This window comes from Ananas comosus, linkage group 14 (genome assembly GCF_001540865.1).
Source record: "Ananas comosus cultivar F153 linkage group 14, ASM154086v1, whole genome shotgun sequence".
In the NCBI taxonomy this organism is placed as follows: domain Eukaryota; kingdom Viridiplantae; phylum Streptophyta; class Magnoliopsida; order Poales; family Bromeliaceae; genus Ananas; species Ananas comosus.
Genome location: NC_033634.1, coordinates 9,027,135 through 9,092,836, shown reverse-complemented (window position 1 = coordinate 9,092,836; position 65,702 = coordinate 9,027,135). Strand labels below are relative to the sequence as shown.

The window sequence follows — 65,702 nt, the reverse complement described above, 5'->3', positions numbered from 1 at the left end:
AAAAAAAAAAAAAAAAAATCAAACCTCCCTCCCTACTCACCCTTAGTAACAAATTTGTTTCAGAATTATTTTTATTCCACTTTATGCCTAATAAAAAAAATTGTAATCTCTCTATTTCAAAATTAGCGTTTGGATATAAAGATGAGAATAATGGCTTATTCTCCACATTATATCAGAACCAAACACTATCAAAATGTACTAGTGCATGAAAAGAGAGAATAGAAAAGTTTTCTTCTGAATTTATGGAAGACAAAAGATGAATAAAAAAATATTTAGAAAGAGAGTTCTAGTGGAAATTAGAGAAGAGGAGAGGGATGTATTTTTTTCATAATAAATTTTATTCCTTCTGTATACATTTTATTAAGAAGTCATATTTATGATAAAAATTCGGTATGAATACTTTCGTTATCTCAATAATTAATATATCGGAGCAAGTACTGATTTACAGTAAATGATGTCAAAATGAATTTTGAATTCTCAAGCCTCAACAGCAATGCTAGCGGACACTAGAGTGGTTTGTTCCAAATCGTATAGTTATGTATTTATCTTTCTCCACATGATTAAAGTGTAGGAAGACCAAACTAACTATCCAATATCCCTCTAGTTTTGTCTGAATTAACTAGTTTAATAATTATAATTATTTTGTAGTTAAGATAATTAATAATCTACGAACTAAATAAGCTGATAATTTTTTTTAAAAAAATTTAAATTTTAAGTAATTAAGAATAATTTAAATTAACAAAATAAAAAACCGTGCAGGGTCTTAATTCAAACGACTCAATAGTTGAAGGGGTTCTTCGTGCATCTTCTCGCTTAGATATTCAAGTAGCTTCTGGAGATTTCGAAAAGAAGTGCGAACAGAGCGCGCGATGCAGGTTCCGAATCTTTGAAGGGGGTTGCTACGGGGCTCCTCTATCTTCACGACGAGTGGCAGCAAGTTGTTGGTGGATTGGGGCTCGATTCTCGATACGGGGGATGCCGGATTGGGAGGAGGGTACGCAACGGAGGAGGCGGAGATGGCGCTGAAGCTGGAGCTGACGTGCTCGCACCCGCACCCGCACCCGCACCGGCACCCGTCGGCGCGGCCGAGCATGCAGCTGGCGGTGCAGTACTTGGAGGGCCGGGTGCCGCTGCCGGAGCTGTCGCTGGCTTAGCCCTGCTTCACCAATCTATGATCATTACCTCACAAGGAGGGTTTTGACGATTATGTTGTCTTCTATCCATCTTCCGTGCCGAGTGCATCTACTCTCTCCGGAGGAAGATGAATGAATATTAGCCATGTACGGATCGGATAAAGAGAGGTTCGTAGGAAAAAAGATATCTTTGGACTGTATGAAAGTAGAGAATTAGCCGTGAAAAAGTAAAATAATTTCTGCCAAATGGCATGCCAAACAGATATATTGCTTTTAATTTTGTTTGTTGATCTCTTTTATTTAATTGATGAGATTGTGGCAAATTGAGCATTTGGAGTTAATCTCGCTGGATTAATCCCGACTCTAAATGCTTGGATTTTGCTTAGTTGTTGGTACAAACCACTTTTGCCCGCAGTTTCTTTTTTTTTTTTTTGAGAAATAAGGTAGCAAGCTACCGGCTTCATTCATTAAGTAAAATGAACTGAGCGTACAGAGATGGAAGCAGCTTAGGCCTCCGAAAATACAAAAAATAACAGACAAAAGGCCAAAAAAAAGGGAAAAGAGGTGAAAGGGGAAGGTTAGAGAAAGAGGGATAAGACAAGTGTCGCTTCAGTTCAGCACGGTCCAGCTGGTCAAAAGGAGTTTAACACGTTCGAGAGAGTGAGTCGCATCAGGTGGAATTGTCTGAAAAACGGAGTTGTTTCTATCCCTCCAGACCACCCACCAGATCGCAGCCAGAAGAGTTAGTCCTCGCATTCTTGACGATTCGACCGGAGAGGCAGCTANGCACCTCAAACACAAGCTTTTCCTCAAGCCAAGTAATGAAGAGGATGAAGACTTCACCTCCAAGCAACCTTTTTCTTCTCCAAATGCACCTCCAATTTCTCTCTTTGGTGGAGAATTGTTAGAGAGAGAGAGAGATATTTCTCTTTGGTTGCAAGTGTGAGGGAGAAAGAAAGAAAAGGCTCAAGTCCCCTATATATATATATAGGAAACTTGGCCTCCAAGTTTCATAGGAAACTTGGTCTCCAAGTGTCATGGAAACTTAGCCTCCAAGTTTCATAGGAAACTTGGCCTCCAAGTTATCTAGGAAACTTGGCCTCCAAGTTATCCAAGAACACTATTCACATTCAGTTAAGCAGCACGGTACAGATATTTTTCGTCTGCCCTGTCTCTCACAGAAAATTCTAAATCTTCTGTTTTCGCTTCCATTTCAACACGGGTCACTCTAGACTTATAATTTACTTCTATAAATCCAATAAAAATAGTATCTCATACTATTTTTATTTATTTCCATTATTATATTTAAAATCCGGTACCTTACAGCACTTCTATTACGCTTTCTACATTTGTTACTATTATTCTTTTTGTTGCTTATTATACTTACCCCTTTTTTTTTGGGGCCTAGTGGTGCGATGAGCTGAGGTCAGTAATTGCCCACTGGGAACTATAAATTATAGTTCTCATGCCCTCTTTTTCTCGATGTTTTTCAGAGCCTTCCACTCAGGGTGAGGCCAGGGATCGCGGGAAGGGAGTTGCTTCGAGCTAGCTTCCTTCGAGGACGAGTTGCTAGGTGGTCTGCCTCTCGATTTTTATTTCTTTTTGCGAGAGGTTGAGAGTTCTACCAGTGTATTAGAGACCACCGTTTCTGTACTACTTATGACTCCTTTTATTGACTAGCTTTACTTCTTTACCTTGGTGTAGATGTTAGAACTATATTCGCTCTGATATCATTAGTAGTATAATCTCGCTGGATTAATGCCGACTCTAAATGCTTGGATTTTGTTAGTTGTTGGTACAAACCACTTTTGCCCGCAGTTTCTTAGTATTTTATTTTGAATACTTATGCCTTTTTAAAATGCTATCTCTACTTAATTCATAATTTCTATGTTTAAAGTTGTACTTTGGATGGTTTATTTCTTGGTTACTCATGATTTTCTCATGGGTGATAATGGAATTTTTGCTGAGACGATGTTATAGCTGTCCATAATCATATTTGTGATTTATATTTTTCTTTTTTTTTTCTATGAACAATTAAACGTGCACTGTGTATATGTTTGTAAATTTAATTTATAATGATTGATTGTAAAAATTATTCCATTCTTATTTTTGAATTGTTGGGTGTGATTTTTTATTCTTACTTTGTTGTTGCTTCGAGACACACCTTTTCACATAACTTCTCTTCACACTTTTTTGGTGAAAAGGCGCTTAATCGAAAGCAAACCTTCATGAGACCGATCTTGTCAGAAGCTAGCAGGAAAGAAATAGCATTACTATTGGGTAACTCTCTTGTGAAGTCTCTCCCCAACAACCACTGTTTGGTATTCAAAGCATCTTACCTTATAAGACATTTTGTAGAACTACTATTATATTTTACTCTCTCTCGCTCTATGTACATAGAGAGAGAGAGGAGAGGAAGGAAGAGAGAGAGAGGGGTAGTATGGTGCCTCCATATATTATTTTTTTAAAAATAAATTTTGCTGAAAACGTAAATAATTAATTAGTGTTTAAATTTGAGATTTCAGATACCATCCATCAAGTCCTTTAGCCAACCATCAATCGTACATAGGATAGTTGATTAAAAGTTTGATGGTTGGTGTTTGGTATTCCAAATTTAAAATCTAATTATTTTGTTATCCCTGCTGACTTTATTATTCAAACATAAACAATACAGGTAAAATATTACTTTCTGAAAACTCTAAATATATATATATTTAACCAAGAAGTCAGAGTTCAAGACTCTTTGGTTTTTTTTTTTTTTTTTTTTTTTTTTTTCTTGTTTAGAAAGTACTACTGAATAGCCTGTATGATACACGTGAATATAACATATTTTAATAATAAATTTTAATTAAAATATTCATATTAGTTTATTCTCTTAATATTAATTAAATAAATTTAATTAATAAATTAAATAAAATAATGTAAATTGGTTTATATGGCACATAAATTTTTGTAAGAACTTTTTAGTAAAAAATTATTTTACAAAGGCATATATAAAAAAGAAAAAAGTTTAAAAATTTTTTAAAAAATTTATATAAAATAAAATGCAGTAAATTTAATAGATATATTAAATATTAGTTATTAGTTATTTAATTTATTTTATAAAATATTTGGTCAAATTTTGTGAAATTTTAATAAATATTTTGTTTAATTGACTAAAATAAATCATAAAAAATTAAAAGTATAAAATTCATTTAAAAAAATTTGAGTGGTCTATTTCAAATCTTCTTAATAGTTGAGGGTGTCTTTACAATTTTTTAACAAACTTTTTATGGTGAAAATGTATAGAAACTTCCTAAACTTTTAGTTTTTGACTAAAATAATTTATCAAAAACTTTATAAATTTATCAATTCATTAGTAATTTCACCGCATATTAATATTTCAATAATCTTTGATCATTTTAATTTAACTAAATATAAAAATTAAAATAATAAGAAATCAGAACTTGAGTGGGTTTCATTCAAAAAAAAAATTATAGTTGAGGAACATCTATATATATTTACTACGAGGAATACTATTTGGTGCACTAATGTATAAATAAATTTTGTGCATTTTATTTTTAAAAATCCGATGTATAATTTAAACTCTAATATTTTTTTATATTGAGGCTTTCGATATAGATAGATCGTATTTATAAAATATATATTATAATTTTTAATATTATTTATTAACATTTAGGGTTGTACGTGTAATATTATAGCCGGTTGTTGACAAATTATTTTTATAGATGTGTGAGTGATTCAGAGGAGAATCATTTCTTACGGGATGTATAATTGTTAAACACCATATTGATAAATCATTGATGTTTCAAATTAAATTCTATAATATTTTGTATATAGATTTTTTATATAAGTATAGATTATATCTGTTAAATTATATTGTATATTTAAGCTAAGAAAATAAATTAGATGTATATTATATTTTTGTAGATTAGTGCATCTAATTTTTTTAAAGTGAAAACGGAAGAATCGGAGGACCTCCAAATCCTTGATACGACCCAACTTTCTCGTACTATATAGTAGATTCTGAACGGTTGATGTGTGTACACGTATACTCCAATTGGGTTCGTTACAATTTTTTCAGTGCCTTCATTCTAACGCAATTGTTGTATGTAAAGTTAGAGTGGTCAACAAGTTTGTCACTGTCCAACTGGCTAATGGTCAACTTATTTTTTTGGTGTGTAAAATATAATTGGTAAAATCCAACATTGTATAACAGTAGAGGAGCATTCTTCGAAAGGGGTTTATAGAAATAAATACAATATTCAAACACTTTTAATAAAAAACTTTTTTTAAGAAACACTGAATAAGAGAGAATTTTGACTTGCAGCAAAATATTTATTTATTATTGTATCAAATATTTTTATGGCAATTATTATAACAATATAAAAAGGAAGCAACACAGTAATGTATTGTTGCAAAAAGGCATAAGAATTTAATTGCACTGGTAACTACTACTCATTTATCGTTCTCTTCGAGTCTACTCAAGGTTTGCAAAACGTATATCCATCCATGCTACTGAACTAATCATCTTTCCTCTTCCTTCTTCTTCTTCTTTTCTCTCTTCTAAGCTTGATGCTTCTTTCCTGGCGCAAGAACGCTTACCTTCAATGGATTCTCCGGAGCCAACAATCACTCTCGATGGCTCTGCGACCGTATCTCGCATGGCCTCTTAATACTAACAAACTACACAAAGCACCAAAAGCCACGCCTTTTACCCTTCCCTCTCCAGTTCCGGCGGCAACGTCTCTGATGGTAGCAGTCACCCTCCTTTCCAACCACTTCGCCTTCGCCAGTCAACCCCGAGTACGCTGACTTCGCGGCCACCGGGATCGCCTTTGTAATCACCACCTCCGACATAACTTCTCGGAAGCCCGTATGGCTAGTACTTGGGCTTTATTCACATATATTAAGCGAGCAGGGCACGCCATCAACCATGTCGTTGCCATCGGAGCTCGACGCGATACGCTGAACAAACCCACCGACTTCCAGACATCGAACGACATACACAGTCGGATCGGGCATCACGGAGCTGCGTCACAATGGTCCGACACTTGTAGACGGGTACATTATGAGAATGGTACGGGAAGAGTACAGGGTTGGAGACTCATTCAGTGGCAAACACAATGCGAAGTGTGGGTCGACGATGACAGGCACAGATGCCGGAAGTTGAACGTTACGCTCTCTACCTGTGAATGCCATTGGAACGTCGACGATTTGAAGCCTAACTATACCATGGATATCGTTCGCGGTCAATTTCCACCGTCGCGCTTTGATCGCGGCCATGTACGGTGGGTTCTCCTCGCGACGGGCTCCCATGTATGTCGGTCACACACGTCATCGGATGAGAGCTTCCAGCATGCACGTAGATAGGCCCCACTCCTTTGACTACTCAAAGTACCTGCGATCCCGCTAGGAATTTCAAACCTCCGAGTTGGAGGTCTCTGGGCTTTGAGTTATCTGAGTTTCTTTATTTTTCAGCTGCTGCGTGACCAGTTGCTGCAGTTTCGTAGGTGGCAAGCGGCGGAGCCAAAGAAACGCGGAGCTTTGTGAGGGTGGCGGCGCGTGGGAGTTTCGGCCCATACCGGTTCTCATTACAGAGACCTTCGAGCACACACTGGAGTTCAGTGAGAGGGAAGCAACTGGGAGTGGCGGCTTCGGAGAGTACCTGGAACGTGCGACACGCTTCCGAGTTATGGGAGCAGAGTGGCAGTCGAGGGGTCTCCCACGAGTCCGGCAGGGGTATGAGGGAGGTTCGTGTCGTTAGATCGCCAGCACTCGGCCGCCGTCCGCCACCGCAATAATTGTGCCGCCTGCTCCGGCTATGCCGCCAAAAGGGGGAGCTTCATCCTGGTCTATGCTTTCGTTTCCCAACGGTAGCTCGACAAGTACCTGCACTACGGCCCGGACACAAACCGGCTTCTTTGGGTGGAGGTCCCAGAGGTTCCGAATCAATGAAGTGTGTCACGGTGGCTACTCTATCTTCACGAAGAGTGGGAACAAGTCGTTGTGCACAGAGGATCCTTTAAGGCGAGAATTGGCTGCTGGATGGCGAGATGAATGCAAGCTGGCGAATTCTCGCGTTCGCGAGGCTGTACGATCCACGGCATTGCATCCGCAGCGCCCAGTAGTGGGGCGCTTGGGTGTATCTCGCGCGGAGCTTGCCAGGACGGGGAGGCAACCACCGCACCGATGTCTTCTCTTTCGGGGCTTTTGTCTTAGAGAGTCCCGCCGAATAACAATTTCTCCTTCCTCCTTTATCAAGCTAGCTTACACTCCGGCCAGCTAGAATTAATAATAACCTTCATGTGTTCAACACTGATCAATTAATTCTTTGAATTCGAATTTTTTTTTTTAAATGAAATTTTGGCAAAGACCTTCAAACAGCTATTTTCCTTCTATCGACCGGAAACTGCGCATAGGTAGGGACTCGAATAACTAGTGCATTTAGTTTGATATTTTATATCAACAGAGTTGTTTGCGGCGAGAAGGCCAGTGGAGCAACCGAATGGTCGCCCAATCAAGGCCGAGCAATTCATTGTTCGGTGAGATTGGTGTGGTCGAGAACTGCAGAAGGGCTCGATTCCTCGATAACTGGTGGATGCTCAGATTGGAGCGAGAGTACGCACGAGGAGGAGCGAAGTGGCGCTGAAAGCTGGGGGATGTGCTCGCACCGCGCTACCCATCGGGCGGCCGATCATGCGGCTGGTTGTCAGTACTTGGAGGGGCCACGCGCCCCCTTCCGACGCTTGTCGCCCGGTTTTAGTCTTTGCTTCCACCAATCTCTCTATGTCACGCCCCCGGGACGGCCGGAGGCCTCTCCCTGGTTGCGTTGCCCAAGCCCGCATAATGTACAACACATAAATGCGTCTACAATAAAGCGGAAGTAAAAAGCCAAGTATAAAAAACTAGAAGATAGTGAATATAACTAGCAAAATTAAGGAAAAGATAAATTTAAATCTAGATTTATACTTATCCTTAATTGTCATTATATTCCTATATATATAATATACAGGAGTTTTTAGAAAACCGAAGCCGTCATCTATCTTCTCTTCTCTCTTCCATCTTCTAGCAAGAAAGACGTCCTTTTGCAAGGGAGCTAGCACCCCGGTGAGGACATCGATCAAATCAAGAACCTCGTGTGGATACCTATAGAGGCCGGACGCGTGTGCGGCTTCAAGAGAACCCGATTCCACGATCATCAAATTGAGGGAAGAATTTATCCGCGAAAAAGGTAATGATTCGATCTTACTTTTCTCCTTTAATCTTAAAGAACATGAGGGATCCTAATTGCGTGGTTTTGAGATTAGATCTCGAGAGTTTTCAAAATCAAATTTGTTTGATTTTCTTTTTCGCTGCGTTTTACCGTACGCAATGTTCTAACAATTACTTGATGTTTGAACCGCTACAATGTTTTGGAGATTAAGTGGGTTATTGTTCTCGCCTGAATTGGCTATTTTTTCCTCTTTACCCGAAATCTTTCGGACGCGTTTATTACTGGTGCTGGTTTATAGATTTTCATCAATTTTTTCCCGGGTTTGGGTGCGTAAAAAAAGTTCAGGTTTATTGTGGAGCACGCTTATTTTGGGGAAGAGGGCTTGTTCTACAAAAACTTGGTTACTTTGCGTCATGCTTTTATGGTTTAGTCTTAAAAAACTCTTGCCTACTGCCTTGGCTTTGGCATCGGTTGGTGAACAAAAATTAAAGATTCTAGAATCCCCAGGTGGCTTTTTTCCCTCCGCATGTTTTCCGTCAAAGAAAACAATAATGTTTCTTAAATTTCCTTAGTAGCAGTAGGTTTAAAGTTCAAAAAATAGGCAATTAAGATTTTGTCTGTATAAGCTTTCTCGATACTACATGATTCAGATTGATCTGGTATCGGAAATAACTTTGCGCGAACTCTACGCGTGTTTAAATCCTCCTCCTCAGGTTGAAATTTGGATGCAAATTTAGATTTGTGGGTCGGATTTGGGAGGTTTACTTTGCGCGATCTCTACGTGTGTTTAAATCCTCAAGTTGAAATTTGGATGCAAATTTGGATCTGTGGGTCGAATTGGGGAGGTTTCATTTCTGTTTCACTTTTGGGGCAGTTGAATTGTGGGGATTCCTATACAAATATACATGTTGCGATCTCTAAATGTGATTGTGGTTTCGCTACAAGGATGCTAATCTCTGAATCTGACTGTGGTTTCACTACAAGGATGCTTATCTCCACCAGTAGAAAACCTATTGAAAAATGTTGGGAAACAGTCCTCAACCAATTGACTTGAATAAAACTTTCCTTTGTGGAAAAGTTGTTGGCCCAAAAAAACCAAGCTGTTGGAGAACTTTAGCAATAGCCGAATCACTTTTTGAATCGGTCAAATAGTCCAGAGAAGAGAACTTCGCGATGAACTCCACAATTGGCTGCTTGATGCAATGCTAGCGGACACTAGAGTGGTTTATCCAAATCGTATAGTTATGTATTTATCTTTCTCCACATGATTAAAGTGTACGAAGACCAAATTAACTATCCAATATCCCTCTAGTTTTGTCTGAATTAACTAGTTTAATAATTATAATTATTTTGTAGTTAAGATAATTAATAATCTACGAACTAAATAAGCTGATAATTTTTTTTTAAAAAAAAATTTAAATTTTAAGTAATTAAAAATAATTTAAATTAACAAAATAAAAAACCGTGCAGGGTCTTAATTCAAACGAGTCAATAGTTGAAGGGGTTCTTAATTAGTGCATCTTCTCGCTTAGATATTCAATTCAAGTAGCTTATGGAGATTTCGAAAAGAAGTGCGAACAGAGCGCGCAATGCAGGTTCCGAATCTTTTGAAGGGGGTTGCTACGGGGCTCCTCTATCTTCACGACGAGTGGGAGCAAGTTGTTGGTGGATTGGGTGGTCGAGAACTGGCAGAAGGGCTCGATTCTCGATACGGTGGATGCCGGATTGGGAGGAGAGTACGCAACGGAGGAGGCGGAGATGGCGCTGAAGCTGGGGCTGACGTGCTCGCACCCGCACCCGTCGGCGCGGCCGAGCATGCAGCTGGCGGTGCAGTACTTGGAGGGCCGGGTGCCGCTGCCGGAGCTGTCGCCGGCTTAGCTCAGCTTCACCAATCTATGATCATTACCTCACAAGGAAGGTTTTGATGATTATGTTGTCTCCTATCCATCTTCCGTGCCGAGGTCATCTACTCTCTCCGGAGGAAGATGAATGAATATTAGCCATGTATGGATCGGATAGAGAGAGCTTAATTCATACGAAGAAATTAAGATATCTTTGGACTAGTGTTTAAAAGTCGAGGAGCCGTGAAAAAGTAAAAAAAGTTTCTGCCAAATGGCATGCCAAATAGATATATTGCTTTTAATTTTGTTTGTTGATCTCTTTTATTTAATTGATGAGATTGTGGCAAATTGAGCATTTGGAGTTAATCTCGCTGGATTAATGCCGACTCTAAATGCTTGGATTTTGGTTAGTTGTTGGTACAAACCACTTTTGCCCGCAGTTTCTTAAGTATTTTATTTTGAATACTTATGCCTTTTTAAAATGCTTATCTCTACTTAATTCATAATTTTCTATGTTTAAAGTTGTACTTTGGATGGTTTATTTCTTGGTTACTCATGATTTCTTCATGGGGTGATAATGGAATTTTTGCTGAGACGATGTTATAGCTGTCCATAATCATATTTGTGATTTATATTTTTCTTTTTGTTTTTCTATGAACAATTAAACGTGCACTGTGTATATGTTTGTAAATTTAATTTATAATGATTGATTGTAAAAATATTATTCCATTCTTATTTTTGAATTGTTGGGTGTGATTTTTTATTCTTACTTTGTTGTTGCTTCGAGACACACCTTTTCACATAACTTCTCTTCACACATTTTTTGGTGAAAAGGCGCTTAATCGAAAGCAAACCTTCATGAGACCGATCTTGTCAGAAGCTAGCAGGAAAGAAATAGCATTACTATTGGGGTAACTCTCTTGTGAAGCTCTCTCCCCCAACAACCACTGTTTGGTATTCAAAGCATCTTACCTTATAAGACATTTTGTAGAACTACTATTATATTTTACTCTCTCTCGCTCTATGTACATAGAGAGAGAGAGAGAGAGAGAGAGAGAGAGAGAGGGGGTAGTATGGTGCCTCCATTATTTATTTTTTAAAAAAATAAATTTTGCTGAAAACGTAAATAATTAATTAGTGTTTAAATTTGAGATTTCAGATACCATCCATCAAGTCCTTTAGCCAACCATCAATCGTACATAGGATAGTTGATTAAAAGTTTGATGGTTGGTGTTTGGTATTCCAAATTTAAAATCTAATTATTTTGTTATCCCTGCTGACTTTATTATTCAAACATAAACAATACAGGTAAAATATTACCTTTCTGAAAACTCTAAATATATATATATTTAACCCAAGAAGTCAGAGATTCAAGACTCTTTGGTTTTTTTTTTTTTTTTTTTTTTTTTTTTTTCTTGTTTAGAAAGTACTACTGAATAGCCTGTATGATACCGTGAATATAACATATTTTAATAATAAATTTTAATTAAAATATTCATATTAGTTTATTCTCTTAATTATTAATTAAATAAATTTAAATTAATAAATTAAATAAAATAATGTAAATTGGTTTATATGGCACATAAATTTTTGTAAGAACTTGTTAGTAAATAAATTATTTTATAAAGGCATATATAAAAAAAAGAAAAAAGTTTAAAATTTTTTTTAAAAAATTTATATAAAATAAAAATGCAGTAAATTTAATAGATATATTAAATATTAGTTATTAGTTATTTAATTTTATTTTATAAAATATTTGGTCAAATTTTGTAGAAATTTTAATAAATATTTTGTTTAATTGACTAAAATAAATCATAAAAAATTAAAAAGTATAAAATTCATTTCAAAATAAATTTGAGTGGTCTATTTCAAATCATCTTAATAGTTGAGGGTGTCTTTACACATTTTTTAACAAAACTTTTTATGGTAAAAATGTATAGAAACTTCTTAAACTTTTAGTTTTTTTGACTAAAGTAATTTATCAAAAACTTTATAAATTTTATCAAATTCATTAGTAATTTCACCGCATTTAATAATTTCAATAATCTTTGATCATTTTAATTTAACTAAATATAAAAATTAAAATAATAAGAAATCAGAACTTGAGTGGGTTTCAATTCAAAAAAAATTATAGTTGAGGAAAATCTATATATTTTTACCTACGAAGAATACTATTTGGTGCACTAGATGTATAAATAAATTTTGTGCATTTTATTTTTAAAAAAATCCGATATATAAATTTAAACTCTAATATTTTTTTATATAGAGGCTTTCGATATAAGATAGATCGTATTTATGAAATTATATTATAATTTTTTAGTATTATTTATTAACGATTAGGGTTGGTACGTGTAATATTATAGACCGGGTGTTGACAAATTATTTTTATAGATGTGGAGTGATTTGAGAGGAGAATCATTTCATACGGGGATGTATAATTGTTAAACACCATATTGATAAATCATTGATGTTTCAAATTAAATTCTATAATATTATGTATATAGATTTTTTATATAGTATAGATTATATCTGTTAAATTATATTGTATATTTAAGCTAAGAAAATAAATTAGATGTATATTATATTTTTGTAGATTAGGTGCATCTAATTTTTTTAAAGTGAAAACGGAAGAATCGGAGGACCCTCCAAATCCTTGATACGACCCAACTCTTCTCGTACTATATAGGTAGATTCTGAACGGTTGATGTGTGTACACGTATACTCCAATTGGGTTCCGTTACAATTTTTTCAGTGCCTTCATTCTAACGCAATTGGTTGTATGTAAAGTTAGAGTGGTCAACAAGTTGTCACTGTCCAACTGGCTAATGGTCAACTTAATTTTTTGGGTGTAAAATATAATTGGTAAAAATCCAACATTGTATAAACAGTAGAGGAGCATTCTTCGAAAAGGGGTTTATAGAAATAAATACAATATTCAAACACTTTTAATAAAAAACTTTTTTTAAGAAACACTGAATAAGAGAGAATTTTGACTTGCAGCAAAAATATTTATTTATTTTTATTGTATCAAATATTTTATGGCAATTATTATAACCAAATATAAAAAGGAAGCAACACAGTAATGTATTGTTGCAAAAAGGCATAAGAATTTAATTGCACTGTAACTACTACTCATTTATCGTTTCTTTCGAGTCTACTCCAAGGTTTGCAAAACTGTATATCCATCCATGCTACTGAACTATTCATCTTTCCTCTTCCTTCTTCTTCTTCTTCTTCTTCTCTTTAAGCTTGATGCTTCTTTTCCTGCCGAAGAACGCTTCACCTTCAATGGATTCTCCGGAGCCAACCTCACTCTCGATGGCTCTGCGACCGTATCCTCCGATGGCCTCTTAATACTAACAAACTACACAAACGACCAAAAAGGCCACGCCTTTTATCCTTCCCCTCTCCAGTTCCGCGGCAACGTCTCTGATGGTAGCATCCCCTCCTTCTCCAACACCTTCGCCTTCGCCATCAACCCCGAGTACGCTGACCTCGGCGGCCACGGGATCGCCTTTGTAATCACCCCCTCGACAAACTTCTCGGAAGCCCTATCGGCTGAGTACTTGGGCTTATTCAACATATATAAGCAGCAGCGGCACGGCCACCAACCATGTCGTTGCCATCGAGCTCGACGCGATACGCAGCCCCGACTTCCAAGACATCGACGACAACCACGTCGGGATCGGCATCAACGGGCTGCAGTCCAATGCGTCCCACACTGCTGGGTACTATGAGAATGGTACGGGAGAGTACAGGAGCTTGAGACTCATCAGTGGCAAAACCATGCAAGTGTGGGTCGACTATGACGGCACAGATGCGAAGTTGAACGTTACGCTCTCTCCTGTGAATGCCATTGGAACGTCGACGATGAAGCCTACTATACCACTGATATCGTTCGCGGTCAACTTTTCCACCGTGCTGCTTGATCGGGCCATGTACGTGGGCTTCTCCTCGTCGACGGGCTCCATGATGTCGTCACACTACGTCATCGGATGGAGCTTCGCCATGCACGTAGATCAGGCCCCACTCCTTGACTACTCAAAGCTACCTGCGATCCCCCGCAGGAATTTCAAACGCCGCAGGTGGAGGTCTCTGGGCTTTGAGTTATCTGAGTTTTCTTTATTTTTCATGCTGCTGGTGACCGTTGCTGCATTCGTGGTGGCAAGGCGGCGGAGCAAGAACGCGGAGCTGTGTGAGGATGGGGAGGTGGAGTTCGGGCCCTACCGGTTCTCATACAGAGACCTCTTCCGAGCGACCAATGGGTTCAGTGAGAGGGAGCAACTGGGAGTCGGCGGCTTCGGGAGGGTCTACATAGGAACGTTGCCGAGTTCTGGAGCAGAGGTGGCAGTGAAGAGGGTCTCCCACGAGTCACGGCAGGGGATGAGGGAGTTCGTGGCGGAGATCGCCAGCATCGGCCGCCTCCGCCACCGCAATATTGTGCCGCTGCTCGGCTACTGCCGCCAAAAGGGGGAGCTTCTCCTGGTCTATGACTTCGTTCCCAACGGTAGGCTCGACAAGTACCTGCACTACGGCCCGGACCACAAACCGGCTCTTGGGTGGTCCCAGAGGTTCCGAATCATGAAGGGTGTCACGGTGGGGCTACTCTATCTTCACGAAGAGTGGGAACAAGTCGTTGTGCACAGAGACGTTAAGGCGAGCAATGTGCTGCTGGATGGCGAGATGAATGCCAAGCTGGGAGATCTCGGTCTCGCGAGGCTGTACGATCACGGCATTGATCCGCAGACGACCCACGTAGTGGGGACGTTGGGTTATCTCGCGCCGGAGCTTGCCAGGACGGGGAGGGCAACCACCGCCACCGATGTCTTCTCTTTCGGGGCTTTTGTCTTAGAGGTCCCGCGAAACAATTTTCTCCTCTCCTCCTTTATGAAGCTAGCTTACACTGCCGGCCAGCTAGAATTATAATAACCTTCATGTGTTCAACACTGATCATTAATTTTTGAATTCGAATTTTTTTTTTTAAATGAAATTTTGCAAAGACCTTCAAACAGCTATTTTCCTCTATCGACCTGAAACTGCTAGGTAGGGATCGAATAACATAGTGCATACGTTTTGATATTTTATATCCAACAGGTTGTTTGCGGGCGGAGGCCAGTGGAGCAACCGATGGTCGCCCGGCAAGGCGAGCAATTCATGTTGGTGGATTGGGTGGTCGAGAACTGGCAGAAGGGCTCGATTCTCGATACGGTGGATGCCAGATTGGGAGGAGAGTACGCGAGGGAGGAGACGAAGATGGCGCTGAAGCTGGGGCTGATGTGCTCGCACCCGCACCCATCGGCGCGGCCGATCATGCGGCTGGTTGTGCAGTACTTGGAGGGCCACGCGCCCCTTCCGGAGCTGTCGCCGGTTTATCTCTGCTTCACCAATCTCTCATGTCACGCCCCGGGACCGGCGGAGGCCCTCCCGGTAGCGTGCCCAGACCNTCCCTGAGGGGACCGGTCTCTCCTTCCAGGGACCGGTCCCCGAGAGTGAAAACTCTCAGGACTTGTCCAGAATTCCAGTTTTCGAACTTTTTAGGTCGGAAAACATTCTACGACCCTCCACCAAGTGTGGAAAAGCTCGAAACACATCCAAACACTCGAACCTCGCAATTTGCAAAGGTCCAGTGTGTTACATCTCATTACCTCTCAGCGAAGGTTTTGACGATTATGTCATCTCCTATCCATCTTCCGTGCCGAGCGCATCTACTCTCTCCTGAGCAAGATGAATGAATATTAGCTTATATAAATATCGTTCTCTATTAGTTTATGAAGAATAATTGTTGTTTCGCATTGTTTAATATGATATTAGAGGAGAAAGTTCTGAGTTTGAGTCCCGTTAAACTTCTAACATTATTTAATTTAAGTCCACGTCCTTAATTTATTAAAGAAAATCTTTTTTTTTTTGAGAAAAAGGTAGCACACTATCCACTTCATTCATTTCGAAAATAAACTTGGCTACAAACAGTGAAACAACATGGCCTCGAGAAGGAAAAAAATAACTTAAAAAAAGAAGAAAAGAGAAATAACAACAAAAGTAATCGACAGATAACTCAGCTCAACAAAAGTCTCTCCACTCTCTTATCAACTCATCAATACGCCCGACTATAAAGAAAGGGTCAGCATAGTAGTTTTTAAAAATTGCATTATTTCTTTCCTTCCAGACTAGCCACCAGTACGCTGCTACGGTAATTAGATCCTACAGAATCTCCTTCGGTCTAATATTTTTGGTCAATTTACTCTAGATCGTCAGTACGTCCTCCACTGTATGTAAACACCGGATGTCCTCTAAGGTTCGAAAAGCATAAACCTAGTGTACACATCCTATATGAAGGTGGTCCATTGTCTCCGTAGCTTCACCACAGAGGACACAAAGAGGATTACCCAACCATCCCTTTATCAGTAGATTATCAACCGTGGGGATTTTCTTTTTAAGGGATAGCCATAAGAAATTTTAACTTTTATAGGTACTTTAAGTTTCCAAATGTGTATCAGTATAGTATCTTGGATACTTCCCCTTCGAGTCACCAAATAAACCGATTTAACAGAGAACATATTTCCTGCATTCCATCTCCACCAAACTTCATCATGTTTATTTGTCGTCTGAAAGGAAGCCAGCATATCCTTGAATTCCCTAAGTCTCACATGGCCATTCCAAACCCTTGTTCCAACTCCTCTCAAAATTTTTCGCCATCTCCATCCGTTAGGCGAAAGACACTCTTTAATAAAAACTTGCTTTCTAACAACCTTGTCATATATGTCTGAAAAATGTGTCTTCAAAGAAACTTCGCCACACCATCTGTCCGGCCAAAAGTCGATGAGCTTTCCATCCCCAAGTTCGTATTACAATCCATATTTGAAAATCTCCTTTGTGGACAACACACTCTTCCACCATTGGGAAGCATGTCTGAAAGTTCTCCCTTTGTTCAATGGTCTCCTTCTAGAATAATATAACATTCTAAGTAAATTATTTCATTGCAGGTTCCCCTCCGTAAATAGGCGCCACCACCATTTATTAGAGAAAATCTTGAATCCAGATTTTGACGTGAGGGATAGTCTCAAATCCAGTCATTGACGTGAGAGGTAATATTAAATATAAAAATATTATTTTTTACTATTAAGTTTTTGAAAAATAATAGTTGTTTTGCATTATATAATAGTAGGAACATTCCATCCATACTTATTAGACATAAAAATATAAAAATATCGTCCTCTATTAGCTTAATTTTTAAGAGAATAATAATTATTTTGAATTATTTAATAGTGGGAACATCCCACCCATCCTTATACACCCGGAAGGAGAAGTTCTACACTGTCACGCTTGCACCACGTCATCAATAACAAGCCAATCACATTTCTTCTTTCCAAACAAAAGTACAACAAAAATATTTTTTTACAATCATGATGGGACATATATCTTTAAAAGAATTTATTTGATTGGTTTGTGACGCCATGTTACTAATATACCCGGTGTATTCTAGAATTTTTCCGCTCGAAAGGTGGTCTATATAAATAGCATTTTTTTTTTATAATTTTAACGTACTCAGACTACTTCAATCATAGGCCATTTCAAAATTTCCTCCGATTTTTTTTATCCAAATTAACTTTTCCTAAACTTTTGAATTAATTAATTATCGAAAAAAATTTAAAAATTATTAAATTTATTAATAATACTTATTAAATTTCATAATTTTAATTATTTGCTACTAATTAATCATCAATAACTAACTAATCTTTCGAGGAAAGGGGTGAACAATTACAGACCTTTCCATCTGCTCCTACTATTGTTAAGCTCTGTATATTTAACATGTTCAGCTGATGTTAAGCCTGTTGCAGATAGATTATTCTTGAAAAAATAGTAGATTTTTAAGGAGAGATTTTTCCCTCCTCATGTTCTTTAGTGCCGTATCGACTAAGAATACGATTAATCCTCATACACATATATATTATACAACGATTTTTCCTCATGATAGCTTAAGCTTTTGGCTTATTCGAGTTTTTTTACTCTAAACTCTATTGTGTTTTTTTTGTAGAATGTACATAGCAGTCAATTACTTTGAAAGAGTGTACAACTCTGAAAGTAACAAGGATATTAATTAATGTAGGGAGCAATTATATTCTAAAGGTTTGAATTGTGTTCATATGTGCACTCCACTAATTGCGTTCATTTCACACAAGGCAAAAGTATTTTACGGCAATTTATTCTACTCAATTTTGTTGTCATTTCCGTTAGGTCAACATATTGTCACTGTCCTAATGACGCAGGGTCAACTTAAACATTTTTAATAAATAATTTTTTTTTAAGAAACACTAAATTGGAGGAATTAATCCCAATTTTCTTTGTGACAAAGATTTCAAATTTGTTTAGTTTGTCAAATTGTTATTAAAAATTATAAGGAAAAATCGTATGCTGTTGCAAAACGGAGTTATGTGAAATAAATAAATACATTATAACATTTACTCGTATATTGCTACTTTGAGACTGGATTGAGGTTAGCATAACTGTTTGTCGATGCTACCGAAGCTTCCATCCTTCCGCTTCTCTCTTCTTCTCCTTCTCATTCTTAAGCTTGTGGCATCTTCTCCTCCTGAAAAAGAATTCACCTTCAATGGATTCTCCGGAGCCAACCTCACCCTCGACGGCATCGCGACGGTGTCCTCCGACGGCCTCTTAATCCTAACAAACACAGCAGAGAACCAAAAAAGCCACGCCTTCCATCCTTCTCCTCTCAGCTTCCGCCGCAACCTCTCCGATGGTAGTATCGCCTCCTTCTCCACCACCTTCATCTTCGCCATCGTCCCGACCGAGAATGCCGGCATCGGCGGCCACGGGATCGCCTTTGCAATCACCCCCTCGACGGACTTCTCTAATGCCTTATCTGCCCAGTACTTTGGCTTATTCAACATGAGCAACAACAGCGATGCCGCCAACCATATCGTCGCTGTCGAGCTCGACACGATACTCAACCTTGAGCTCCAAGACATCAATGACAACCACGTCGGGATCGACATCAACGGGCCGGTGTCATACAGGGCTCACACCGCCGGGTACTACGCGGATGATACTGGAGAGTTCAGGAACTTGACCCTCATCAGTGGCAATGCCATGCAAGTGTGGGTTGACTACGATGGCCCAGATGCGAAGTTGAACGTTACGCTCTCCCCTGTAAACGCAATTGGAACGCCGAAGACGAAGCCTACTAAGCCGTTGATGTCTATCACAGTCAACCTCTCCGCCGAGCTGTTAGACTTGCCCGTGCACGTGGGCTTCTCCGCGGCGACGTACCCCCTGATGACGTCGCAATACGTCCTCGGATGGAGCTTCGCCATGAGCGTAGATCAGGCTCATGCCCCGCCCCTGAACTACTCGAAGCTGCCCGCGATCCCCCGCACGAATCTCAAAGGCCATAAGTCGAGGGCTCTGGGCTTGGGGTTGGCCGTGGCTTCTTTAGTGTTCGTGCTGCTGGTGACGTTTGTGGCGTTTGCTGCGGCACGGTGGCGGAGCAAGTATGCTGAGCTGCGTGAGGATTGGGAGGTGGAGTTCGGGCCCCACCGGTTCTCATACCGAGACCTCTTCCGAGCCACAAACGGCTTTAGGGAGAGGGAGCTGTTAGGAGCCGGCGGCTTCGGCAAGGTCTACAGAGGAACGTTGCCGACTTCACGGGCAGAGGTGGCGGTGAAGAGGGTCTCCCACGAGTCACGGCAGGGGATGCGGGAGTTCGTGGCGGAGATTGTCAGCATGGGCCGCCTCCGCCACCGCAACATCGTGCAGCTGCTCGGCTATTGCCGTCGCAAGGGGGAGCTTCTCCTGGTCTACGACTTCGTCCCCAACGGTAGCCTCGACAAGTACCTGCACTACGACCGGGCTCATAAGCCTGCACTCGGGTGGTCCCAGAGGTTCCGGATCGTGAAGGGTGTTGCGGCGGGACTCCTCTATCTTCACGAAGAGTGGGAGCAAGTCGTTGTGCACAGAGACATCAAGGCGAGTAATGTACTGCTGGACGGCGAGATGAACGCCAGGCTGGGGGATTTCGGTCTCGCGAGGCTGTACGATCACGGCACCGATCCGCAGACGACGCATGTGGTGGGGACGACGGGTTACATTGCGCCAGAGCTCGCAAGGACCGGTAGGGCAACCACCGCCACCGATGTCTTCGCTTTCGGAGTTTTCATCTTAGAGGTCGTGTGAAACAACTATTTTTCTCAATCAATCTTATATAAACTGTTAGTTAGAGGACGAATATCGTGTTGTGAGTTTTAATGTTTCATATCCAACAGGTTGCTTGCGGCCGGAGGCCGGTGGAGCAACCGACGGTGGGCTGGCAAGGGGAGCAATTCCTGTTGGTGGATTGGGTGACCGAGAACTGGCGGAAGGGTTTGATTCTCGATACAGTGGATGCCGGATTGGAAGGAGAGTACGCGAGGGAGGAGGCGGAGATGGTGTTGAAGCTGGGGCTGATGTGCTTGCACCCGCACGCGGCGGCGCGGCCTAGCATGCGGCTGGTCGTGCAGTACTTGGAGGGCCGTGCGCCCCTCCCAGAGCCGTCGCCGGCTTATCTCGGCTTCACCAAACTATCATTGCCTCACAATGTTGGTTTTGATGACTATGTTGCCTCCTATCCATCTTCCCTGCCGAGTGCATCTACTCTCTCCGGAGGAAGATGAATATTAGCCATGCATGGATAAAATAGAGAGAGCTTCATTCCAAGAATAAGAATTGGTTTAAATCCACTTCGAATTGTAATTTTACGACAATTCTAATCGAATTAATTACTATCTATTTTTGAGTCGTTTTATTATTGATTCCCCTGTATGGTTACTTTTTTTTTATTATTATTATTGTTATTATTGTAGGGTTTTTGGTCGGCAGTAATTGATGAGAGGGTTATAGGGACGAAGAATTCATCATCTACACTCTCTCATTATAAAATAAAAAATATATATATAAAAAAAAATTTTGAATGGTTTATTTTATAATAAATTAATTCAGAATTCAGATTTTAATTTGGCCATAATTTAATTAGGCCATTCCTATTTCATAATGAAATGAAAATCGAGAACATGATCCCTGTAAAACAAACAACATCAAAATTAATGAATCTTTTTTCTATTTTTGAATTTAAAAAAGGTGAATTAAACAAGTCCTTAAAGGAGTGGATAAAAATTGAGACCAGTTATTCGCCTGCCGAATAAATATGTGGTAGTAGTTGATGATAGGCTAAGAATTAGATTTATTAATCTTGGTACATACTAATGTTTCTATAGATTGATATATTTCCTTTTTCTTGACATCTTTTATCTAAAATTTGCTATATTTCTTGTTATACTTTTGTAATGGTGGAGGGGATCAAACACTAATCATGGTCAAAACACGTGGATTGTGAATAAACTTGTAATTGGTCGTGTGAACCAAAACCCTATTAATAAATAAGAACATATTCCCACTAGTTTCCAACAAGTATAAGCTCGTACACATTGAGTATACCCTATACATGTATTATTATAAATTCTTATTGAATGAGACTGCCCCTGGCCTGTAGGTCCTGACACGAGTGATACGAGGTTAGAATTCTAACTCTTCCAGAAGAAGAAAAAGAAAAAAAAAAAATCCTACTGAGCTGAAATTAAATCGTTCATTATCGATTGGTGGAATAAAATCGTTCATTATCAATCTCACAATAAATTCTAACAATGAATTGATCTCAATTGATTGAGTCTTTCATTCTCAATCTGAATCCATTAGCCCTAACCAGGTTTCAAAAATAAAAAAATGATAGACTCGAATTTTTTTATTTTTTTTAGTTGACTTAGCTCGACTGAGTCTATTCGTTAATTCTTAGTAGACTCTATCAGGTCTCACGGGATTATCTTAGACCGGACCCATTCTGAATGTATCTCGATATTATCTGAACCAAGTTAAATCCGAGTAGAATTTTTTTTATTTTCAGACGCCGCGACTTTTCTTTTTTTTTGCTTTTCTCTTTTCTTTTCTTCTCCGACTCTTTTCCACCGTCTCCGACGACGACGCCTCTCTCGTCCTTCCCCGCCTTTCTCATCTCTCCTTCTCCCTCATTCTCTGCCGCCTCTAACGACGATGCATCTTCGCTGGCGCCGACGTCGACACCGTGGAGGTCACTGCAGCGCTACAGGCTCGGAGCGGGGGTCCTTAGTGGCGTCGTTGCCGGCACCGTGGCTGTTGGCAGAGAGGGTGACAAAAAAAAATTATAGAAAAAACAGAAAAAAAATAAAGATAAAAAATTATATAAAAAGAAGGATGAATATGAAATTGCATCGTTAACTGCAAAAAAAATTATAAGTTGCACTACTTAAGATGTAAACTGCAGCTTTAAGATAAAAATTACACTTTTTAAATAGAAATTACACTCTTTGAGAGATATTTACACCGTTTCTCTTCTTATTGCACTCTTTCAGATGTAAACTGCATCCATTAAGATGAAAGTTACACTCTTTAAACAAAAGTTGCACTGTTTCTCCTCTTGTTGCACCATTTCTCCTCTTGTTACACTGTTTTTTATCTTAAACTGCACCCTTTTAAGAGATATTTATACTGTTTCTCCTCTTGTTGCACTGTTTCTTCTCTTGTTGCACAATTTCTGTGTAAACAAGAGGAGAAATAGTGCAACAAGAGGAGAAACTGCACTGTTTTAAGAGATATATCTACTGTTTCTTCTTTTGTTGCACTGTTTCTCCTCTTGTTGCACCATTTCTGTGTAAACAATAGGAGAAATAGTGCAACAAGAGGAGAAACAATGCAATAAGAGGAGAAACTGCACCCTTTTAAGAGATATTTATACTGTTTCTCCTTTTGTTGCACAGAGAACAGAACTGATTAATACTGGTGTAAGCAAACCGAAATTGCTGCAAGCAACTTAAAGGAAACCGGGTAAAACAAAAAGGTGAGGAAAAAAACAGGAATCAGACAAGGCTGTTCGAGGACGTTGAGAGGTATTAAGCAGAGAAGCAGAAGCGAAGGTATTAAGCAGAGAAGCAGAAGCGAGGAGGGGAAAAAACAGAAGCAAGGAGAATAGATAACACAACAGCAAGGAAAATGTCCGAAGAGCCCTGTCCTCAAATTCATTTCCCTGTAGTTCAGTGCATGGGAGAAATTTGGGAATCTGTTAAGGCGTCCAAAACAATAGCCTTCAGCTCATGCGGCAGAACATATATATTTCAGAATTGATGCGCACACGCACACATCATACACTCATATACATGCACACACGCACATATAAATGATACACATCTTTGGGAATTAGAAGTAACGATATAAATGCTTGGAAATTCTTTGAGAAAAAGCCATAGATAACCACATCAAATTAGAAGAAATGCTATACATGTTTGGAAATTGAAGACAAAAAAACATGGGCAAATGCATCTCTCTACTCAAACCCGACACAAATCTCTTAAGAGTGGCGACAAAAGAAATGGACAATGACTGACCCCACATAAGTTTGAGAAGCATGAAATTTTTTTTTTTTTTTTTAACAAAAATGAGCTCAGATAGTAAGGACATCTTCATCCTCTTCATAATATAGTCAAGACTTTTTGCCCACCTTTTTACCAGGGCTTTATATAATTTCCCAGCCTCTTTTAGAAGGCCTTAATTTCACCATATATTAATATTGCCACATAAGTCGTGCTGCATCATGGAAATGCAAGTGGTCCTCAACGCCATCAAGTTTAGGAGCAGGTAAAAATCAGCATACTTTATTTAGAAACAGCATCAAGTTTAGGGGCAGTGAAAATTAAGCATACTTTATTTAGCAAGGAAATACTGCAAGCTGACCCCAAGGCTATCAAGTTCAGGCCTTTCCCATATTCCGAAATCATTTGAGGGGACAAAACACCCACGTTTTTTTTCCCCAACATTTGGAGATGGCGCTGGCGATGGCCATAAAGGCTAGGTTTTTTAATATTATGTATCATCATTGCTCAATTACTTTTTTTGAGACACAAAGCATCCAGTTCTTTTATGCCACCACTTTGAAGAAAGAACAATATTTAAACTATCTTAGCTGAGTTCCAGCGAGGGGAAACGGATTAAATTAAGGGAGCAACATTTTACATCACTTACTTGCATAGAAACCCAAAGAAAATAGGCGATACCTTTCTCTGGAGAAAACGAGAAGAGGATAAAACATGTGACGGGATGAGAGGCAGCTCTATCATACAAAAGGAGCTATTTGGGCTTCCTAAACCTAAACAGGACAGAGCGCAGAACTAAGTAGTTGATCCCAGCGGCTCTATAATACAAAAGGAGCCGTTTGGGCTTCCTAAAACTAAACAGGACAAAGCATAGAACTAAGTAGCTGATCCCACATCAGCCGGGTCGCACGCTACAAAAGGTTGGGAAGGACGAAGGCGATTGATTGTAGCATAACAATCATCGAGTTCACGGCGCAATCTAATCTGCTCATTTATAGCGTCAGCTTTTTCAGACACTACAGCTGCATAGGAATCTTTAAGGAGGTTGTGCTCAGACCTAAGGCCTGTGAGCTGCCCAACAAAATCACTATTCTGGAGAGCAACAGCATCGTACAAGTTCTTATATAAGATGAAATCATCATAGTTTGCATCCTTTATCTGCAAACCAAGTTCCTCCTTCATCCGCTGGATGGAAACTCCTGCTGCATCCTCCCGAGCTGTCATATAATCGGTAGATAGAGAGCCCCAATTGCGGGCCACCTCAATTACAGAGCCACCGCGCACAATCGTAAGATCGACATATGCTAGAAACCAACCCTTCGCAGCAATAGTTACAATACAGTCGGGCGTTTCAACACCCAACTTACTGGATATCTCACTAAGTAACATAGTGTACGAAAGCTGAACTACCGACATCTCAACAACTGCCGGCAAGACAAAGAACAGAGTCAATGCAAAGGAAAAATTATTATGCATGCTTAGTCAGATAGAGTAATTTCTTTTTGGCAAGAATAAATGACTGACAAAAAATACTCACCCAACCAACCGCAAGGAATGTTAAGCCGAAAATAACAGAGAGGGCATTTTTTTTAATCATCGGGAAAACAATAGCAGAGAGATCGCAAGAGCCGAAGTATGTAAGCAGGGATCTTTAAAAATCTTCCCAAACTTTGTTAACAAAAGCAGATAAGAAGGAAGATAAGTTAAATGCCCTCTCTGTTAAAACTTTGTTGAGACATTTACCGAGCCAACAGTCCAAGACATTAAAAGGCGAAAAAAATGTTTTTTTTAAGCTTTTAGTCCAAGACATTAAAGGGCGAAAAAAATATTTTTTTTAAGCTTTCTTAACAGGGGTAAATTGCAGTTCCGGAGCCATCATCAGAATTCCAAGCAAAAGGCCTCAGTAAACAGATGGCTGTAACCAATTAATCAGAAGCATCCAGTTCTTTTTTTCTTAAGTTCTTTCAATCACCGAACAGGATATTTCAGCTTAAATTTTTCTTGCGAAAAGCGTTTTGTGCTTGACCCAAAGAAGACCACGCACAAAACCGAGCCGACAGTCCAAGGCAATAAAAGGCGAAAGAATGTTTTTTTAAAACTTTCTTAACAGGGGTAAATTGCAGTTCCGGAGGCATCATCAGAATTCCAAGCAAAAGGCCTTAGTAAACAGATGGATATTTTAGCTTAAATTTTTTTTGCGAAAAGCGTTTTGTGCTTGACCCAAAGAAGACCACGCACAAAACCGGATGCAGTTTAAGATAAAATATAGTATAACAAGAGATCTTGTTTTGTCAAGGATGTATGAGTTTCTTTGAATGCTTTTTTGAACTCCCTATATGATAGCCTTTGGAATACAATTCTGCATTGAGTTCCTCTGAATGCTTTTCTGAACTCCCTATATGACAGCCTTTGGAATATGAAAATCTTTTAAGCTAATACTAAGATCATCCAAAAACAGTTTTTAAAGTTTTTTTCCAAGGAAGAAGCTACCGGAGGCTCTTTAGAAGCCACACAAAGGAGCTTTATATGCGATGAACTCCGCAATTGGCTGCTTGATGCTTTTGGGATGGTTTTCAACTTGCATTTCCACAAACTGGTTCTGGGTGTATCTTGTTTTGTCAAGGATGTATGAGTTTCTCTGAATGCTTTTTTGAACTCCCTATATGACGGCCTTTGGAATATGAAAATTTTTTAAGCTAATGCTAAGACTATCCAAAAACAGTTTTTCCCCACATTTCCACAAACTGGTTTTGGGTGTATCTTGTTTTGTCAAGGATGTATGAGTTCTTTCTGAACTTCCTATATGACAGCCTTTGGAATATGAAAATATTTTAAGCTAATACTGAGACCATCCAAAAATAGTTTTTACAGTTTTTTGCCAAGGAAGAAGCTACCAGAAGCTCTTTAGAAGCCATACAAAGGAGCTTTATACAATTTTCATGCTTTTCCCTCTCTCTCTATGTTTATATATATGGACTGTTTATTCCTTACTTCCTTTTGCCATCTTTGCCTACAGGAATGGCTCCCCTCACACTTTAATAGATTCAATGCTGTTATCTGCTATGTACTTTGGTCCTGTTATCTACTGTTCATTTTCTTTTTTTTAATTTGCTTTATTTATTTATTTATGCTTTGCATGCTGCTTTTACCCTCTTTTTCCTTTGATGAATTTCCTAATAATTTATCTTCTTCTACTTTGTACCTATTTTGCATGCTGGTTTTTTTCTTTCTTTTTCATTTGATGAATTTCCCTGCTAATTTGTCCTCCTCTACTTTGTTCCCATCGTATTTTTCAGCTCCACCTTGCTCGCATTTTTAAATAGTTTACTTAGGAGTTATGTCTTTCCTATGGTTTTTATTGTCCCTCCTCTTGTTGGCACCTTATTTATTAATCTCATGTTTAAGATGGTATAATTGGGTGAAAGAGGCGACGATGATTTTGCATCAAAAAAAGAGCATAGAAAATGCTTCATGCTTTTCTGGCATAGCTTACTTTCTTTTTCCCTTTTCCCTTTTCCTTGCTATGATTTTTCAAAAAAATATATATTTCTTTTACATCTTTTGTTTAGCATATGCTCTACTTCTCCGTTGCTTCAGTATATTGTTGTTTTACCGACATTATTTTCTTCCGTTTTCCTCTTCTTGTTGCTTTCTAACTTTCTTGCTTCTCTTTCAGCCTATGATGCTAGGTTGAGGAAAGTGTCGCAAGTATTGGCTTCGAACGTGTTGAGGTTTGGGCGAAGTGGAAGTTTGGGCGGCGTACTCATAGGCACCCGCTTCCTCCTATTGTGACCCTCAGTGATTGCGCACATTTCCCTTCAATGGTGATCTACTGTTTGCCAACCTATTCCCTATCATTGTTGCGTTCTTTACCTCTACACGCTTTCTCTTTGTTTGGTTCACTGTTTTTCCTACTCCTGCCCTATGCTTATGGGCAGTTTTTTCCCTGTCCTCTTTAACTGCGTCCTCTTCTTTTCCCATGCACAATTATAATATGAGTCATACTATTGTTTGGTACGATTCTGACTTAATTAGTTTATTAAATACAAGCTTCCTTTAACAAGTTTTGTGAATATTTATTTGTTATTAATTTGACTGTAGTAAAGTTTTCCTACTCTAGATATTTCTATGTGCTTGGTTTGGTTATACTTAAGCTTACTATGCGTACCTTTGTTTGAGATTGGGTGTTGATACATTTTTATTATACTAATATTACTAGATTTGGATTATTTCTGGCTGTTTCTTTACTGTTTTCTTGCTCTTCTTTAAGGCTATGATGATAAGTAGAGGGAGGTGTAGAAAACATTTCTTTTGAAGGATGGAAGTTTGGACGGCCTATTTATAGGCAACCGCTTCTTGCACCTGTTATTCTTTGGGATTGCGCACATCTATCTCCGATGTTAATCTATTGTTGATCTATTACTATGCATTCATTTCCTTAGCGTTCTGGTCCTTCGATGATCTGCACTTCCCCTCCCTGCAGTGATCTGCTGTTCATCGCACTGCCGTTTGCTTATGTGCAGTGCTGCTGAATCTACTTAACTGAGCCTTATTTTTTTGGGTGTTTTCCCACAAAAAGAAATATATATATGTTCCGTTGAGCAAGGTTGGCGATTGACAGATAGGTTGTGAGCAACCGGTTTTGCAAATATTTGTTCGTTCTTTATTTCTCTCTCGAAGTTTTGTTCTCCTCAGATATTTCACTGTACTTTGTTTGGTTTTACTTTGGCTTACTATTTGTGTCCCTGTTTGAGATTGAGTATTCATACATTGTTATTTTACTAATATTACTTGATTTCGTTTATTTCTTACTATTTCTTTATAGTTGTCTTGGCCTACTTTAAAACTGCAATGATAAGTCAGTTCTTACTATTTCTTTATAGTCTTCTTGGTCTGTTTTAAAACTGCAATGATGTGAAATCCTGCTGCCTTAGTTATGTTCGTTTTGGTTGTTGAACTTCAGATAAATTAGTTCACCTTATTAGCAACACTCAATAAACACTCAAGTTCAGCGAATGTTAATTATAATATTGTGAAAGTAGCTGCATAAAAGAGGTGGATTCTTTGTGACCTCAAATGATTTGCTGAGCAATGATGATACGGAATTGACAAAAGGCTAAGCTTGATGGGCTTGGGGCAACACTTGAGCCAATTGTTGGTTAAAAAAATAATATCCAATATGTGATGATGCAAAATGGTTTGTTTGGCAATTGTGATACGGAATTAAAGAAAGTCCAAGCTTATGGTGATACGGAATTAAAGAATAGGCAAGCTTGATGGCCTTAGGGCAACACTTGCACCGGTTGTTGGCTAAAAAAAGTGCATCACATATATGACGATACAGAATTTTTTTTAAAAAAGCTTGATGGCCTTAGGGCAAAACTTGCGCCAATTGTTAGCTAAAAGAAAAAAAAGTCTATTGACTATGTGATGAAAAGAATGAAGATGTCCTTACTATCTGAGCTCACCCGACTTTTCCAAAATCTTTTGGAATCACTAAATATCCATTTCTTTTTGTCGCTACTCTTTATGCTTAATTTGCAAGTATTCTCCAGAGCGACCTGCATCTTTTACTTTCTTATTCGTATTCTGCTGTTGTACATCATGAGTGCCATAGTTTTTTTGTTTTTCGTCGGTTTACTGTGTTTGATTCATGTTAGGAATTGTACAAGGTAAATACTGCGGGTGTATGTAAATATGGTTTTCCACTCATTTCATGTTTAGTGGTCACACTCATGATTCAAAAGTATATTGAGGAGGAAATTTTGTTCGGGTTTGCAATAACTATGACCAAAATTAGTTGGCTATGCTTTCTTTGCCTTTCTATAATAATACCTTGATGGTTCATTCTATTTGTTTATTCTAAGTTTAACTTAAGTAAAGAAAATCTCTCAGTTTTATGCTTAATTTGCAAGTATCCTACAAAAAAATGCCACAGTTTGTTTTTAATATCAGAATTTATACTTGCCATATACCCTGTTATGCAGTTTGTTCTTAATATCTGGTCAGTCCTTGGTGGGATCGGCTCAGCTGAGTTCCCTGCATTTTTTTCCCCCGAAAGCTTTCTAACATGTTTGTCATTACTTCTAATATATTGTGTTTAGTTCTTAGCTTTTGTATCCCCCACGAATTGCACTAGGTCATCTGAAAATAATGGGCCGACGATTACTTTGTTCCCCCGTTTGTCTTACATATGTTGGCATCATTATACAGTGCTTTTAGCTCAGTCCCCTTTGGCAGGTTCAGCACTTTCCACAATTCTCTCGACAAGTAGTAATTGAGTACTATAATATTGCCCTGGTTATGTCATGGTATTAAAATTTTCACTCCTCTTTGCCTGCTTTAATTTAAATTTTTAGAGTTATTTGTTGCATTTTCCTTTAGCTCCAGTTTCTTTGTAGTTCCTAATGCTTCTTGCACTTTGTAAGGACTGAGATTTTTACAATGCAACTAAACTCTCTGTTGATGATATTTATGTGTGTAATTTAATTATATAAGCACTCGTCAAGTTTCAGGAGAAAATGAGCTAGAACGGAGAAGTTACGCGATTATTAGTTTTCACTTAAAGTGAATAGTAACTCCGGTTTTCCGGAGAAGCCACGGAGTAGAGTTGGCTTTCGGCACGTGTCGGACTCCGTTCATAGCGATCCAATAGCTCGTTTTGATCGGTTCAGCTATTCTGGAACCAATGGCACTGACAGATTTCAGATCTGACGCACGATTTTTGAGAAAAAGGGATTTTATCAAAAAGAGGGTTTTCACTCTTTGCTGTTCTTGCATAATGAGACTCCTCGTGCTCTGTGCTTGTGACCTGGTGTTAGGTGAGAGTTGTTTCAAGTACCTACTGGTGGTAGGGAATTCAAATTCGAGTTTGAATTAAAGGATTTCGGGTTTCCACCTAGGCCTATGTGTGATATGTGGATTAGTCGGAGAGAGGACGGATTTTGTCGCAAATCGGCAAGCAAATAGGATGAAACGAAATCGTAGTTTCGATGCCCCCGTCGTGCTGAACGCGATGGCTCGGTCGGATCGAAAATCCGACGGACGGATCTTCAGAAAACGCGAAATGTTCGCTGAGGGGTCGAATTGGCAAAACCGATAATTTTGCGAAAGTCTTAATATTTTATGTACCGAATCACGAGAGATCGGTCGTGGAGGGGTGTACGCGCATATTACACGCGTGATAAGGGACTGGACCGATATTAGAAGGTTTCGGAGGATTAAAATGCATTTTTGCCATGCTATAAAAACTAACTTAGGGTTTCTCCATGGAAACCCTAACCCTAATGGTTGCTCTAGCCCTTGCTGTGCCCCAGTAGAGTCCATCACCCCTTCGGCACCCTGCTATTCCTACCCCGGCCGCCGTCGACCTCCTCCGTCCGCCGGAGAGGGCCTCCATGGCCTTCTCCCTCCAATTTGCCCCGACCAACTCTGCCAACACCCTTGGAGAACCACCACAATCATCAAGTCCTGTTCCCTCTAGCCGAGGTCGACCACCGGCATCATCCCCGCCGACCCCCGCCGCCCGTAAGCGCCGCCGGAACCAAACCTGCCCCGCTTGGTCAGCCCAGACCCGGTTGGGACCAAGCTCGGCCCAGTTTGATGGTCGCGCACCACCACCGCCCTCAATCGGGCGCGTCGACCTCCTGGGTCTCCTGAGACCCTCTGCGTGCCATCGCCGCCGTTCTGGTAGCCGCCGGCCGCCGCGCTCATCCCCTGCAGTCGCCCAGACTAGGGGCGGGCCGAGCTTGAGCCCGCAGCGCCTCCGCGCGTCGCCGCCGCCCACCGTCGGCCGCACCGTCATCCCTCTGCCGTCGGCGACCTCCCGCGTGACTCTCCCGCCGACCCCAGCCGTCCCCGTGGCCGCCGGCCGCCGCTCCCGCTCCCTGTGGCCGCGCAGGGTCTGTGCAGGCCGAGCCACACCCAGCACCGCCGCCGCCGCCTTCCGCCTGGCCGGCGTGAGCATAGGCTCTGCCTGGCAGCCTGCACCCGTCCGCCACCGGCTACCCCGCCGCCGGAGCACCCTGTCAACCGGGATGAGCCCGAGCTCTCCTCGGGTTGTGCGGCTAGGGCATCATCGTCCGCCGCCTCCGCCGCCTCCCATTGTCGGCCGACGCGCGCCCTGGCCTCCCCGCACTGGCCGCACCTTCCCCTGGCCGGCTAGCCCACCGTCCGGCTGCCGCCGGTCGTCCCGTGCCTTACCTTGCTCCTGTGAGTTACTTAATAGCTTTCTGCACCTTGTCTTAGGGTTCCGGTCACTGTTCCGGTGAACGGAGGCCACCCCGAATCTTATGAAGCTGAGCACGATGATCCTGGTTCAGTGTTGATTATCGTGGCCACCTTCATTGGAGTCTGAGAGCTTTGATTTGNCCCGCTCCCTGTGGCCGCGCAGGGTCTGTGCAGGCCGAGCCACACCTAGCACCGCCGCCGCCGCATTCCGCTGCCGGCCGGCGTGAGCATCGGCTCCGCCTGGCCGGCCGCACCCGTCCGCCACCGGTTACCCCGCCGCCGGAGCACCCTGTCAACCGGGATGAGCCCGAGCTCTCCTCGGGTTGTGCGGCTAGGGCATCATCGTCCGCCGCCTCCGCCGCCTCCCGTTGTCGGCCGACGCGCGGCCTGGCCTCCCCGCACTGGCCGCACCTTCCCCTGGCCAGCTAGCCCACCGTCCTGCCGCCGCCGGCCGTCCCGTGCCTTACCTTGCTCCGGTGAGTTACTTAATAGCTTTCTGCACCTTGTCTTAGGGTTTCGGTTACTGTTCCGGTGAACGGAGGCCACCCCGAGTCTTATGAAGGTGAGCACGATGATCCTGGTTCAGTGCTGATTATCGTGGCCCCCTTCATTGGAGTCTGAGAGCTCTGATTTGCAAGATAAGCATGTTCTTCATGCTGTGCACGCAGTCCGCTGAATTTCGTCTCGCTCCCGCGCTCGCCACAGTGGCCGGCCATGCTCCGAAGTGTGAGCACGGCCTCCGGCATGTCAATACCTATCAGCGAGAGTCTCGGCTCGACTCGAGTGTTGTCGGTTTGCGCTATCGGACCGTAAAGTCCCGTAAATAGCATGAAATAATGTAATTTTACGTATTATAGGGGACTTTTGTGCAATTGTACACTTTGTGGCTGCTATGGGTAGTGTGAAAGGACAGCGGGTGACCTCTGGACTAGTTGTCCAAGGCCCCAAGTTTTACGGAAATCAAATGTTGATTTCCGACGCGTTTCTCGGCGAAATCCGCTAACGGAACGCGGGTTCGGTTTGGAATTGTTCCGACGGTGCTTCGTGAGCTATGGTGTAGTCGCTGAGCCTTGTTGGCTGGTCACTCGCGTCATTTCGAGAGTTCAGAAATGACGAGTGAGCGACGGAGGGTTCCGGTGTCGAAATTGACACTTCCAGAAACCCGGATCCCAACAATTATCTACCAATAGTTGTTTGGTTGTGTATCCTTGTGTTTGCTGCCATGTCACACTAAAATAAGTGTTTAGTGGCAGCTAATGACTCGTGGCATGAGTCGGTGCGTTCCGGGATAGTTCGTGGGTCCCGACGGAGTCTCGGTGCGATTTCGGGACTTCCGGCGAGTTACGGTAATCGGTTTTGGGAAACCGATATTCGTGGGTTTTAGTTTGTGCAGTTGTAGAATCAGCGTTTATTGTTTGTAGGTTGGACACTAACCCAGTGGACCCTCCTTAGGTCCGGTTGACGTTCTTTTGCAGTCAGGAGACAGGTGCGACACACATACAGGTGGGTACTTCGACCCATAGTCGGTACAGTGGTGCACGCTCGGTGACGCTTCTTCACCCCTACTGTTTACTCTACCTTACAGTTATATTGAACCTTGCACCTGTATTTATATCTGCATTCCTCTACTCAGTTATTTCCATGTCGATGTTATGCTTAGAAGTAGAGTTGACTTATCTGTTCACTATATCTGTGATTTGGTTGGGCGGTTCCCCTATTTTGATATCTATGACCTATTTGGTCGAGTTGCTACAGTTCTATCTTAACATACGTAGCCGACTAGTTGCTGATGACCTATACGATCGATGTGCCCTGAGGGGCTGGATTGTCGGCTAGTTGCCGATGGAAGATCTTTGAGCATACTACATTGATCGCCACTGCAGGTACGCATTTCACGAACACCAGCGGTCTGATCCACCGCAAGAGGGTGTTCTTTTCCGGAAAAGTGGTTGGATTGCCAACCCGTGAGCCCAGGGGCTTTATTGCGAGGGTATATGCTTCTGACCCAGGGGCTTCATTGCGAGGGTCAGGTACAGGGTGAGCAGTGTGGCATGGGCCTGAGGTCTTCGGACCAATAGGGCAGCGAGATTGGGTACTTTTGAGGTTATCGTCAGTTGACGCATGCATACAGTAGCTGTAGTGTTTATTTCCAATACATCCTTATCTTTTTTTTTTGTAGCTACTGTTTTATTTACCTGCATCTATACTTGTCAGCTCTCTACTTATCAGCATCTTTACTTACCAGCACTTATTTCTATCTAGTTCTCCGTGACTAGTGAGTACCCCTCGCCCTCTCCGGCTTGCGGTACCCACTGAGAGGGGAGACATGTTTACATGTTCTCACCTCCCCCACCATTTTTCAGGTATCGTGGGCGATGAGTAGTGGGATGAGACGTGAGATACGTAGCGGTCGATAGAGCTTCCGACCCAGGTTATTTCGGTTTAGTTATTACCCTATTATTTATGTTGATGTATAGTTTAGTTGATTTATGTGGTTCAGTATTTCATTACGTTAAAGTAAAAGGATTTCTGGATTTTGTAAAATAAAAGGTTTTCTATCCCTCGTGGTAGCGTTTTAAAAAGATAAAAGTTCCTGTGTAGGGAACAGTTTTCAAAAGGTTTTCTGTGGATTTTGCATCTTAGTATTTCAAAACCTGTTTCTGTGGTTGGAAACATTTTAACTGATAGATGTGGATTGATGTTTAAATATCGAATGTATAAATGTGAATCTGTGGTGAATGGTGTATGAATGTATATCTGTTGGTCATTTGTATGTTCATCTGTTGTGGTTGTATAATGTTTGAACTCTTGTACTTGTGCGACGCCGTGCAAATACAGGGGAGACTCTGTCCGTGTGAACAGTGGATTCCCTGTATTTGTGGCGGATCTGGCATACTCTGGGGTCAGGTTTTCAAAAAAAAAATTTTCAGACGCTTTTCCGCTATCTTTTAAACTAAAAGGGACCCCGGGGCGTGACACACTCTTTTCACAATTAGGAGTAGTACAAGCTAAATGATACAATAGCTTCTAATTGTTGAACCTTTTAGTGATGATGACGTTATACAATAGATGAATTAAACATTTAGGTTGTCATTAAATGGAAATCAGTTGCACTTATGATTCGAACTATGACAAATATTAGTTAATAGTCAACTCTTTTATAATACCTTGATGTTTCATTCTGTTTGCTTATTCTAAGGACACTTTTAAGTAAAGGAACCCTCTTTGCGCTTTATATTGTATGCTTACCCATTAATTAGGCTCTCCCTATACATATATATGTGTATATATATATATATATATATATATATATATATATATATATATATATATATACACACACACACACACATATATGCATCTCCGTATATCCTTAATGGAGAATTCCATTTTTCAGGTATCAAATTGAGCTTTTTATATGCTTTGTATGAATTCTTCAGCTGTTTGTTAAAAAAATTTTTCCTCATTGGATTTGTTTACCTTTTTTTTAATTATTTTTCCTTGGGATTTTGATTAATTTCACTGGTATCAATTAGCTCATTTTTCTAAGATTGCGCAGTAATGGATGCCTCCTCTATCAATTCTTTACTGCTTTCCATGCAAATCGGTTTCCTTCGAAATGTATTTAAGCTAACCAAATTAGCTATATTATATGGATGCTATTACTTGATGTTTACGGATTCTTTCACTATGTGTTGGAAATATTAAAACTATGGAAGCTTCGTGCTGGTAAGGTATGGATTTGAGAATTAAATAATTTTGGCCTCATTTTTCCTCTAAGAATTTTCCTTATGTGCCTTGATTTTGACTGTCAACATTAGCATCGAATTCTTACTGGGAATTTTATAACATGGAAGAGAAGTTCCCATCTTTTACTATAACTGTATGCTTCATTTATTTGGCATCTAAGTTGGCTAGCTGGATTCTGAATTATCTAGCTGAATTCTGTTGCATGGAAATTTCATAGAACTCCTTTTGTATGCCTTCTCTGGATTGCCTAGCTAAATCCTGAATTGCCTAGCAGAATCCTGAGTTCGAAATTCAGGTCTCCGAAATTTTAATTGTACTATAAGAGTCAGAATAGGCCAATATTAGGAATTCTGAATTCTGAACGAGCAACCTTTTTATAAGAAATATTATATATGAATTGGCTTTCCAGATTCTGAATTCTAGGTTCTGAATCCAGAATACGCTTTCTGGACAAAGGATATTTATTTTTCTTATATTCTTCATGCAATTCCAAGCTACATAGCTTAATTCTGAATTCCCACGCTATGATGATCTTCTCCTCAAATATCAAATAATTGTGATATATTTGTACTGAAAATATTTCCGGTGTGCAAATAGGTTTTTATACAATTAGCACTACTAACCAACCAGACTTTGGTGTCAAACTAATAATGTTTGATTTCATGGAGAATCTGAGCAAAGAATATTTGTTTTCCTTATATTCTTTGTGGAATTCCGAATTGCCTACTTGAATTCTCAATTGTCTACCTGAATTCTAAATTGTGTAGCTAAATTCTAAATCCAGAATTTAGAATGCAGGATTCAGAATCGCAGTAAAGCATTTGGTGCATATAAAAGTTTAAAATTAGAAATTATGGTCTTAATTGCATCAGGATATTTAGTACATATGAAAGGTTCAAATTCGGAATTCTGAATTGTGTCGGCTATGTTCCAGGATTCAGAATTCTGCATTCTGAAAGGTTAGAATTACATATAAAAATTTGGGATTGAAAATTTAGAATTCTGGATTCACAATTTTGAATATTGGCTTGCATCGACAACCTTTTAGAATTTAAAAGCTTAAAACTTGAAAGCTTAAAATATACAATGCAGAATTGTATTTAAAAGATTGCAAATGTTGATTTTGTGTTTAAGTTCCCAACTTTTGTTGTTTGCAGGAAACGAGTCTAGATTCTATTGGTACAGGTGAAGATTTGGGTTTTATTGATAGTCTGTTGGTGGCTCCAAAAGGTTCAGATTTTAATTCCATGTTGTATTTTTGGTGTACTTTATCTTCCATGCTTTTGGCATATAGTTTCATGCCTTCCCTCTTGATTGTCCTCACAATTTAGTCCGTTTATTTTCTTTACTGTGAATTTTCATGCCTCAATTATTCCCAATCGTTCATTTCAGTTTCGCCATGTTACTGTATCGACTATACTGTAGGTTATGAATTAACCATTAAAGAAAGATATTGGAGTCTTTCCCTTGCATGAATCTATAGATATATATTGAGATATATCTGTTGTTTTCTTTCATTCCTCTTTATTCCTTCCTCCTTTTTCATTCGCGCAATTTGGAGGGCCTAATTCGTTTCTCACTGCGGTGATTTTTGGGAGTTGGTTTTTCCTACTTTCTTACAAGTAGCTGCGACTATCTACTAGGATGCGCCGAGCTTCCACCTTTACTTTTGCTACTGAGGTTTTCATATCTACCAACTTAAGGTGTCGACATCTTCTGCTTATTATTTCCTCTCTCGTCTCTCGCCTGCCTTTTTTGAACTTTCCTTCTCTATCCTATTTTTTCTTTCTTCAAATTCACTTTGTTGTAGTTTCTCCCATCTCTTCTCATGTAACTTTTAAAGGTCGATGGTTGTTTACAATGGAGTATGTTTGGTTCTACAGAAGAAAGGTATATAGAGCTTTTCCTGTGTATAGTCTTTATTGTTCCTGTAAAAGAGAGTTTATACCGCTTTGGTTTAATGTAAAAGAAAATTGATAAAGAGTCATTTGTTTGGCTCCTAGGATTGTTGGAAATGAATACATTGTGTAATTTTAGATACCCTTTTTTATATGTAGTCGATCTCCTATTATGTAAAAGAAATGGTAGATTTTACTTAGTTGTTGCTCTTCCTAATGTGAACTCATGGTTACAAGTGCTGCTCGCGTCGTCTGTTGATTCATCCTTTTGTTCTAAAATTTTGATCGATTTAATTAGTTTATATGTATGTTTGTTTCGTGTAAGAAAACCTAATAATCAATAAGTAGACTTTAATCTCACAGTTGTTGCTTTTATCTTAAAAGAAAGAGAAATCAATATATAATTGATGGATTTTGCTTCGTTACATTTGAATCGTAATTTTTCAGAAATGTATATACTGTTAATTTCATTTTTTAGTTATGGTACGGTTTAAATAACTAGATTCTTTTAGCATTACTAATGAGCTCTATTGAATCAGTCATAAGTGAGAAGGAAAGCAATATATTATTGTGATTGCTTTTTCGGCTCTCTTTGTATATATTGAGAACTTTGATAAACATGAGTTTAGGTGCTTTGTTTTTATTTTTCTGCTTTCCAATGAAAAAATTGTATTATTATTTGAAATGTTTTTGTTTTCACCTTTCACTCCTACTGATTTTTCTTCTAATTTTTACTTCTTTATTTGCTACCTCTATTGTTCAGCTATTTTTTCCCTTTTATTTTCATGATTTTCTCTTTATCTCTATTAATTTTACAATTCGTTAACTACTGCTACTGCTACTCGATGTAGACAAATTGGTATTTTCTATTTACCTTTCTTGATTAGAAGCTTTCTTCATATCTAACTATTTGTGACTAAAAAGACGAAGAACAATTACAACAAACACAATAGAGATTGTGAATTTTGCATGTTTAATTTTGATATCACATGAGCACCGTATGAACCCGATTTCTTTGTCCTTATGTTTTCTTTATCCTTTTATGTTCTTGCGGAGTTGTTTGTAAAGATATTTAAAATATGTGTGAATATTGCCCACACCCCATTCATTTTTACTGTCAGATATATATACACTTGGTACAATGCATAAAATCAAATACCCAAGTTGGTAGGGCTGTTACAACAGATCCTTTAGTATTGGGAACCCAAATTAGTAGGGCTGTTACAACAGACCCTTTGGTATTGGGATTTTAGTTGATTAAGGGGGTTTGTTGCCTATTTCCATAATACCCCCCCGCAAACAGATGGGAGGAACGACCGTTAGTTTGTCCTTTAAGTCCAGGAACCGTTGCTTCGACAGCGGTTTGGTTAAGACATCAGCTAGCTGATCAGCAGTGGGAATGTATGAAACTTGAAGTTGTTTCTTGCGGACTTGATCTCGGACGAAGTGAAAATCAAGCTCAAGATGCTTTGAGCGAGCGTGGAAAACTGGATTTGCTGCTAGATATGTAGCTGAGACATTATCACACCATATTCGGGGAGTAGTAGGAAGGGGCTGGTGTAATTCCCGAAGAAGACATTGTAACCAGTAAACTTCAGATGTAGCAGATGCTAAGGCACGATATTCAGAATCGGTGCTGGATCGAGCGACTGTATTTTGTTTCTTTGAACTCCATGAGATCAAATTATGGCCATGAAAGACAGCATAGGCAGAGGTACTCTTTCGATCAGTCGTGTCACCTCCCCAATCTGCATCAGAGAAGGCAAAAAGTGATGGGGAAGTAGAAGATTTAAGGAGGAGGCCATCGTCAATGGTTCCTCGTAAGTACCGGAGTATTCTCTTCACTGCTTGCCAATGATTGATGGAAGGTGAGTGCATGAATTGAGCTACCTTGTTGACAGACATAGTGATGTCAGGTCTGGTAAGAGCTAAGTACTGAAGCGTACCTACTACTTGACGAAACAAGGTAGGATCTTCAAAGTTGTTGGAAGAGTCCTGGACTAAGCGGACTTGTGGAGAGGATGGCGTTGATACAGGTGTAGCATCATGCATATTCACACGTCTCAAAAGGTCCCTGATGTACTTAGATTGGGAGAGTTGAAGTCCATTTGAGAGCCAAGTCACCTCTATTCCAAGAAAGTATGTAAGGGGGCCCAAATCTTTGATCGCAACAACTCGGCCAAGCTGATGAATAATGTCTTGAATAAGTGAAATGTTGGATCCTGTCAAAATCAGATCATCAACATATACAAGACAATAGGCAGTATGTTGGCCAGAGGAATAGATAAAAAGAGAGCTATCAGCCTTGGATCTTTTAAAGCCAATATTTTGTAATGCTGTTGTGAGGCAACAGTACCAAGCTCGGGGAGCTTGTTTTAATCCGTATAGGGGCTTCTTTAAAGAACACACATGATGTGGGAGATTTCAATCGACGAAGCCTTGGGGTTGCTCCATGTAGACTGGTTCTTCAAGAGTCCCATGTAGGAAGGCATTTGATATGTCTAGTTGACGAATGGGCCAGTGAGAGTTGATTGCAATGGATAAAATGAGACGAACTGTAGCTGCTTTAATGACAGGACTAAAGGTTTCAATATAGTGCACGCACGGCCGTTGATGAAAGCCTTTTGCAACAAGTCTCGGTTTATGGCGATCAATTGAACCATCAGGTTTGGTTTTAATACGATAAATCCATTTACAACCAATGACATTAGTGGCTTGTGATCGTGGAACTAAATCCCATGTTCCATTGGCCATTAAGGCATCTATTTCATCAGACATAGCTTGACGCCAAATTTGGTGCTTTGCAGCCTCTCTATATGTGGTGGGGGTAGAGTGAGTCGTGGGCACGACATGATGAGCTTTGGGTTTTAAGTGACCAGTTTTGGACCTTGTGACCATAGGGTGTTGTATTTGGGTATTTGTGGTTCGAATTGGGTAGGCCGGGAGGTCAATTGTGGGTTGAGGAACTACGGGCACACCATTGGAGCTCGGTTGATTTGGTGGTAGTTGAGGTGTCATGGGCATGATATTGGGAGCTGATAGAGTGGCTGTGGTGTTTTCTGTAGAAGTCGGAGCAGGGCTGTTTGTTGGCGGCAAGGGTTGTGTGTATTTGGTTGTTGGTGTAGTCAGGACATTGGGTGTGATTGAGGCATTGGAGGGTGGAATGGGCTAACCAAGAGAGAATATAGGAATCAGTGAAGGCGGTGGACCGAGAATTGAAGATTTTCCATCACTTTCCTTGAACGGGAACACCTGTTCATCAAACAAAACATGGCGTGAGTGAAAGATTTTATTAGTAGATAGGGACAAACATTTGTAGCCCTTATGAAGAAGACTATAACCAAGAAATACACACTTAGAAGAGCGAGGTTCAAGTTTGTTCTTAGTGTACGGACGAAGCCAAGGATAACAACAACAACCAAAAACACGGAAAAAATTATATTCCGGGTTACGTTGAAAAATCATTTGGTAAGGTGATTTGTGGTTGAGTTTTGGAGTGGGTTCGATTTATTGTATAAACCGCAGTGGCAAAAGCATGGTCCCAATATTTTGGCGGTACTGAGGAATGATATAGGTAAGCACGTCCTGTTTTAGTTATGTGACGGTGTTTTTGTTCAGCACATCCGTTTTGTTCAGGTGTGTGTGGGCAAGAGCTTCTTTGTATAATGGCATTTTCAGCTAAGTAATGTCTGAGGGCTTGGAATTCCCCTCCCCAATCGGATTGGAATTGTTTGATTGGTTTCTCAAAAAATTTTTCAACTATAGTCGGAATTTGACAAAACAATTGAACACATCAGATTTGTGGCGAAGAAAGTATATCCAAGTGTACTTAGTGTAGTGATCAAAAAAGAGTACATAATATAAGCAACCATCAGAAGAAGGAATTGGGGCTGGACCCCATAAATCAGAACAAATAAGTTCTAATGGGTCTGTAGCATTATAATTAGAATCATGAAAAGGAAGTTTATGTGATTTGCTGACACAACAGGTTTCACATAAGGAGGACGTAGTCTTAGCTGAAGCAGACAATTTATTTAAAGATAAAACTTTATTGATAGTTTTTGAACAAGCATGGCCTAATCTAGCATGCCAAGTAGACAAAGAAACTGAATTGCAAACTGGAGAAACAGGATCCGCAGCTAACTGATAGAGGCCATCTTTAATGTATCCCTGGTGGAGTGGCTGCTTCGTTTTGCAGTCCTTAATCACAAAAAAGTTAGGGAAAAATTCAAGTGAGACATCATTAGAAGCTGTAAACTGACGAACAGATAGTAAGTTTGCGTTAGATTTAGGAACATGAAGGATATTGTGTAATGAAAAAGGACGAGAATTGAGAGATAAATTATTAGAACCAATATGAGTAATGGGTAAGCTTTTACCATTTGTGAGAGTAATTTCATCGGTTCCAGAATATTCGGAGTGAATGCCCAGGTTTTCCAGTTCAGAAGTCAAGTGATGGGTTGCTCCAGTATCAACGATCCACGGTTTGGTTGATGTGGTGGGAGATGAAGTGAAGTTGGCTGCTGGTTTTGGTGTGTAATCATTGTTGTTGTTGTATTTAGGACTTGGACATTGTTTGTAGGTGTGTCCTTGACCCCGACAATTATAACAAATGGGTGTGAATGATTCAGTGTTTGCTTGAGAGGTACGCGCACGACCAGAGTTGGAATGATATCCTCCACGTTTGTATCCACGCCCTCTGCCTCGCCCGCCACTATTAGTGTTTTGGCGAGCATTATAGTGAGCAACAGCAGGTGCGTTGAGGGAGGAATTTGAGCTCTTAAGCTGCATTTCTTCAGAGAGGAGTAAGCCAAATAAATCATCAAATGAAATAGAAGTTAACCTTTTCTCAATGTTGCGGGTGAAAGTTCTGTAATCTTGTCCGAGACGCGTAAGATATGATCAATGAGATCATCTTCCGAGATGGCAGCATCAAGAGCAATGAGTTGATCAAATAATCGCTTGGCACGATCCATATAGGTGGCAATGGAGTCGTTGTCCCGAGATAAGGCATGAAGAGCACTTTTGAGAGTACGAACTTGCGCTCTAGAACCAGAAGCATAAGTGGTTTGTAAACGAGACCAAGCAGCATAAGCTGTAGTGGCACCAACAACCTGGGAGAGAACGGATTCCGAAATAGAGCTTAGAATCCAACTTAGCACAATTTGGTCTTTGATATACCAGTCTTTGTATGCTGGATTTGCTGCGTTGTTAATTTCTTTAGGATGAGGAGGTGTGGAGCCATCTATATGATGAATCAATTGTTGGCCACAAAGGAAAGGAGTAATCTGAGTTTTCCATAGGAGATAATTGGAGGAAGTGAGTTTGATTGTCAGTTGGTGATGAACCGAAGGTGGAGTTATAGGCATTAGAGAGGAGGACGAAGAGGAAGAGGATGATTGTGTGGCCATGGTGTTTAAACCTTAGCAGGCTCTGATACCATAAAGATATTTAAAATGTGTGTGAATATTGCCCACACCCCATTCATTTTTACTGTCAGATATTATATACACTTGGTACAATGCATAAAATCAAATACCCAAGTTGGTAGGGCTGTTACAACAGATCCTTTAATATTGGGAACCCAAATTAGTAGGGCTGTTACAACAGACCCTTTGGTATTGGGATTTTAGTTGATTAAGGGGGTTTGTTGCCTATTTCCATAATAGTTTGATTTCTATGCTTTGTGCTTTTCTATTCTCTATACTCATACTTTATCGGTATTGTGCTCATTTTTTTGCATATGTTGGTTGTCAGTGATTTCTAAACTCACAATATGTGAATTGGATCTGTTTGGAGAAATCGGTGCATGAGCTGAATTACAAAGTATCGAATATTTGGTCAGACCTCTTCTGACATTTTCTGCTGTGTTACCTTTTTTTGTTCCTTCTGTTCTTTAAGTAGTTTTGGGTGGCCTATATGTTAAGAAATTTGTGAGCTCCTATCATATTGGCTGTTTTACAAAATAATATCGCAGTATTCGCCAAATTCTCAGTTCAAGGGAGTCCACTTCATGGGTTTTTCATTAAGTCGACTATATGATGTTTATTTTACTCTATTTACATGCTATATGGCCATGTTATGTGAATCTTGCATATAATTAGTGATATATCCGCTGTGAATAATACATTTGATCTTTATTTACAAGGTAAATGTATTGATAGTCCCTATGCTATCCCAATACTGCAAATCTCAATTGGTCCACTTTTCAGTTAAATCTTTAAACTTCATACACTGAGCATTCATTTACGTTACACTATAGGTTTAAGAAAGTTACTTGGCTAGAAAATTGCCTAAGGATTACAAGATGTCCGAAAATTCTTGATAAGTTCATTTTATATATGCCTTAGATACTATTTTTTTTTTTTTTAATGTCTCCATTCACATAGAATGTGCCTTAGATTATTTGACACAAAAGGAAAGCTTTCTTATGTAGAACATCCTGTTAAATTGAAGCTCCACAATCAACTGAAGCTCTGCACCAGAGTCAAACTTTATAGTATGCAATCAGTCGAAGCTCTCTACATCTGTAGGTTGAGATACCGATATAAATATTAAGTTTTTTCTTAGTTTGTTTAAGAAAGTTACTTGCCTAGAAAAATGCCCAAGAATTGCAAGCTGTTTGAAAATTCTTGATAAATTCATTTTATATACACCTTAGATACTTTTTTTTTTAAATGGTCCCATTTACATAGAATGTGCCTTAGATTATTTGACACAAAAGGAAAGCTTTCTTATGTAGAACATCCTGTTAAATTGGAGCTCCAAAATCAAGTAAAGCTCTCCACCGAAGTCAAACTTGACATTATACAATCCATTGAAGGTGTTTTCATGACATACCATGCTTCTCTATTTTTCTATTTTGATTCTTCAAGAGTTGCTCAGTATATTTGATATTTTGCTTTAGTGAACAAAAACTTTAGATATTAGCATTTAACATGCAGATTTGTTGTATGTTAGTTTGGTACTCTCTATAGTCAACCATAGATAAGTTGCTCTTAAGGTGTTTGATGTTTTGCTTCAGTGAGAAATCTTTTGTTTATTAGAATGCAGGAGGGTCCTAGCTTCGTCTCTTTGCAGCTAACTATGCTCTTAAGGTGTTTGATGGTTTGTTTTAATGAAAACGCTTTTGGGTGTTACCATGTCGCACACAAGTTTGATGTTAATTTGCTCTACTCTTTATAGCAAACTATAGATAAATTGTTCTTATGGTATTTGGTGTTTTGCTTCAATGAGAACTCTTTTGTTTATTAGAATGCAGGAGGGTCCTAGCTTCGTCTCTTTGCAGCTAACTATGCTCTTAAGGTGTTTGATGGTTTGTTTTAATGAAAACGCTTTTGGGTGTTACCATGTCGCACACAAGTTTGATGTTAATTTGCTCTACTCTTTATAGCAAACTATAGATAAATTGTTCTTATGGTATTTGGTGTTTTGCTTCAATGAGAAAACCTCTCTGCTCATTACTTGCTTTGGTTCAGCATGTCCCTATGGAGGTTAAAAAACATGTGCTTTTTCAGCTGATTCGGTCCTTTTCTTGTGTGGCGGAATCTTCCGAACATGTATATTATTTATAAATTTGATTTCCTTCTTTAAATGCACATTTTCTTTATGTAAGTACCTAAAAAAAAAAATTCAGTCTTATATACACTTTTGTTCAATTTTCATTTCCAAGTTTCTACATTTCCTGATTTTTTTCCTAATTTTACTTGGTTTCATTTATCCCTTACTGTTTTTCCCGCTTTTTCTATTCGTCTTTAAGGCTATGATGATATGTAGAGGGAAATGTGGAAAATGTTGCTTTCGAATGGGTGGAAGTTTGGACGGCCTACTCATAGGCAACCGCTTCTGGCTTTTCTTATTCTTAGTAGTTACACATATTTCCCTCCAACGGTAATCTACCACTCGGCTGCCGCTTCTTGCTTTTCTTATCCCTGGCCGTTGCACATATTTACTTCCCACAGTAGCTTACTTTTCCTGCTACTACCCAGTGCTTATGAGTGGTGTTGCCGTACCTCCTTAACTGAGCCTTACTTTTTTATGCATTTTTTAAAGATTGTTTGAATTGTTTCTTTTGTCATTACTTACTTTGGTTTAGCATGTGCCTATGGAGGTAAAAAAACATATGTTTTCAGTTAGATCGGTTTTTTCCTGTAGGGACTCTTTCGAGCGTGTATATTATTTATAGATTTGTTTTCCCTCTTTAAATGCACAGTATAGTTGTTTAACAAAGACACTATATATAGAGATGTTTACTTGGTGATGTTCTATGTTGCCTACATATTTTCTCAAACAAATAGAACATCAGGACTATATATCAGACCTAATGATAACAAGCGCTCTGCGTCAAATTTCTTTTATGTTCTTCTCTATCAGTATTTGTTTTCTGATCACTGTCAGTTTACATCTGCATATTTTGTTTTGTAATTTTACTATTTACTTTAAAGCTTGGGACTTCTTGCATGTTGAGATTCACGCTAATATTACTTGGTTTCATTTATCCCTTGTTGTTTTTCCCCGATGTTTCTATTCTTCTTTAAGACTATGATGTTAACTAAAGGGAAGTGTGGAAAATGTTGGTTGCGAATGGTTGGAAGTTTGGATGGCCTGCTCATAGGCAACCGCTTCTGACTGTTCTTATTCTTAGTAGTTGCACACATTTTTCCTCCAATGGTAATCTTCTATTCGGTGACCACTTCTTTCTGTTCTTATCCCTGGTCATTGCACATATTTACTGCCTGCAGTAATCTGCTGATTTTACTGCTACCCTGTGCTTATGAGTGGTGTTGTCAAATCTACTTAAGTGAGCCTTACTTTTTCTTGCATTTTTTAAAGCTTGTTTGTACTGCTTCCTTTGTTGCTCAACCCCCCCGTTTTTCATGCGGCATTATATTATAATTTATACAATTATTTGGCCTGATTCTTTCTTACCTACTTCTTAGACGAATTTTCTATGTGACGAATCCTAGCAATCTACCTGCTAAAAAAAAATGTCCAAAATCTTTTGTGAAATTTCAGCATATAATGATTTGGGTGGTTACTTGATGTTTGAACTGCTACAATGTATGGAGACCATCAGAATTTATGTTAAATGTGGTGCATGTCGATGGTCTCCGTTGCTTCGGTATATTGTTATTTTACTAACATTGCTTTGTTTCGTTTATTCCTTGCTGTCTCTTGCTAATTTTCTTGCTCTTCTTTAAAGCTATGATGAAAGGTAGAGGGAAGTGCCGCAAATATTGGCTTCGAACGAGTTGCGGTTTGGACAGAGTGGAAGTTTGGATGGCCTACTCATAGGCAACCGCTTCCTCCTATTGTGGCCCTTAGCGATTGCGCACATTTCCCTTCAATGGTAATCTACTGCTCAGCAACTATTTCCTACCATTCTTACTTTTTTTGTTGTCTCTTTCTAATTTTCTTGCTCTTCTTTAAAGCTATGATGATAGGTAGAGGGGAGTGCCGCAAATATTGGCTTCGAACGAGTTGCGGTTTGGACAGAGTGGAAGTTTGGATGGTCTACTCATAGGCAACCGCTTCCTCCTATTGTGGCCCTTAGCGATTGCGCACATTTCCCTTCAATGGTAATCTACTGCTCAGCAACTATTTCCTACCATTCTTACTTTTTTTGTTGTCTTTTTCTAATTTTCTTGCTCTTCTTTAAAGCTATGATGATAGGTAGAGGGGAGTGCCGCAAATATTGGCTTCGAACGAGTTGCCGTTTGGACAGAGTGGAAGTTTGGATGGTCTACTCATAGGCAACCGCTTCCTCCTATTGTGGCCCTTAGCGATTGCGCACATTTCTCTTCAATGGTAATCTACTGCTCAGCAACTATTTCCTACCATTCTTACTTTTTTTTTCTTCGTGCTCTCTTCTTTTCATTCCTTGTTGTCCCTGCTACTACTCTATGCTTATGAGCAGTGTTGCCTATCCTCCTTAACCGACCCTTACATTTTTCCTGCCTTGTTTTAAAGATTGTTTTGATTGTTTCCTTTTATTTGATTCTTGCTTAATTAGTTTATTAAATACAATTCCTTTTACAAAGTTGGCAATATTATTAAATACAATTCCTTTTACGAAGTTGGCAATACAATTCCTTAATTAGTTTATTAAATACAATTCCTTTTACGAAGTTGGCAATGTTATATCTATGGACTTTATTTGGCTATACTTAAGCTTACTATTCGTATCTTCATTTGAGATTAAGTGTTGATACATTGTTATTTTACTAATGTTACTTTATTTCGTTTGTTTCTTACTATTTCTTTATGGTTTTCTTGCTTTGAGGCTCTGATGGTAAGTAGAGGGAAGTGTAGAAAATATTTCTTTCGAAGAATGGAAGTTTGGACGGCCTACTTATAGGCACCCACTTCCTGCAACTGTTATTTTTAAAGATTGCGCACATCTATCTTCGATGTTAATCTATTACTCTGCAACCATTTTCCCTACCGTCTTGATCCTTTGATGTTCCACACTTTCCCTGCCTGCACCATTTACTCATGTGCAATTCTGGTGATCCTTTTTAACTGAGCCTTATTTTTGGGTTCATTTTTAAAAATATTAAATGCAAGTTTCCTTTAACAAGATTGGCGATAGCCAGGTGAAGTGCTTTTTAGCTCCAAATATTTCTCTATACTTTATCTGGTTATCCTTAAGCTTACTATTCGTATCTTCGTTTGAGATTAAGTGTTAACACACTGTTATTTTATTAATATTAATTGGTTTCATTTATTTCTTGCTATTTCTTTATGATTTTCTTGCTCTTCTTTAAGGCTATGATGATTTGTTTGATTGAAGTGCCGTGCAATTTACCATCCACCTTATGTACATGAGGTAAGTCTTCAAGCAAACCAATCTGGAGATTTACTTATTTATTTACATACGCTGGATGATAAATTGCATAATCCTAACATTACTACATAATGAAAAATATACTTGAGCTTGAAGTATATAAAAAAAAAAGGGACAGCATATGCAGTTTGCCACCCAGCTTATATAAATACACACGATCAATTCTTCAGCTTTCTTTGATTGAAATGCCATGCAATTTATCATCCATCTTATGTACATGAGGTAAGTCAAATCTTCAGCTGGGCTTTCTCGATGTTCTAAAAATGTACTAAAGATCATACATCATTCTTGGTGTTTTAGTCTGGCCAAACCTACCAACGAATCCTCCCTACGCTCATCGGTTTTGCAAATGATTAGTTGCACTTAAATATGCCACCCCTTCCTTTGTTTCAGATTAAATGTGATAATTTATTACTTTTTGTTCCCTATTTATTTTTATCTCTTCTTTGAGGTAATAATGGTAAGTAGGTGAGGACATGGAAAATTAGGACTTTAGACAATTTGAAGTTTGTATTCTCTACTCATAGCTAGGCATTTCTACCTTTTATTATCCTTCGTCGTTGCACATACATTCGCATACATTCCTTCTGTGGTCATTTGTTGGTCCTGTTGCTGCCCTGCACTTACAATCTTTTTTGTTGGTTTAACCGAGCCTTGCATTTTTTGACTTCTCATCTGAACAGCTTACTTTTCCCCGTTCCTTTCCCAAAAAAAAAGATTGCATATCTAATTTTTTTACACACGAATTGCTATTTTTCGCTGTCTCATTTAAAACTTAGTAGATTGTAAGAATTATTAAGTGTTGAAAAGCAACTACTTAGTTTTGGTTGCGCCAATTTGCAACTATTATTGCTAGGTTTTAACTTTGTTTCCTGCTTTTCCCCGTTTCCTTTCGGGTAAATGGTTTCATACTTAGTTTTGATACATAGTTTGGTCTGTTTCATTTAAGTCTTAATAGATTGCAAGAATTATTGGATTTCTCAAAAGCAGTTACTTAGTTTTGATTTCGCCAACTTTCAGCTATTATTACCGGGTTTTCACTTTGTTCCTGAAAAAAAAAATGTGGTTTCTCTTTTTCTAAGTCCCCCCCGCCTTGTTGAATCATGCTGCTTTAGTTAAAAGCATCTTAACTTTTATGTTGTTACTAAAAAAACATATACCCACTCTCTTTATTAAAATGGCTTAATCTGAGTTTTTTTTCCCTGTCGAATCTTGTCGAATCTTGCTGCTTTAATTAGAAGCATCTTAAATTTTACATTGTTACAAAAAAAACATATACGCACTCTCAAAAAATGTTGCTGGCTAAATAAGACAAATAAATCTCCAACTTGATTTACTTGAAATATACAAAATTGATTGGAACAGCATCTGCAATTTGCGAGTCATTTCATGTAAATGTACTCCAGCAATTCCTCGGCAGGGTGGATTGCGAGAATTTTTTAGTATTGCAAATTAACTTCTTAGTTTTTGTTTCTCCAGTTTGAATCTATTATTGCTAAATTTCGCTTTGTTCATAAAGGAACATGTAGTTTCTCTTTCTTAAAATGGTGCATCATCTTCCTGCTTTAGTTAGATCTGTCTTCCTGCTTTAGTTAGAACCGTCTTGAATTTCATTTCTGTTTATAAAAAAACATGTAGCCTATCTCTTTTATTTATTTGCTCGGATAAAAAAAAAGGGAACATTTTAAGCAAATTCGAATCAACAGTTCCTTTCTTTTCGGGAAAAAAAAAAAAACGCGAAATCTTGCTATTTTCGCTAAAATTATGCAAGTTTTACTTCAATTATAATAAAACATAAAACCTCTAATATTTTTAAAATAGCATCTAATATTGCTGGCTAAATGAACTAGGGGAATCTCCTGATTAGTATGTTTGAAGTCTGAAAAGTTTTTTGGGACAGCATGCAATTTGTCGTCCGTCCGTATATTTGCTACTGTTGAGCCCACATCATATCCCTAACTTTTTAAATTACATTGAGCATATTATATATAATACATACATATTATATATTATACATATTTGTTAGCGTCAAAATGGTGCTCCTATAGTGATTCCCAATGTAGTGCATTTGGCTTTGCAGAAGAAAGGTATATTACGTCTTCCCTTTGTGCAAATCTTGAAGGAATTGTTCAGGGGACATATACATCTGGAAAAAAAAAAAAACTCAATCTGTGTTTGATCTAGAAAATTAGATCTGCAATCCTGCAACGGATAAATTTGGTTTTGCAGTAGAAAAATATATTAGCCCTATAAAGTTTACATAAATTGATGCAGAAACAAATATAGTTGGAAAAATGATTGGCTTGTATATTCGACAGCTAAAAAAAAAAAAATTGTAATTATTACCTCCATTTTTTGATGGTTTTTAATTTGTATAACTGTCAAAATGATAATCCCATAGTGATTCCCAATGTAATGCATTTGGTGTTGCAGATGAAAGGTATATTGGGTCTTCCCTGTATTTAAATCTTTTAGGATTTGTTCCTGCAATTATTTAACTTTGCTTTGTGATGGCTTATTATAATTTGTATAATTTTTTCCAAATTATTTTGTAAATGCCCTCAATAGTTCCTGCAATAAAAACCTGTAGTGCATAGTTTTTTACTTTGCAGCAAAAAATAACATAAAACCTCTAACTTTTTTAAAATAGCATCTAATATTGCTGCCTAAATGAACTAGGGGAATCTCCTGATTAGTATGCTTGAAGTCTGAAAAGTTTTTTTGGACAGCATGCAATTTGTCGTCCGTCCGTATATTTCCTACAGTTGAGCCAACATCATATCCCTAACTTTTTAAATTACATTGAACATATTATATATAATACATACATATTATATATTATACATATTTGTTAGCGTCAAAATGATGCTCCTATAGTGATTCCCAATGTAGTGCATTTGGTTTTGCAGAAGAAAGGTATATTACGTCTTCCTTTTGTGCAAATCTTTAAGGAATTGTTCAGGGGACATATACATCTGGGAAAAAAAAAAAAACTCAATTTGTGTTTGATCTAGATAATTAAATCTGCAATCCTGAAACGGATAAATTTGGTTTCGCTGTAGAAAAATATATTAGCCCTATAAATTTTACATAAATTGATGCAGAAACAAATATAGTTAGGAAAATGATTGCCTTGTATATTCGACGGCTAAAAAAAAAATTGTAATTATTTACCTCCATTTTTTGATGGTTTTTAATTTGTATAACTATCAAAATGATAATCCCATAGTGATTCCCAATGTAGATGAAAGGTATATTAGGTCTTCCCTGTGTTAAATCTTTCAGGATTTGTTCTTGCAATTATTTAACTTTGCTTTGTGATGGCTTATTATAATTTGTATAAATTTTTTCAAATTATTTTGTAAATGCCCTCAATAGTTCCAGCAATAAAAACCTGTAGTGGATAGTTTTTACTTTGCAGCAAAAAGATATATTAGACCTTCGCTGTGTATAAATCTTACATAAATTGATGCAGAAGGAAATTTATCCGGAAAAATGGTTGCCCTGTATGTTTGCTAGCTAAAAATTAAAATTTGCAATTATTAACCTCCATTTTTTGATGGTTTTCTATAATTTGTATAATATTTTCCCTACTATTTTATATATGCGCGTAACAGTTTCTTAAATAATAGCTTATATTAGTGAAAATCATATATTGAATATTACTCTTTTGTTTTCCCCTCTTTTTCAAGTGGATATTTATGGAAATTGCGCCCACATTTTCTTAGGCCCTTCCTATGTGTATATCTTCATATTAATGGAGATTGCGTATTTAATATTAACATTTTGGTTTTTGTTCCTTTCCAAGTATATATTCATAGATTTCATGGACATTTTTGTTGTTCCTTTGTATAAATCTCGATATTAATTGAGATCATGTACTGCATAGCGTAATCAAGGAAAAAAAACAAAAGTAAAAAAGAGTGAAACTATTAAATCTTGTCGAATAACTGCTCGGTACGTTTGTACTCTGTAAATTTAAATATCCAATTATTTAGCTTGCAATTGTTTAACTTGGGCTCTAAAAATTAATAGCTATTTCCAATGTAATATATTTTGTTTTCCAAAAAGATATACTTTTTATATTCTAATTTATTATAGAAAAAGAAAATCGCCAAGAATTTATTCAAATGTAAAAAAAAAGTTAGATATATACGTTTGTTTGAGAATCTGTAGAGTACCCTACTAATGCTTTCTATGTTGTAGCTTTTCCTTGAGGCAGAAGAAAACATTGGATTCATACAAGCCGAAGTTTAGACAGCTTCTTTTTCGGGAATTACTTAATATATATTGTTTTGCCTTTGGTGGTTGGACACGTTTACCTCCGGTAAAAAACTATTGGTCGGCAGCCTCTTCCAACTATTCCTATTCTTCGTGGTTCAATTCGTACCCCTCTTACAGTAATTTTTATACGTTACATTCTGTTCCAACGATTCTGCCTAACTTTGTCTAGCTTTTCCTGCCTAGCTTTGTCTAGCTTTTTTTACCCCGTGAATCGTCATATTAAAATTTATATAGCTCTTTTATTTGGATTGCCTTCTTAGTATGGTAAGTTTTTCCCATTAACCCTTACATTTGAAATAAATTATTTTCTCTGCTTTTTTATACCATTATTTGATCAAATTCTTATTTGCAAATGTATAAAATGAGCTGTAAAGTATTTAAAATAACCAACTTGGCAGTTTGTTTTTCCCAATCCTCCACAGCAGTGATTTCCGGGCATAATTTCATGGATGTTGCCTCGAGCAGTCGAGAAAATAGAAAACGTCGAAAGATTATTCTTGCTCGACAAAGAGATAAAGGACTGGCTCAATCTACTGAATATATGCGTCAAGTTAGTAGAAATACAAACATTATCAATGTTGGGAGGACACCAGAACCTCCTAATATCCCGTCGCATCCTGCTAACCAATTGCATCTTGGATTCCAAAATTTTGAATGTCAATCGTGCGGAGCTTTGCTATGGTATAATGAGAGAATTTATAAATCTCGGAACGAACGTATCCCGAGATTTTCACTGTGCTGCCAAGAAGGTCGAGTATATTTGCCATTACTTTCTGAAACACCACATTTGTTAGAAAGATTATTAAGTTGCGATGGCAGCAGTAAAGCTAGAAAATTTAGAGAAAATATTAGAGTATACAACTCTCTTTTTGCATTTACCTCAATAGGTGCAAAAATAGATACAGAAATTAATAAGAGATCGGGTCCGTATATTTTTAGGATTAATGGACAGAATCATCACATAATGGGCTCTCTCCTACCAACTGATGGCCACCGTCCGAAATTTGCCCAGCTTTATATTTACGATACCGAAAATGAGGTAACCAATAGGATCACAGCACTTGATGCAAATGGTAATCTCGAGAGCATTGATAGAAGTATTGTTGCAGAGTTGATAGAAATGTTTGATAATCATAATGAAATTGTTAAAGCATTTAGGATGGCAAGAGATCATTTTATACATACCGATTTCTTACCGTTGAGATTACGATTGATTGGTGCACGTAGTGGGACCTTGGAACAATATAATCCTCCTTCATGTGCTGAAATTGCTGGTTTGATAGTTGGTGATCTGGGTAGCGTGGATCGGCAACGTGATATTATTGTTGAGCATAAAACAGAAGGCTTAAAACATATTAGTGATTTACACCCTTCTTTTATCGCTATGCAATATCCCATTTTGTTCCCCTATGGTGAGGACGGTTTTAGACTTGGTATACAATGTAGCCAAACATCACGCAGGAAAACTAACTCTAGGCAATGCATTACCATGCGTGAATTCTATGCGTACCGTATTCAAAATAGATTAAGAGAAGGCAAATCATTAATACGAAGGGGCAAAGTTCTTCAGCAATATATTGTTGATGCATTTTCTTGTGTTGAGGAAGAAAGGCTACAATATATCAGAAGGAATCAGGGTATTTAAGATCTGAAATATATCAAGGTATTAGAGATGCTGTTGTTGAAGGAGATATAGATGGTAATGCTATTGGCAAACGGATTATACTCCCCTCAAGTTTTACTGCTGGATCTCGCTATATGATACAAAATTATCAAGATGCTATTGCTATCTGCAGGCATTGTGGTCCTCCTGATTTATTCATTACCTTTACCTGTAATGCACAATGGCCTGAGATCCGAGCTGCTTCAGAATTTATTCCTGGCCAAAAGGCTGAAGATAGGCCTGACATTGTTAGTAGAATGTTTAAACTGAAATTAGAAGCCTTAATGGAGGATATCAAAAAACGTCGATATTTTGGGAAGTCAGTTGCTGGTACGTCATTACTAAATGTGTTATCCTTGCTTCTCTATTTTTTTCGCAAACCTTCATCTGCTAACATTTTTCTTCGCTTTTCTGATTTTCTCCACAGAGTTGTATACTGTGGAGTTCCAAAAAAGAGGGCTTCCTCATGTTCACATGTTAATATGGTTGCAGACAGAACATAAATATTCGACAACCACAGAGATAAATGCAATTATTTTGGCTGAAATACCTGATCAAGTTATAATGATCCAGTTGGCTATGCAGCTGTTGCAAAATTTATGGTGCATGGTCGATGTAGGCTTGCTAAACCATCCGCCCCATGTATGATAAAAGGCCTGTCACGCCCCGCGACCGCCTATTTGGTCGGTTTCGGGCACGCCAACAGATCGCTGAATGGACAGGGTTTCCCCTGTACTGCGGACAGAGTCTTCCCTGTACGTTTAAGGCATAGCAATCAATACAATGTGCGAAGTTCTAACCAGGAACACATTTCAATCAAGATTGCATAATGGAAGGTATCAAACAATATAAACACATCCTATATTATTACATTCATTCATATTCATACATTTTTACATCACAATTCTCAATTGGTTCTTACATTAGCTTTCACTTAACTTCCAAATACAATCCGATTTAACATGATTATTACAACTTTATTCTTTTCATTCTTTACATCCCTAAGTAAGGCCGATTCAGAGTACCGCTATCTCTGGTCTCGGTGGTAGGGCGCTGACTATGGAGCTACGCCCTCGCCTCGCGCCGCAGCGCCGCTCACGTGCGAACCTGTAAACACCCCAAAACCACGTGGGGTGAGAACCAACTCCATGGTTCCCAGTGGGTATGGCCACCCAAGAGAAATACTCGACCAACAGGTTCAAAGGAGGCAACTGCAGGTTAGTTTAATAAACAGATAGATATATATATCTTGATTATGCAACGAATAAAACCATGCATTGCCTCACAAACGTAATAATGCAATACTATATGCAAATCATGCAATAATGCAACAATGCAACCAACTAGTAGTTCATTCGATACTACTTTCAATTCTGCTAACCATAGCTCATCCACTTGATATCTAAGATTTCCTCTATCTTAGATTCTTGTCAATCACCGTTTTAATCATAAAGTTTCATCTAAAATTGTCTGCGGAGTACCGCACTAGAACCAGGCTCGAGGCGATGGACGTCTCACATACACCTCAGCCCTAAATCCTCTCGACTGGGATACCAATCCATTAACTCATAATTATACTTGTTGTACATTCATTTGCTATGACCAATCTTACCGCGTTAACCATGTTACCCAATAACTCACCACCAAAATTCCTTAATAGCGGGGGACTCGAACCTTCCTAGGGACCGTCATCTGGGGGACTTTACCACGCCTAGTGGTGACCAACTTCCGGAGCGCAGCCGCCCGAGGGGGAGCGACCTCCTCAAGCCAAGACGTAACGTGAGTATCAATCCAATCCTCAACTTGAGGATTCATAGCCACTCGTCAAATGCCATTGTCATAATAGGTTTTCTACCTATTTTATCATGCCATCTCTATGTCAACTTGGACCAATGTCAATATGGTTAAACTATGTTTAACAACACTTTCTTGATGCCATCATGTCTCTATTTTCATTGTCACCCCTGTGTTTACTATTGTCCAAGTCGACTTATGTTCTTTAACAATAGGTTTAATGCCACACATGATTCCAACCTAAGTTCTTTAACACTAGGTTCATGTCCACCTATGTTTATTCACACTAGATTCATATCATCCATGTGTCACATAGTTCTGATTCTAGGTTAAGTGCCACTCGATCTAATATATAGATGTCCAATGTCAAGGTCTCTATCATAGGGTTATCGATCCAATTCATGCAATCATTTAGCATTTACATAGCAATATTCATCATGCATTCTTTTAATGTTAACTACATGCATCATCTCAATGCCAACATACATTACAACTAGCATGTACTTTCCCAATGCATTATTATGCAATTATCCTGTAGTATGCATTTTCATAATGTCAATATGCTTATTGTCATCTAACATGTGTCCACATTTAGCAATTTCTCATAACTCATATAATTAACAATATGTTAACATTCATTTATATGCTCACGTTCTCTAATACATGTCAACATGAATCTCATAATGCTAAATGCCCCTAGCATGTATTTCACTAAGCATACATACTAATATGCAAATTACCAACTAGCATGCATTTATACAATGCTAATATGCCCGTATGCACATACACATATGCATCAACAAGATTCCATATTTCGGTTTGACATGCGGGGCGACTAAGTCGCTTCGGTAAACACAACCCACCTCATTTCGCATTCCGATTGCTTGTCGACACTTGCAATCGGCCTCCCGCGGCACCCGGCACTCGGTTTGGCCCGATCTCTTGCGCGACCACCCGAACGGCCTCCAATCCACGATTCGAAAATTAAAGGTCTTCGGTTATGTGCCACGATGCTTCAAATCCGTTTTCATGGGTTTACGATGTCGCCTCGGCCCTCCAGGCGGAAACGAAGTCTAAATGTCCGTTTCTTTAATAACTTCGCAACGGCTCGACGAATCGCCGAACCGTCTTCGCCAACGCGTTCGTTTACCTAGCAATTAGGATTATGGAGAGTCAAATGAGATCAAACCCTTATATTTACAAAACTAGCATTTTGAACCCTAGGTTTACTACTAGGTAAAAACCCACTATTAGGGCCTTGGTTTCAAGCATCAAACCTCTAATTAGCATGCTAGAATACCTCTAAACCCATTCTTAGATCTTAAAAACCAAACTAGAGAGAAATGTCATTAAAGGGTTTGAAGCTTACCTTCAAAGCTTGCTCTCTAATGGCCAATGAAGAAGATGACTTTCCTCCAAGCTTCCTTCTCCACCAAAACCCTCTCTTTTGGGAGAGAATTAGAGAGAGAAAATAGAGGTTTCTCTCTCTCTCCATCCATGTATGCGTGTGTGTGTGGGTGTGGCGCATGTGTGTCGTCGGCTGGAGGAGAAGAAGCAAAGGCTTCTTATATACATTACACCCCAAAACACTATTCACTTCAGGCAGTTTTAGCAGTTCGGAACAGTTGGAGCCCTTCTGAATGTCCGTTTGAGCTCAAATTTGATAGGCAGGCTTAGTTTAACGTACTGAGTAAGAATATATTTTAAGTTTTCAGTTTCGACCCCATTTGGTCACCGAAAACTGTGCCGAACTGTAATCTTTATCAGATAGCTGTCGGATTTTATTTCTCACTCTACGGGTGTCAGAAAAATATGAAATTTTAAATCTAGTCTTATAAAAATATTTCTGACTTATTCTCCAATTTTCATAATTTTCTGAGACTGTGCATTTTCTGCTAATTTATCTGTCCCGTTTCCAACAGAAAATTCTAAATCTTCTGTTTTCATTCCGATTTCAGCACAAGTCACTTCTGACTTATATTTTACTTTTACAAATCCAATAAAAATAGTTTCTCACACTATTTTTATTTATTTTTATTTTTATACCAAAATCTGGTATGTTACAAGGCCGCTGCTCAAAGTATTTCCCGAAAGAATATAAAAGTGAAACAGTTATAACTGATGATGGATACCCTATTTATAGGAGAAGGAATACTAATCTTTATGTGCTAAAAGCTGGTATCGAACTTGATAACAGATTTGTTGTTCCTTATAACTTACAATTACTCATCAAATATCAAGCTCATATTAATGTTGAGTGGTGTAATAAGTCAAGGCTCATCAAATATCTATTCAAGTATATCAACAAAAGCCCAGATAGATCTGCAGTTGTTATAGAAAATAATGTTACTTACGACATCTCAAATCTTCGTCGCCAATATAAGCATGTCGATGAAATTAAACAATACTTGGATTGTAGGTATTTATCAGCCTATGAAGCAGTTTGGAGATTATTTGAATTTGATATCCATTTTAGGCAACCGTCTGTTGAACGGTTAGGTGTTCATCTACCCATGATGAATAACGTTACATATCATGGTTCTCAAAATTTAATTAATGTTGTTAATCGTCCTAACATTGAGAAGACGATGTTTACTGAATGGATGCATACCAATTTGGCATATGATGACGCTCGACAACTAACATATGCAGAATTCCCAACTCAATGGGTTTGGCATTCAACAGATAAATTTTGGTCAAGACGAAAACGGGGCTACCATATTGGCAGAATAATTTACATTCATCCAAATGCAGGAGAATTATATTTTTTGCGTATGCTTTTAAATGTGGTTAAAGGCCCAAGAAGCTATGTAGAAATTAGGACTGTCAATGGTGTCACATATGATACATTTCGCTCTGCATGTGACGCCTTTGGTTTGCTTGGTGATGATAAAGAATGGCGTGAAGCATTTGAAGAAGCCTCACATTGGTCAGGGTCAGTTGAATTAAGGCAGTTATTTGCAACATTAGTGATATATTGTGAGGTTGCAGATCCTCTAAAATTGTGGGATGAATTTTGGACATTAATGGCCGATGATATATTATATAGATTGAAGCGAGCTCTTGGTGTTGTAAATCTCCAGATACCTCAAATCGAACTTCAAAATCATGTTCTATTTGAACTGGAAGTTCTATTCAACAAAAACAACTGTTCACTTTCGCAGTATAACCTCCCAATTCCCAACCGATCAATTTTCGGTGAATTGAATAATAGATTACTTGCAGAAGAATTGGATTACAATAGAGATGAATTATTGCAAGAATATATTGGATTATTTGGCGGGTTAAACAACGAACAGAGAATTGTGTATAACACAGTTCTAGCAGCTGTGTATCAAAATACTGGAGATATTATATTTGTTTATGGTCATGGTGGGACAGGTAAGACATACCTATGGAAGACTATTATTACAAAATTACGTTCAGAAGGCCGAATTGTTTTGGCTGTGGCTTCTTCTGGAATAGCATCCCTTCTATTACCTGGAGGCCGAACAGCCCATTCAAGATTTAAAATTCCTATAAGAGTTGATGATTGCTCAACTTGTGAAATCAAAAAGGGCACGCAACTTGCAAATTTAATTACACAAGCTGCCTTGATTATTTGGGATGAAGCTCCGATGAATCATAGAAATTGTTTTGAGGCCTTGGATAAATCACTAAAGGATATTTCAGAAACTAATGGCTCAAGTGTTTGTGATAAATTGTTTGGAGGAAAAACAGTCGTTTTCGGTGGAGATTTTAGGCAGATTCTTCCGGTTATTGTTGGCGGAACTAAACAAGACATTTTAAACGCATCACTTCCCAGGTCATATATATGGAGCAAATGTAAAGTCTTTCGCCTTACTACAAATATGAGATTGTTGCGAGGTTCAATGAATAACACAATAGACACTTCTTTAGCTGAGTTTAGCCAATGGGTGCTTGACATTGGTGATGGAAAAATAAATTCTGTTAAGTTAGATGGCGAAGAGGAACCAAGTTGGATAAAAATTCCTGATGATATGTTGATAAAAGCCAGTCAAAATAGCATCGAAACAATTATTTCAGAAATATATGATAACATTGGAGAAAATTACAACAACCCTGATTACTTGCGAGATAGAGCTATCATTACACCTAGAAATGAAAGTGTTGATGAGGTTAACAATTATGTACTTTCTATGGTCCAAACAGAAGAGCAGTTATATTTAAGCTCAGATTCCATATGCGCCTCATCAAAAAATGCTGAAGAGAATAATATACTTTATCCGGTCGATTTCTTAAATTCTTTGAAATTTAATGGAGTGCCAGATCACAAATTGTTGCTCAAAATAGGAACTCCAATAATGCTGCTTCGCAATATTAATCAGAATTCCGGTTTATGTAACGGTACTAGATTGATTATAACTCAGCTAGCTCCTAGAGTTATTGAAGCACAGATTTTTACCGGCAACCACATCGGCGAGAAAGTTTATATCCCTCGGATAGTCATGAATGTAACAGAATCAAAATGGCCCTTTGTATTAAAAAGAAGACAATTCCCAGTTCGTGTGAGTTACGCAATGACAATTAACAAAAGTCAAGGGCAGACATTGAAAAAAGTTGGGCTTTATTTATCGCACCCTGTGTTTTCACACGGTCAACTTTATGTGGCAGTTTCGCGAGTAACCTCAAGAAAAGGCTTAAGAATTCTGCTTAAGCATAAAGATAAAGAACCTGAAGGTTATACACGAAATATTGTTTATCACGAAATATTTGAAGATTTACAATAACATGCCCAGATTGGCAATATATACTTTTGTAATTTTTACATTCCGGTAATTTGTTTTCTTACGCTTCTTCTTAAGAAAGTGAAAAAAGATATTGCTTTCTCTTTATTTCAGTAATTTCCTCTTAAATCTTGCAGGTCCAATGGAGAATGTCCTTTTATCGCAGTTAACATTATATCAAAAAGAATGCAGAATCAAAGTACGCATATGCCGGCTATGGCAATCAACTGCCCCATTTTTGAAAGGAGATATTTTCAGTCTAGAATGCCTGTTGGTAGATGAAAAGGTCTCCAAATTTACAATCCTACAAACTGCTATTTTTGTTATATCGTTGTTTTTATTCAACAAACATATGTTAACTACATTTACTGTTATATGAAGCAGGGTTTTCCTATGCAAGCAACAATACGCAAGCAGGATGCAGAAGAATTTCAATGTCGAATTATAGAAGGCGCTGTGTATCTAATAGAAAAATTCAGTGTTATCCCAAGTAGGAAGAAATTTGTTGCTGTTGACCATAACTATATGATTCAAATAAATAAATCCACACAACTGAATCAAGTTGAAGAAAATTCAAACGCGATTCCAATACATAGTTTTAATTTCTCGACTTTTTTTGAAATCGAGAAGAAATGATTCAACGACGCCGTTTTGACAGGTAAAATTTATAAAATAATGAATTCCCTTAATTTCAGATAACTGTCTATACATAATAATTATTCATGTTATATTAAAATTTATAAAATAATGAATGCCCTTCATTTCAGATAACTGTCTATACATAATAATTATTCATGTTATATTCTGTAGATGTTATTGGAAAACTTTCTGCTGTCAGTGAAATAACCCACAGATATATTGGACAAACTCTTACTCCAATTAGAAATTTGGAGATACAAGATTTATAGTAAGTGATTTCTATTTGCGAATTCTGTTATTCAAACAAAAATTGCTATCTATACTTAATAAATATAATTCGCTTTTGTAGCAAAAACACCCTATCTGTGACGCTCTGGGATAAATTTGCTGCGGATTTCGATGAAAAACTTATTTCTGGAGAAGGAACTAAGAGTTCTGTTATCATAATTCTTGCCGGAATGACAGTCCGCACATTTAAGGGTTGATATACAAATATATTTATTTAAATATTGGTATTCTCATATAGATATATATGTTGGCAATAATTATTATTCTTGTTTACCCCTCCTATATAGAAAAGGTGCACTTATCAACTTGCTCAGCATCGAAGATCTTTTTTAGCTTACAAATTCCTGAAGTTCAAGAACTTATGGATAGGTTCGACATCATATGATCTTTTCCTTTGTATTTTTTTAATGCACTTTATCGCTATATGGGCTTATTAAATGCAGAATCGGCAAGGATTCTGATGCAATCCAACGAATTACTTATGGTGAACAAAAACCTATTCCTCCACAAGAAGAAATGTGTGAGAATAGAAAATCAATCGCCGAACTCCTAAACCTTAACTTCAATGATACTGAAGTAAGTTTATAGGAAAACAATCATTTCTAATTTTATTATTCTACTATTTATTAATATGATTTCGTTCCTTCATTTTTTAACATCGATAGAATGTAAAGTTCACATGTGAGGCTAAAATTATCGAAATCGACACATCATACGGCTGGTGGTATAAAGCGTGTCATAATTGCAAAGCAGCCGTCAAGTATATGACGATACATTTTGGTGTTCCCGTTGCACCAATAATGAACAATCTCCTATTCCGTGGTAAATACTTTTAGAATCTTTAAATATATTAACCCGAATACTAATTCTTTTATATACACATGCTATTAACTAATGATCATGTTTCTCATAAAAAAAATAGGTATAAATTGAGCACCATTGTTGAAGACGGGAGCGGCATAACAAATTTTACTATCTTCGGGAAACTAGCGTAGGAATTAATTCGAATTCCAGCACAAAATTTAGCTGTTGCGGTTAACTCGGATAGATTTGTTCTTCCCCCTATAGTCAAAACAATCATTGACCAAACGCATATTTTCCAAAGTTGTTGATTCACAAAGCTTTAGATCAGGCACGCCATCTTTTAAAGTCCTCAAAATTTTTACCCTAAACAATGATTCAAGAGGAAAGGGTCAGAATAGAGATAATATATTGATAAAATCTGAAGACCAACTTGCCTTAATGTCACGCCCCGGGGCTCAGCGGAAGCCTACCCGGCGCGTGTCCAGACCTGCCATACGTCTAAAACATATAAGGCGTCTAAAAACAACAATAATAAAAGCGATAATAAAAGACATCTAGGAGTATCAGAGTATAATAAATGTCTAAATGCTACCACAAAGGATAAGGATAAAACTGTAAATCCACTAAATAAAACATAAAGTGATACAAGGAAATCCCAGATACAAGGGCTATAGGTAGATACATAGGTGGTCTCTATACATGGATACAAAAACCTCACACTCTCTCAACTATAAAAAGAAAGAGTAAACCACCTAGGCGAAGTACCGCTCCTCGCTGGCTAGCTAAGCGATCCCCTTGCCGCGATCCCGTGCCTCCGCCGGTGCTGAAGGCTCTGAAAAGTAAACCATAAAACAGGGGCGTGAGAACTATTAAAAATAGTTCCCAGTGGGCAATTACTGACTTCAGTGAATGCACCACGAGGCCCAAAGCTACAAAAGATGTCAGTGATTATAAAAGTAGAAAAGCGAAAGGTAAGTAAAATTGTAACTTACTACAACATACAGTCTCTACTTAGCATAAATAGCATAAGTATGAAAGCAACAATGCATGAAGTGAAAGTCTCCAACTATCATAATGTTCACAGCGCAAAATAGTAAAGTTCCGTAGTTTACTATTCTAGTCAATGTCCAAGTAATACACTAAGTCATCATCTGTTCACAAGTCATAATGAATACTCAAAGTCAAATCTGAAGAGACCCACCCGAAGGCTGTCTATGGCCCTGAGACCCACCCGTAGGTTGTCTGGCCGGTGCCGAGCCTAATTGGCCCTGTGGATAGTCACATCCCCACCCTAGGAACTGAGCCTGGCCCAGCGGGGCAATCCACTTCGCGTCCCACATCCCGCAGCGCGAATATAAAAATCGGCGATGCTATATCCGGAGTGCGGCATTGTAGGGAGCGACCTCACAAGCATGTGCGATATGAGCACAATGGGAATATCAACAACGATTCTGTCACGAGTACCTAAGTCCTCATGTCTAATAACATGAAATGTGTCGAAGTATCTCATGGCCCTATCCTATGTCATCATTCTTTAACATGGCATATAAGGCAGATATGTAGTGGCCTAATCAATATGTCTCTATGTTGCGTTTCATAGTTTACATAGTTCAAGTGCCGGCCTTATGACCATTCCTGTTCTCTATGTGAAAGCATGGGCAACTATTCCAAATACATATCCGAGTCATAATCCTCATAAAGAGATGTACTTTTTCATTTGCAAAATAAACACTTTTTCCGGTATGCTGCATTCTACTCATAGAGCTTACTATATACTTGAAATTTATCAAATAGCACCAAGGCATGCCATTTTAAGTGTCTAAAATCATATAAATTCATTTGCCTAGAAATGAATTTAAAAATAGTTTACAACAAAGAGAATAAGCTAGGGGACCATTTCGCCCTCATTTCCCACGAAGCCAAAACCCACCGATGACAACTGAAACTCGCTCGGTCGCTCCAACGAGCGTGTCTCTAAGTCTCACTAGTACCTAGTAGGTACGACAACAAGTGTCACCTAACCGACAAACGGAAATGACCTAACTCAATCATTACACCATCTTGGGCTAGGGTTGGAGAAAACACGCGATTGCGAAGGAAAGCTCTCTCCATCTCCAATGGGAGCTAGAGTCCTTCCAATCTAACCTAAACAAAGGTTCAAAATCCATCAATTTGTTTCAAGCCATCAAATCAAAGTCCCATTTTAGCCCTATATCCAACATCTAGGATTCATTCCAAGAAATACCCATAAAAAGTCAAATCTAGAGGGAGATAAACAATTTGCTATTACGTTAGAAAGCTTCAAACCAAGCTCTAATGCTCTAAGTCAAAGAGCTCTCCTCAATCAAGCCTCAACCCAAGCTCCTAGCTCCTCAAAGGTTGAAAAGCATAAAAGAGAAAAAGAAAAGGATTAATCCACACAAAATCCATACTAAAACGGAGATCAATCCAAGTGAGGCAAGGTGGAGCTTTCCTCTCACCTTCCCTCCTCTGTTCGCAGGCACAAAAAAAGCCCTAAGGGGCGTGTGCTGTTATACAAAGCCACATCGCGAAAAATCCGCTACCAGTTCAAACTGCTCGAATCTCCCCTTGTAAGCGGTACAGCCCGGCTTTTGTACCGGGTACAGAGGCCCGGAGCGCAAATGCCAAACGCCGAGCTCGGGTCCGGGTCTGGCGCTTCATGTACCGGTAACAACCCGATGGCTGTACCGTACAAATCAACCTTGTAACGCGGTAAAGACCAGTCTTGTTCCGTACAACTCTGCTGGCAGGCTACCGAGAGTGTCCAACAATTCGGTTTGGGATTTGGTGCCAAGTCTCACTCCAACATCCTCGGATCAGCCGGGGTCAGAACACTATCAACAGGACCCTACAAAAACTGTGGAAAAGCTTCCAGACACAGATCAAACACTCGAATCTTGTGATTTTGCCAGATCCAGATGCATTACATTCACTCTCCTACAAAGGAGTTCGTCCAGCGAAACTCAAAATGCGACGTACCTAAAGACTCCACCTAGAAAGGTGAGGGTACGCTCCTGCAAACGCTTTCCAGCTCCCCACCGTAGCCTCTCGCTCCCGTGGTTGCTCCAACGAACCTTCACATACGGAATGTCCGATCCGCAGG

The 65,702-nt window shown here is 38.7% G+C and overlaps 2 protein-coding genes and 1 long non-coding RNA gene across 3 annotated transcripts; all 3 read left to right on the top strand.

The window, feature by feature from the left end:
- Positions 13,962 to 20,854, top strand: LOC109720337 (L-type lectin-domain containing receptor kinase IV.1-like). The gene is made up of 5 exons (XM_020247387.1): positions 13,962 to 15,044; positions 15,285 to 15,585; positions 18,295 to 18,314; positions 18,687 to 20,369; positions 20,468 to 20,854. The coding sequence occupies exons 1-5, from the start codon at positions 13,977 to 13,979 to the stop codon at positions 20,852 to 20,854; spliced, it is 3,459 nt and encodes a 1,152-aa protein (XP_020102976.1). The 5' UTR covers positions 13,962 to 13,976.
- Positions 44,068 to 47,510, top strand: LOC109720639. Its single transcript, XR_002219024.1, has 4 exons — positions 44,068 to 44,335; positions 46,715 to 46,861; positions 46,944 to 47,090; positions 47,173 to 47,510. It is a non-coding gene; the product is annotated as an uncharacterized LOC109720639 (long non-coding RNA).
- Positions 53,607 to 61,971, top strand: LOC109720334. Its single transcript, XM_020247383.1, has 8 exons — positions 53,607 to 54,054; positions 54,246 to 54,635; positions 54,733 to 54,907; positions 58,243 to 60,800; positions 60,985 to 61,133; positions 61,232 to 61,337; positions 61,658 to 61,754; positions 61,836 to 61,971. Exons 1-8 carry the CDS (start codon positions 53,607 to 53,609, stop codon positions 61,969 to 61,971), a joined length of 4,059 nt encoding a protein of 1,352 aa, XP_020102972.1.

Excerpts from the sequence above, each read along its gene's own strand:
- LOC109720337 (XM_020247387.1), top strand. The coding sequence starts at position 13,977 with ATGCAAGTGTGGGTCGACTATGACGGCACAGATGCGAAGTTGAACGTT. Across the intron at positions 15,045-15,284 it reads TCGGGGCTTTTGTCTTAGAG|GTTGTTTGCGGGCGGAGGCC; the intron begins GTCCCGCGAAAC and ends TATATCCAACAG. Across the intron at positions 18,315-18,686 it reads GGAGCAATTATATTCTAAAG|CATAACTGTTTGTCGATGCT; the intron begins GTTTGAATTGTG and ends GATTGAGGTTAG.
- LOC109720334 (XM_020247383.1), top strand. The coding sequence starts at position 53,607 with ATGGGCTCTCTCCTACCAACTGATGGCCACCGTCCGAAATTTGCCCAG. Across the intron at positions 61,134-61,231 it reads GCCTGTTGGTAGATGAAAAG|GGTTTTCCTATGCAAGCAAC; the intron begins GTCTCCAAATTT and ends TATATGAAGCAG. Across the intron at positions 61,338-61,657 it reads AAAATTCAGTGTTATCCCAA|ATGTTATTGGAAAACTTTCT; the intron begins GTAGGAAGAAAT and ends TATATTCTGTAG.